This window comes from Camellia sinensis, chromosome 13 (genome assembly GCF_055761805.1).
Source record: "Camellia sinensis isolate YWXY chromosome 13, ASM5576180v1, whole genome shotgun sequence".
Classification (NCBI taxonomy): Eukaryota; Viridiplantae; Streptophyta; class Magnoliopsida; order Ericales; family Theaceae; genus Camellia; species Camellia sinensis.
The window spans coordinates 81,140,170-81,212,258 of record NC_138973.1 but is presented as its reverse complement, the minus strand read 5'-3'; the positions used below and the strand labels follow the sequence as shown (position 1 = coordinate 81,212,258).

Below are 72,089 nucleotides of genomic sequence, written 5' to 3'. Positions count from 1 at the left end.
GTGGTTGATGGATAAGCAGGAAGTTGTGGGTTCTTGCCCCTAGTATTCTACCAGATTCTCATTCTTGTTCACAACAGTGAGTTTCTCCCACAGAGGGGTTGCAATGCGACCAGACGCGCAGCAGATCTGCAACTGACATCGGTTGACGATGCTCTGCTGGGGAGTTTGGACGTGATCAGATCTGTCCGGATGAGGGAGTGGAATACCTTGCTCCATTCCAGTTTGTGCTTCGCACTTGGCTTGATACCTCGTTGCTCGGAGGATATGAGAGCTTTCAGCCCTTTTCTGTTAGCTTCCGCTGTGCCCTTCTTGGCGAATAGGGTGTCCTTTCCGGCAAGTATGGTGCCCTTTCTGGCAAATGCATTGACAACGGGGGAAAGACAGGAAGCCTGACTCAACTGTGCCCCTAATTCATCATTTGACCAATTTTTTGTTTTGGTTCTCTACTAAAACAATTTTGACGAACATGAGAGTTAGATTAACATACTTGTTCGATTTTCCAATTTAAAATCATGCAAGTCAGGCTATGAGCATTGAAAAGTTTCCTTTTTGGGTTCAAGATATGGTCCAGTTTTTGAGAAAATGGAATAATTTTCGAGAAAATTAGTCAACTTCATTTAAAAATTCTCAAAAACTATTTTTGCAAATGGCCACTGCTCGACCAACACGAATCTTACTCTTGAGGTGCACAACCTCAGATCCATAACAATGGAAAATTGCCCCTTGCCCGACAACGGAAAGTTGCCCCTTGTTTGAATAGCACTGCAGCACACTGTAACCAGTTTTCAAGGTAACGATCACAACCGAACTCTCGGATATAGAGAAGACAACGATGATCAGAACCAATACATGGACACAGTCGATTTGGAAGTGGCTGGACTTCAAAATAAAGTTGCCTACGTATTCCAAACATGGGAATCAAGCCTTACGTAGTTCGGGATCAAGGTACACTCGGGTATTAACCTCTCCTTTTGAGCTCTAACTTTTGCCAAGGCTGCCCTTCCGGGTTTTGAACCTTGCGAGCTATGTTCTTCTTTTCTTTTCAATTCTTTTCATTTATTTTCTACTTTTTTCTTTTTCATCTTTTCCTTTCATTTTCTTCATTTTTTTTTCATTCTTTGCATTTTTCTTTTATTTGTTTTTTTTCTTCTTTTTCTTGCTCTAACTTTTGCCTGGGTCGCCCTTCCGGGTTTTCAGCCCAGTGAGCCTCTTAAGGGTAAAAGTGTAGCTTTGCCCATGTCAAATGGTTTTGAGATCTTGAAGTCATCTGAATCCAGGAGAATGGCTGCTGTTCGCTGACGATGTAGGAGTCCATCCAATGGGGGGCGGAATTTGCCCCTAGTGTTGTGGATAGGAACTCGGTTATCCTTCAACAATACTTTCTTCTTTTCTCCCTTCTGGAATTTGGCATTCTTGCTGATCTTTGTTAGCTTGAGAAACATCCCAATTTTTTTTTTGACTCTTCGAGCACCTTTGACATTTTTGCCCCTAGTTCGAGGGGTGCTTCTGATCTAGCTTTGCAAGCTTCTTTTGACGACATCTGAACTTCTTGATCTAACTTCCCTGCCCCTAATTCGAGGGCTGCTTCTAATCTGGCCACACAGACCTCACATTGTAGTTGACTGTTGAACATTCTGAATTCAAGTTCAAGGTTTGAAAGTGAGAGGTCGAGTGTCGGGGCTGAGAGCGATCCTAAGCTACACAATCTCAAGAGCGATTCCACACAGGTCTTCGCAGGACCGCACAAAATATTTTTTGAAATCTTTTAAGAAAGCGACTAGTCACTCGTGCTGAGGATAGTGCGGAACCAATCTGGATCAAGCCAGGATCCTTCTCAGTACTCACATTAACAAACATGATCTCATTCATTAAGGGCTTAGCACGCCTCTCTTTCCCTCAATTTGATCAAATTCTTGCAAATCCCAAGGAATTCCTTCCTCTTCGTTTTGAATACAATGTTTAAAAAGTTTTTAAAAAAACTTAGGTTAATGCAACAATTTCAAGGCACAGAAGAGTAGGTGGAATGCACTGTCGTTTCATTCTAAACTTGCTGGCACAACAGGTTCAAAGTAGAAATAAGCACAAAAACATGAAAGCCACAGCTGTTTCATTCAGATCTTCTGGTGTAACTGGCTCCACGGAAGAAACAGACTCAAAAGAAAGTGAAAAGACAATCATAAAGTAAAATAATGATATCCGAGGTAACACCCCCGGAATCACTCGACTCCTATACAATAGGACTGACTCGATTTAACAAGACAGACCCCAAACAAAAAGACAGACTCAAAACAAAGAGACAGACTCAAAACAACACAACAGAACTGATTCAATACCCAAGCCAGAACGTAAAATAACCAGCATTCGCAAATGCTCAAAACAGTGCGTGCCATATGCCACATGTGAAGTAAACTGAGCACCCATCGCAGGTGGTTCATTCCCTGATCACATACTTGTATTATCCTTGAAGTTCACTGACCCAGTGACGATGGACTTTGCTGAGCTAGGTGGGAGGATAATCTTATTATCAATCAGATCCTGTACTTCGTGGCGAAGACAGAAGCAATTGTCAGTGGTATGACCAGTCTGTTGATGGTATGCACAGTACTGGGTAGCGTCATGGCTAGATGGAAGACGACTAGGGAGAGGTCGAGGCTCGAGGAGTTTAAGATGCCCCTTTTCAGCAAGGATCTAAAGTGCCTTGGACAAAGGCATGTAGAGGGCATGGAAGACCCTACGACCTCAGGGGTAGATACTTCGAGGTTTGTGGATTTTTGCCTGACGCACTGGCAAAAGGGTCGGCAGGTGTTGACTTGGTTTTCTGATCTTTTCCGGGTGCAGGGTTAGGGTTGGAAGGAACGGTTCTGGTTCGACGGTCCTTATCCCGATTTTCCCCTTGGCTTGAATTGCTCTCACTCTGAGTGGGGAAAGTGTCATCCACAGTTTTTACAGCAACAGCGAGCACCTGCTGTTTATTCAGTCCTCTGGCTTTCAAAGCCTTAACAGCCCACAGGAGTTGTTCGTAGGGATCGGTGTCCACCTTCACCTTGTTCTTACCACTCACCTCAGCTTGGTAGAAGGTTTGGGTTGCTACATCAGAGTGGAGCCCCGTTGTTGTCGACATGCCATTGTCGGAACTTGGGATGGCTTCAGGTTGGCTAAGCTCAATTACAATTCGCTCCAATAGCGGGGCTCTTCTGGCATGAAATTCCCGGCATACGATGTAGTCGGTGGTGGAGCCGACATTCCGTAGGCTAAATCACCCACAGATCTCTGAAGATCGCCAATCATTCCCATCAGCTCAAAAGTGGTGGGCTCACGTGTTTGAAATAACTGGGGTTCCCAGATTGGACGTGCGGCCGGTGACCTAGAAGGGTGTTGCATTTCAACATCAGTTTCACCCTGCATGGTGATTCCCTGGTTTAGTGCCGCTGCCATGGCCACAATTTCTTCCGAATTTTGTGTCATCATGAGTCTGTTGAACAGAACAGAGGTGATGTGACTGGTGGTTGACGGATCTGACGAACCGGTGAGCCTGGACTGACCCCTTTCTGCCTTGCCTCAGCGAAGGAGAACGCTGGTTGCTCTGAACCGAATCTTTGAACCTTGAAAGAGAAAACATGCAGCATCTCAGCCCAATTTTACCAGAACAGACATAAGCATAGCTGAATAACTGTATTCGACCACTGATCACTGTTTCCCAAATCACCGCCCCAAAATTGAATCTGATACTCGCAGATATAACTGATTCTCAAAATACTGATGCCCGCAGGCTTGATACGCAGACTTGCAAACTGATACATGTATTCCCTGTAGAGACACACTCTAAAAACACATAGCAAGTAAATGTGAGTCAAAACATCCCTATGTTGGGGTAGGGTTTCCCTGTCCTATTTTGTCAGGAGCTGGGGTTTCACTACGCACACAGCGGTTTCAAACAACCTATAATTGTGTAAGCAACCTGTCCTAGTTTGGGATAGTCACTATGGATTCCGATATGCACTAGGTTGAATGGTCAAAAGGGTGCCCCGATAAAAACCGGGGTTTGAGTTCCCATCGTGGCAGAGCCCGTAATCGGTCAGCCTTATGGCACGCTTCTCAAAGCGAGCCTCCGACAAACCGTTCAGGAATAGCAGACGGCAAACACTGTGTCCAAGGCGTACCAATGCACATGCAATGCAAAGAAACACATAAGTGTAGTCAAAACAAGATATCGTAAGTTCGAGTCAAGTTCTCTAAATCCCCAGCAGAGTCACCAGAAACTATAGACGCACCCGAACGTCCCGGGAAAATCCCGTTTTGTTCATTAGGCTCACTACAGTTCGGACTCAAATGTCACGGTTCTGAATCTTATCTTGCAAAGTGCAATGCGAGATTGATAAATCACCAAAGAGTCCAAATCCGGCAAATCGTTTTGAAAAAATGATTTTTAAAAAGAAGTGCCAAACATGGACTGCTTTGCCAGATACAGAGTCGCCACCTAAATATTTTATTTTTGAAAAATTTAGGAAACCCTAACTTGTGCCTAAGGCCACGTGTCCGTCATCACCAAAGTTGCCTCGGCTTGGGAACTTGGGTACGAGAGGGGAAGGTCATGCAATGAGGACCCCTGCTCGCCCGATCAAAGATCGGCCTTTACTAATATGACAGCTTGTTTTTGAAAACACATGTGCTCTTATTCTGGTTATTAACCTAGAATTACTATGTGATGCGCACAACATACAAGTATAGACTGGATCGCCTAAGTTGGAACAAAACATCTCATGTTTGTTTCTCAAAATGGTTTGCTACTCGCAAGTAGGCTAAAATGCGAATTTTGCCACCCTCAAGTGGGCCTAGAAAACATGATGATTTGCCACTCTCAAGTGGGCTTAAAACTCACAATTAATGAATTGTTCCAATTCAAATAATCCAACCTTCACCCACAGGCATTCAGGCAGTTATATCACATAAGCAGTTAGCCTCACGGCAAGCATGCTATCATGGTAGTCACTCACACACATGCAAGGATGCTAAAGCATAAACACTTACCGAGTATTCCGAGCCAAAACAAAAGCTATGTTAGAAATCAATGCATGATCCTAGCTATGTCAAGAATGCCTAATGCAACACATACAAAGTGCAACTAAGATAGGCTCGGCTATTCTAAAATGTCATGTGAAATGCAATTTGATACATTTATTCAAACAGGAATTGAAATACAATGCAGTTAGTATGATGCGTCGAGCCCGGTGCATGCAAGACAGATGAATGGATGCAAACATGCGAGCATAGGAATGCCAATTGAAACATGTCCTAAAACTAACCATCGTAAGCTGGTAAATAAAAGGGAGAAAGAAATGGAGGTTGGAAGGCATGCATCACACACACGCACACTTATTTACAACAGTTGTGCCCTCTCGACGGAGGGTCCGAATAAATAATACAGAACTGACTAATTAACTAACTATTCTAGCTAATTAATTGTTACACAACCAAAATTGAAACAAATATACATTCTAAGCTAACAAAACATTGAAATGGCCTCATGACGAGGGATGCATGCATGCTCGAATCGCCTCGCTCGGAAATCCATCGTGATGCCCGATTTGCCTCTGTTTGCAACTGGTCCCAGAACACTGCACAAGGCTCCAGAAGGCTGAAACTCCACCATGGGAACCTGTAGGGATGCTGCCGACTAGTTGTTGGCATTGGAGACCACCTGCTGACCACTTTTTGTGCTGAAAACCAGAAAAAGTGGTCAGCCAACCACTTTACCTGGTCGGCCGACCAATTTCTGCTGCCAGACTTCAGTTTGCTGCAACAGAGAGCAAGAAAAGGGCATGGCAAAGTATTTGCAACACATATATGCACAACCACCCTCCCTCTCATTACATAAGGTCAAGGGGTTGTGGTTCTCGACCCTCGGGCCACCAATCACGCATCTCGGTGCATGATGGCCAAGGAACCAAATTGCACAACTCAATACGAAATGAATGCACACACGAACACATAAAGCCTAAAACTCCATCATGTATAGTCAAGAGTGTCAGCGACCGAGAATTGAGGCACATTTCATCACTTTGAGTATGAAACGTCCCTCGTTTCCTATGTTTGGACTAACTCCTATTCCAAACACAATGTAACAAATAACACGTCATGGCATACACAATGCCGCTTAAGCATGCGGACATACAATGCAATGAAACAAGCACATGAACAAGATGCAAGGGACAAACATGAAAACATGCAATGCAACATGAACAACCTAACAAGGCTAATGGCATGCTCAATGCGCATGTATACATACTCAATGCAAGGCAACAAAGGCATGCAATCAATGTGAACAACAACTAGCATACACAATGCAAATGGACGTGGCATACACAACGCAGTGAACCACATGGCATACGCAATGCTCGATGGACTTAAACCAAAATGGACTGACCTCAGTCATGCCCAAATCAGTGGCCATACATGCTAAGATAGAAACTCAAAATGCTATACAAACATGCATGCATATTGGCCCAAGCTCAAGACACAAAATACAACTCTCCAAAGGCATTGAAAGGATGAAACATGGAGTACAATGGCATATGTTCCAGCACTAGAATGGCATGCAAAATGACTTAGAATCATGCAAACAACCCATGCAATGCATGTTGAAAGGCTTAAGCATCGAAGCTAGTGAAGTGTATTACACTAGAGACATGCAAGACAATGCTCAAATGGCCAAACCAGCCCCAAACAGCCCTTATGCAGGCCAAAACAGTAGCCAAAATGGACTGGGATGATGGCTTGAAAGGCAAGAAAATGAGGCTCATGCAATGGCTCACAAATAAGGAATAAAGGTGCAACTCTCAAACACATTGAAAGAGTGATAAACATGAGAATATGGCAAAGATATAAGCTCTAAAATATCATTCCAAATGATGCTAAATCATGCAAATAGCCCAAGCAATGCATGCTAGTGGCTTGGGAACTCAAGGCTAGTGAGCTAAAATGCACTATGGCTATACAAAGCATGGCATGCATGACCAAAACAACATAAATCAGACCTGAAGCATGCTAAAACATGAACAAAGTCTTCTCAGAGCTAAGCCAAAAGCATGCTAAAATGATATGTCGAAGCATGATGCATGTTAGGCCATTTCATGGAAATGCACTACAAGTGCATAGAGCATGCATGGGGCCATCAAACCAACCCAAAACAGAGTTATGACATGTCAAATGATGGCCAAAAACCACTGAAATGGAGCCAATGCATGCTAGAAAGACATGCTACTTTGATGAGCCACAAATGGGATTACACTACACATACAAGAAGCATGCAAAAGGTGACCAAACCAGCCATGGATAGAATCAAGGAAGGCCCTATAAGTCACAAAAAAGTGCCTGAACTAAGCCTCAAAATGGTAGAAACACATGCTCCTTTGATAGGCCAATAATGCAAGTAAACAAAACAAGAAGAGAGGGGATCACCCCCCTTTGATTTGAGGCCTCAAAACCACATGACTACCACTCAAAATCCATTGGATTTTAGGGGTTAAAAGGCCAAGCAAAGGCTAATTCAAAGGCCTCAAGGCATGGCACAAAACAAGGCCAAACAAGGCACAAAAGGGGGTAGAACACCCCTAACACCCAAGGAGCCTCAAACAAACATGTTAAGTACTCAAAAATAAAGCTTTTTGTAGTTGAAAACAAAGCTCAAATAAGCATGCAAATATGGCTAAGAGAGTGATCAAGACAAAGCTTAAAAGGGAAGAAAAGAGGTTACCCTTGAAGCACTGCAATACCAGCAAGTTTCTCAGCCAAAAACCAACTTTTCAACCTCCAAAAAGATCCTTCAAGAACCTCAGTTCAATGGTGGGGTGTATGGTTAAGAGTTTTGGTGAAAAGGTGAAGAACAACACATGCTTTAGGCACCAAATATAGAGATATAGAGGGAGATATACACTTGTGCCTTAGGCAAAATTCAGAACCTTTGGAATGGAGAGGGAGAGCCTCTCTTATAGAAAAACAAAGGGTTCAAGCTTCTTGGAGAAGATAAAACTTGGATGCAATCCCTCCATACACGTGTATGGAGGATACAGTCTGTGCCCTCCAGCTGGCACAACTGGCATCCATTTAGTCTGACAAAACAGGGGGAAAGCTGCCGACCAGAAAAGGTGGTCGGCCTGCTACTTTTAGTGGTCTGCTGACCACCCAAAGTGGTCTCCCAGGTAAAAAAGTGGTTGGCAGGGGGAATTGGTAGTCTTCACACTCAAAGCAAGCCAATGGTGGGGTGGGAAATCAGAAAATGTGGCCCAAAGACCAAGAAAACCAGTTTCCCGACCAGAACATCGGCTGGCGGGGAGAAAAGTGGTCTCCAAGGATAAAATCTGGTCTCCCACCCTTGTACCACTTCCCAAACAAGGAAAGTAGGGTTTGTACCCATGACAAACCAAAACGGATGCAAGACGAGGGTTCAGGAGGCAAGACGCACGGCCGGGAGCCCCGAAAACCAGCTGCAGAGCATCAAAAGTGGCGTACGACCACATAAGTGGTCTCCCAGACCACAGTGTCCCTCTAGACAGAGAAAACAAGGTGTGTTCCAAAAATCGTTCCAAACGGAGAATGCTAAGCGGTCCCGAGCCGAGGCGCACAGCCGACGGCTCCGAAAATCGAAAACTAGTCTCCAAAGAGGAACAGTGGCCTACGACCACGAAAAGTAGCCTACGACCATTGAGAGATGGTCTACAAGACCTCTCCCTTCCTCCGGGAAGAGAAAACAAGACTTGGTCCGCGGACCGAGTCAAAGTACAAACGGTCCCGAGGTCCAAAGGCGAGGCTCTTAGCCAAGACTCCGAAGCTCAAAACGAGCAGAACATGCACTATCACCGGGTGCTCAATCGATGACATCTGATTCTTAAGGTCAGTCAAAAATGGGGTGTCTACAGAGGGCTTCGAATTTCAAAAGAAGGGTTGACACTCAAATAGACATAAGTCAAGTAACATATAAGAAGCTAATACCACCTTTGGCTAAAAAGGGTATCATGGTAAAATTTAACCAGAATAATTTGGAAAAACATGATTGGAGACATCCAATCATCCAGTATTTGACTGGTCTTTCTTCGAAGGCCAGTAGAAGGCTTAAATTACAATCAATGCAATTCATAGTATATTGGAATGCCCTTTACAAAAGGGGAGCAGATAGGTTTATATTGGAATGTCTAAGGCCAAAAGAGGCATTGGCTGCCATGGTTGAGGTACATGAAGGCATTTGTGGCGCCCATCAACTTGGTGTGAAGATGAGGTAGTTGCATCGAAGGCATTCCTATTATTGGCCAACCATCCTTAAGGATTGTATAAAGTATGTAAAGGGTTGTCAGGCATGCTAGAAGCATGGCATGATAAGACATGTGCCAGAAACTAATTTACATGCAGTAGTGAAGCCTTGGCCATTTAGAGGATAGGCAATGGATATGATAGGAAAAATATACCCACCTTTTTCGAAGCAACATTGTTTTATTCTGGTGGCCACGGATTACTTCACTAAGTGTGTTGAAGCTAAGCCTTATAAGGCTGTAGATCAAACGGAGGTAATTGACTTTATCAAAGGGTTGATCCATAGGTTTGGCATCCCACAGACCATAACTGTGGTTAATAGGACTGTGTTTGATATAAAGATGGTAAAATCTTTCACAGCAGAATTTGGAATTAGTCTTATTAATTCCACCCCTTATTATGCACAAGCAAATGGTCAAGCTGAATCATCTAACAAATCATTGAAAAAGGGAATACAAAGAGTTGTGGAAGACAATCCTAGGGATTGGCATAATTTATTATTAGATGTGTTATGGGCTTATAGGACTTCTCCAATGTTTAGTACAGGAATCACCCCTTATGCCTTAGTATATGGGCATGATACAGTGTTGCCTACGAAAATTAATATTAAATTCTTGAGGGTAAAATGCCAAGACCAGTTAACTACTGAGCAATATCATCAAAGCATGTTCTTAGAGTTAGAAAATGTGGATGAGGTTAGAATTTTAGCATTAAATAATATATAAGCCACATAATTAAGGTAAGCCATAGAATTAATAGTTAATTAAGGAGGCAGGTGTTATAGGAGGAGCGGCATTAGGAGGAGAGAGTGGTGGAGCGGTGAGAGGTAACAGTGGGCAGACGATAGCATGGCACTATTGGAGAGAGTAACGGTGGGGTCGTCATTGCAAGAGAAGAGAGACGATTGATGAGGGCAAGAGGAGATACAAGGCGGTGGTGGTAGGGTGGTTGGTGGTCGTGATAGTCGGTCGTCGACGGAGACGTCATGAGAGGAGATGTGGATGACAAATAGTGGATTAGCAAAGGAGAGAGAGAGAGAGAGAGAGAGAGAGAGAGAGAGTCAAAAGAAAAAGGCAGCCAAAAGTTATAATAAAAAAGTCATACACATTAGCTTTGATGAGGATGATTTGGTGTAGAAGACAATACTTCCAGTAGGCATTAGAAGCCACAGTTTGGCAAGTGGTCACCTAATTATGAGAGACCATACCAAATTCATAGAGTCCTGCCTAGGAAAGCCTACCATCTGAGAAATCTAAATGGTTATGTGCATCCCAAGAAAATCAATGGCAGATATTTGAAAAATTATTACCTAAATGAGTGGGAAACACAAGAAGCATATGATCATCATACAAGACATAAAAAGATAAGAATACATTTTGGTAAGTAAAAACATTTCATTTCATAAGGAGTCAACTACATTCTGCCACAATTTGCCCCAAAATTCATTAGAATGTCTCAATTGTTCCCTTACAATGAGTTCTCTACTTCTAAGGGTTGGGAATAGTTAAATAGCAGTGTTCATCTCTTGTTTGCGGTTGGATAGCCCCTTGTGAGAGGATTGTAATGTCTGTGTATTCTGCTCCAAGGCCAGGTTAACTGTTGATAGTTTCTTTTCCAATTTTGCCTTCCTGTGCTGTAATTGAGCCTGGAGCTGTGTAGCAGAGAAGTGTTGTCCCTTTAGCATTGAAATTGCAGAATGGACATGAGAGACAAACTCCTTATCTTTTAGGAATTCTTTCTTTGCAACCTTGGCCAGTTGATAGATATTGACATAAAATTCGATGGTTACTGCTGCCTGAGACAAGTGACCTCTGAAAGAGGCATTGGTTTGTTTGAAGAATTGACAGCATTTGAGGAACCCATTCCTGATGGTTGGCTTTGCTAGAGCTTCGAAGGGGATCCTGGAGAAAGTCCTAATCAACTCCAGACAAACCTCCAAGTCCACCTGAGGAAGGGGAGTAGAGGACTCAGCAGTAGGTGAGCCTCCAATTATCTCTAGGAAAGAGGCAGCTAGATCCTAGGGCTCAGCCTCACTGCCAGATGGAAGCACTGGTATAGATATGCCAAATAGACTGGCTAGTTGGGCTTTGAAGATATCCATCTCTTCCTCTAACAATGATAATGTGGAGGAGCCACTAGTGGATGTTGAAGCAATGGTTGAAGGAGAAGGAGAGGAGGATGCCTCAGTTGCATCAATGGTCCTAGCCACCAACAGGTCCAAAGAGGGAGGACTGGAGCAGGGAAGTGAAGGAAGTGTTAGTAAGCTGTCAATGCCATCCTCGAAGGTACTAACTATTGGTCTAAAAGAGGGAGTAATAGGTGTACTCTCAGAAAGTAAAGAACTGGCTAGGACCCTGGGAGGTATGGGAGCAGGCAAAGGTGAAGAAATGGTCACTAGAGGCTAATTAAGGAACTTGACAAGGTTAAGAGAAAGAGAAGAAAAGATGATTGGCAAGTCCAGCTTAAAAGGAAATAAGGAACAAGCCATTGGGAGTGTAGAGGCTGGGACTAGGAAGATCATCTGTAATGGGTCTACACTCAATGGGAAGTCAGTGCCTGCCTTTCCTTTTCCTTTCAAGGCCCTCTTCAAATCTTTAGGGCTCAGGAATGGTCCTTCGATGCTTAGTGGAAGAGAAGTACGAGGTAGCAGAGAAGTAGGAAGGCTAGCTGTTGCTGCACATTGAAAAAAGTATAAAAACAAAGCAGAAATGACAAATAAAGAAAAAAACAGAGGTATTGACAAAAGCAAGAAGAATTACCAGCAGTAGTAGTGATGATGGTTGGAGAGCTGCGAAGGGTGTGATGTTCAGTAGTTTTGAGCTTCCGTACAGCCTCCTGTTGTGTTGCTTTGACAATATCAGCCTCTTTCTTTGAAATTTGCTACTTCATTTTCTTCTAAGATCTTTCAAATACAAGGATCTCCTCGGCCTGCTCTTGTTTTACTATCTTCGCAGTTGCTTCATGTTAGGTCCCTTGATTGTCAAATCCAGATACAAAACCTTGTGTTGTTAAAGTTGTTTATTTTCAGTGTTTTTGTTCTTCCCGCTCGAGCGGGGACATTGACGCTCGAGCAGAGTTTGTGGTCTCTCAGTATTTTGACAGGTCTGTAAAAGTACTGGAGTGCGTAATTTTGCACTCGAGCGAGTTATGAAGCGCTCAAGCGGACCACTGTGTTACCACACGCGTATTTTGTTGAAGCCGCTCGAGCGGGATGTTGGGCGCTCGAGCGGAGATCGCGGATTCTGGATTCCTATTTATATCTGTTTAGGTTATTTTTAGGTCTACTTTTCCTAGATCTTATTCAAGAGTCCTAGGGTTTTGTTTGTGGTGTACTTCTGAAGTTTTGGTGAGTTTTTCCTTGATGTTTTGAGAAGAGTTCTTCACTCATGATCTAAAATGCATACATCAAGGAGTTGGTTACTTTAAATTCAAGAGAGAGTTCTCTTCGGTGGATTTCGAAGATTCAAGCGTATAGTTTCAAAAGGCGTTTGATCTTATACGTAGTCGTTAATTCGACAAGTGAGGTTATGGAATCAACTTCAGGATTGATCAGTTCCGAGAAGAAGTTGCGGAGAAAGAGTTACAGAAGATTCGAAGACAAATTGACTGAGTTGGGTAATTTGTATGTTATCTTTGTAATCTTTTTTACTTCTGTAGTGGATTGATTTGTGGCGTTTCGCCCGTGGTTTTTTAATCACAGTTGGAGGTGTCCAATTGTGGTTTTTTCCACGTTAAAATTGTTTGTGTCGATTTATTATTTATTCTGAAAAACAAACAATCTAAATCACTTTCGTAAGTGCTTGTTGATTTAGATTGTGTGTTTTGAATTTTTGGGATTTGGAATATTTGAATCTTGATCTAATCACGAATCACTTAGGATTTTCAATTGGTATCAGAGCGGGTCACTCTTTTTTAAAAAATATAGGAGTGTGATTTTGTGTGACTAGTGATATGGATTCTATTCGTGAAGGTAACTCGACCCATAGAGCTCCTTTACTTGATGGTACAAACTATTCTTATTGGAAAGCTCGTATGAGAGCATTTTTGAAATCCATCGATGAGAAAGTTTGGCACAGCGTAATCTATGAGTGGAGTGAACCTACTATCACCATTGATGGTGTTGATAGTCCTAAACCCCTTGATAAATGGGACACTACTGATTACCAAAACTCGAGTTGGAACAGTAAGGCTCTCAATTCCCTGTTTTGCTCCGTCACACCTGAAGAATTTCGTCGTATCTGCACGTGTGAGGTAGCAAAAGAGGCTTGGGACATTCTTGAAACAATTCACGAAGGTACTACTTCTGTCAAAAGGTCAAAACTTCAACGTCTCACCTCATCCTTTGAAACCCTTTTTATGCATGATGAGGAGACGTTTGATGATTTCTATGCAAAACTTAGTGATATCGTGAATTCCTGTTTCACACTCGGGGAAAAAATCTCGGAAGCTAAAATTGTTGGAAAAATTTTGAGGTCATTACCCGAGAGGTTCCAACCAAAAGTGACAGCCATTGAGGAGGCTCAGGATGTTGATACCCTCAAGCTTGATCAATTGGTTGGAAACTTGCAGACTTATGAAGCCCACCAAATTTCAAAGAAAAAACAAAAAGAAAGTATGGCTTTCACTAGTGCTCATGAGTCTGCAAAAACTCCGGAGGTTGAATTTGATTTAGAGTCTGAGATGACGGCTATGTTTACTAAACAATTTAAAAAAAAATTTGAAGAAAAAGAAGCCTAATTTCAGAAACCCTATTTCTAAAGACAAGAGTAATGAAAATCCCAAAACTTTTCCACCAAAACTTGCTCCAAAAACTGAAAAGAAGATTGTAAAGGGGCAAGGGGTCAAGTGCTATGAATGTCAAGGGTTTGGTCACATTGCCCTTGAATGCCCTTCGAAAAAGAATCGAAAGAAAGTCTACACTATAACTTGGGATGATGAAAGCGGGTCAGAGCAAGAGCCCGAAGAACCTGAATCTGGAGAAGATGGGGATAGTGCTTTCATGGCATTTTGGTCCACTTTCACTCAAACTCTTCCAAAGCCTGCAGAGTTAGCTCGTGGTCAGAACCTGCATCATGCTCCTACCTTTGATAGGAGTAACTACCTATTTTGGAAAATTAGAATGAGAGCTTTTCTGAGAGCTTTTGATCCAGAAGGCTGGCAGGCCATTGAAGAAGATATAGACAGGGCTGACAATCCGAGCAATCAGAGAGCCCTGATCACTATTCGTGGGGCAATTTCTACTGAAGAACAGCAACGGGTTGTTCATTGCACAAAGGCTAAAGAGGCATGGGAAATTTTGAGCCAATTCCATGAAAGAGGAAATTCACCTTCACTACCATCCAGCAACCTTCCTGTCTTAGTTGCTAGACTGGATGAGGTCAAGGAGAATGAAGTGCAAAAAGAGGATGATGAAACATCTGAAGATAATGATGAGATCAATGGCGATGAACTACAACAAGCCTACGAAAAGCTGTACGAGGAATCTCTGAATTTGTCCAAACTCAACGACAAACTCTCTCTCAAGCTCAAAACATGTGAGAGTGAGAATGTCAGGCTGAAAGGAGAACTTGCAACAACAAAGCAGAATATCATCAAGATCTCTAGTGATAGACAAGAATTATGTGGAAAACTTCTATCCTGTGAAACTGAAAGGAATGAACTCCTAAAGGTGTATTCCACATATGAAGAAAAACTTGAAAGTCTTGAGATGTCACAAGCCACACTGGAAGAGAGAGTCTGTAAAAAAGATGAAGAACTCCGTGTTGCTAGAGCCACTATTGCCATGTGGAACAAAGGTTCCAAATCTTTAGAGGACATCCTCGGGTCTCAACAAATGGGTTGTGACAAAAGCGGGCTAGGTTATGGTGCAACAGCTCACAAGGGACAAGCCTCCACTTCATATGACATGAAGACTCAAGCAAAGGGAAAGTTGAAGGTAGACCAGGCTGATCTCTCTCTTCATCCAGCTAAAGTTGGTAAGATCAACAAAAGGGAGGTAAAACCTGTTTTTATTTGTCATCACTATGGTAGGTATGGCCACATTCATCCTTATTGTTTTGAATTGTTTGGTAAGGTGTCTCAAAAGGGTAGAAATTCGAAAACTTTTGGGTTAGGAGACAACCTTATATGTCTAGGCGAAATACCAAGACTAAAAAGATTTGGGTGAGAAAAGATGATTTGACTTGTTTAGTTGTTCACACTGCTCTAAAAGCACGTGATTCCCACATGTGGTATCTTGACAGTGGGTGCTCTCGCCATATGTCCGGTAACAAATCTTACTTCACCTCCCTTGAAAAATATGAAGGAGGAATTGTTACCTTTGCAGATGGCGGCACTTCTAGAGTCATTGGTAAGGGCTCTATAAGTGTTGCTGGTCTTCCTAAGCTCGAAAATGTTCTTCTTGTTGATGGTCTTAAAGCAAATCTTTTGAGCATTAGTCAAATGTGTGATTCCCATCATGAAGTATTGTTTTCAAAGAATAAATGTGAAATTCTGGATAAAAAGGGAAATACTGTCTTACATGGGGTTCGCACATCTGATAACTGCTATGGGATTGTTACTACTAATGATCTCACGTGTCATTCTGCCATCATTAGTAACATTGACCTGTGGCATCAAAGAATAGGTCACATGAATTTCAAAGACCTAACTAAGATAGCCAACAAAGAGCTTGTGAGAGGAGTACCTAAATTGGGTAAGAATTTGAGCCATGTGTGTGGACCATGTCAACTTGGAAAGCAAACCCGTGCTCCTCATAAAAAGGTGAACAGCTTTACAACCAAACGTCCTCTTGAATTGGTTCACATGGATTTAATGGGTCCTACTCGCACTGAAAGCATCGGAGGTAAAAGATACATTTTTTTAACTATTGATGATTTTACTCGATTTTCATGGGTAAATTTTTTAAAGGAAAAATCTGATACATTTGATGCTTTCCAGGCCTTAGTCTTTAAAATCCAAAATGAACAAGGTATTTCCATTGATCGTATCATAAGAATCCGAACCGATCATGGTCGTGAGTTTGAAAATAGTTCGTTTTCGGATTTTTGTGATATACATGGAATTAAGCATGAATTTTCTGCACCCATTACTCCACAACAAAATGGAGTTGTTGAGAGGAAGAACAGGGTTGTTCAAGAAATGGCTAGGGTCATGCTCCTTAGTAAGAAACTTCCTCCAAAGTTTTGGGCCGAAGCCATAAATATTGCTGTTTATGTCATAAATCGCGTGTATTTAAGGCCCGACACTTTACAAACTCCATATGAATTGTGGAAGGGCTTGAAACCTAATGTAAAATACTTCAAAACTTTTGGGAGTAAGTGTTACATCTTCAAAGATAGAGAGCCTTTGGGCAAATTTGACTCCCGAAGCGATGAAGGTATTTTTCTAGGGTATTCAACCACTAGTAGGGCTTTTAGAGTCTATAACCTGCGAACTTCATCTTTAATGGAATCTATCAATGTGGTTATAGATGACACAGGTGCACCTACTCCAGCAACAAATGAGGATGACAATGATGAATCTCCAATCTTGGATACTGAACCACAAAATCAAGGAGAATCTGCGGACCAATGTAGACACCCCATTTTTGACCGCCCTTAAGACTTGGGCACTACTGATGGTTTTCTCGGTGTTGAGAGATGTGCAAGGCAAAGAATCAGCTTCTTCGGCTAGAAGAGAGGCAAATCTTTCAAAACACTTTGTTTAGGGATTTGGAGTTGAAGAAGAGAGGAAAGGAGAGGAGAAAACTAGTTTGGGAAAAGTTCGGCATGAATCCGGGTAGAAACGAGTTGAGCAGCCCTTGCTGAATCGGGCTTTTCTATCTGTACACTTGGAGTTTAGCTATGAGGCCACCACCGTCGGAAATCTTACTTCCGGGGCTTCATTCTGCACTCAAGAATCTCTTAAAGCCAAGTCCGGGTGGGGGAGATATGATCAGCTGAAGTTGGGGATCATCCCGGTTGGATCGAATCTGCGCGGCTTCACCAAAATGGGCATAACTTTTTCCAAAGGAGGAATTTTAATGCAAGGTTTGCACCATTGGAAAGATAACTTCCGGGGCTTCAATTTGGACACCAACTGGCCGTTTTTTGACCTTACCGGCCATCCACCGGCACTATATTTATCCGCCGGCAATTTATTGTGCCGACCGGCACTTTATTTTGCTGACCGGCAATTTTTGCTAGCCGACGACCTTCCGGAGCATTCTGCAGATTGAGTGGATTCCAGCTGTGCTAGCTGGAATGCACAGAATCGATCCCCCACGCACATGTGTGTTTGTTTTGCACCTTGTGAGCCTTTGAACCCCTTAACCTTCTAGAAGCTTGAACCCTTTGGCCAAGCTTCTTGGAGAAGCTTGGCCAGCTGTTTTAGCTTCCTCTAGAAGCCTTGCACCCCCTTTGAACCCCTTTGACCCTTTCCCTTTACTTAGCTTGTAAGCTAAATGCTTCCCTTGCCTTATATAAGCACCATTCCTCTCCCTTTGTCTAGGTTGGATGGTTTGAGGCAAAAAAACCAGAGATATACCATGTATATCTGATATACATACATACAACTCTCAATCTCTCTCCATATCTCTCCTATTCAACCATCAAACACCCTTGTTCTTGGGCCATTTCTTCATCAACTCATAGCACAAGGCATCCAACGCCCATTCCAGCAGCTTGAGGCTGTCCTCCAGAGGTTAAAAGCTCCCAAACCCGGTCCAAAGGTTGCTAAAGATTGGTTCTACAAGGGTGAGTCCCACTTTCCCTCTTTTGTGCATTTTCTTGGCCTATATCTTAGCCCCTTGTGGTTACATCTTTGGGCTCCGACCCAAACTTCAAATCATCATATTTTGAGGTCCTCTTCATGTTTGATTGAGGACCTCTTGCTGTTTGAGGACAGTAGCTAGCACTTCCTTCATTAGCCCTCTTTATGCCATAATTTTGCATAATATTTTTGGCTTGTGTGTGATCTGTTTTGAGGCATGTTATAAACTGTGAAGTTGCTTATTTTGAGCCCTTCTTCAACATTGAAGAAGGGCTCAACACTATTTGGATACTCTATGTGCTACTTGCTTTGAAATCCATGCGGTAGCCCCGTTTTTGTATGCCATTTTAGCCCCATCTTTGCTTGCTGTTTGGCCATGCCATAAACTGTAAAAATGCTTATCTTAGGGCTTCCTTGCTTCTGTCTTCATGCTCCATGTCCATATTATGCATGCTTTGTATAGCTGTAAGCCATTTCATGGGCCTAATTTTGCATTTCGGGATTCATTCCATGCGTTGAGTGTTGTTTCGTTATGTTTCGGGGCTGTTTTGCATCACCTATCACCTCTGAAATTTGCATGCAAATTGTCCATGTTTGTGCCTTTCAAATGCGTTGAAAAGCGGCTTCATTATGCTTAAGTCTTGGACCATGTATCTATGCATGTTTGCATGTCATTTGCCTCCATGCACTTAGCACTTTGGCCCTTGTTTTAGGCCTTATTTGAGTTGCCTAATTCATGCTTAAGTCCATCTTTGCATCCATTTGCATGCCCCTATGTTTTCTTGTGTGCTTGCATAAGCTAGTTGCCATGCCTTGTTGCATCCCTAGCTTGTATGCTTAGGTTGCATTGCATCTTGCACGTGTGCCTTGTTCCTTGACTTGATGATAGGAATTGGGCCTTGTTTGTTTGATTGGTTTGCATTGCATTTGAAACCAAAGTTGCATACTTGGTTCTTTGGGCCATCATGCATGGAAATGCGTGATTGGTGGTCCGAGAATCGAGGCACATGCCCCTTTGAGTCATTATCATGATAAGGGACATGATTATTGCATACATGCCTTGAATTGTGCTGTCATGCTTTGCCTTGCCCTCTGTTGCTGTGAGTTGCAGGTTCTGCAGGCCTTCTCTGCCGACAGCTTCAATTCTGTGCCGATGGCCACATACCAGTGCCGGTGGCAATTTCACCCAGCCGGTGGTGTCTCCCAGCATCCAAGGAAGCAGTCCTGAAATTTTGGCAGCCTCCAGAGGAGCATAGGAAAGAAAACAGAGGCAGCCTACGCATGGCGGCGCGCTTCCCGAGGCGGTTTACTGTTTTCTTAGAATAATTAATTTGTTAATTAATTTGTAATATTTAATTAGCTCGCGTAGTTAATTAATTTGTAATATTTATTTGGTCCCTCCGAGCGAGGGCAAATCTGTAATAAGTGTGCATGGGTGGTGTGTATGTCTTCCAACCTCACTTCTTTCTTCCCTTTTTACTTACCCGCTTTAATGGTTAGTATTAGGACACGTTTAAATTAGCATACCTTATGCTATGCATGCGTGCATCCATGCATTTGTATTACATGCATTGAGCTCGGTACATCATGCTAACTGCATATGTATTTCAAATTCCAAACTGAATATGTGATAGTTGTGCATTTCTCACATACCATGTTTAGGATAGCCGAGCCTATTCTAGCAACACTTTGTATGCGATGCATTAGACACTCAACATGGACTTGGATCATGCATGTTTGCTAACGAGTTCTTTATTTTGGCACGGAGTACGATGTAAGTATTTTCGCTTTAGCATATCGCATGAGTGTGAATGTTGCCATGACAGCATGCTTAACATGTGGCTAGATGCTTATGTGTTATAAACTGTTTTGAATGCCTATGGGTGAAGGTTGGATTGTTTGAGTTGGAAGAACTCATTGAAATCCGTGTTTTAGCCTACTTGCGAGTAGCAAATTCCAAAGCATTTTCAAAACGAACGGATATGCAATGTCTCTTTCCAAATTAGGCAATCTAGTCTATACTTGTTTGCTGTGCGCATAACATAGTAATTCTAGGCTAATAAATGGAATAAGAACACATAAACGTTTTCAAAACAGAATATCACGGTTAGTAGAGGCCGGTCTTCGGACCGGGCGAAAGGGGGTGCTCATAGCTGACCTTCCCCGATCGTACCTAAGCTCCCGAGCCGAGACAACTCCGGTGATGACGGACATGTGGCCTTCGGCACCGAGTCAGGGTTTCCTAAATTTCCCCATTTTAAAAATATTTAGGTGGCGACTCTGTATCTGGCAAAGCAGTCCATGTTTGGCACTTCTTTTCAAAAAAATCTGTTTCTCAAAACGATTTGCCAGATTTGGACTCTTTGGTTCAAGATTAAGAACCGTGACACAAATCGAGTCCGAACTGTAGCATGAGGCCCGCGGGCGCGTCTACAGTTTCTGGCGACTCTGCTGGGGATTTTTAGAGAGCTTGACTCGAACTCGTGATATCCCGTTTTGATTTCATTTATGTGTTTCTTTGCATTGCATGTGCATTGGTGCGCCTAGGAACACAGTGTTTGCCATCTGCCATTCCTGAACGGTTTGCCGGAGGCTTGTCTTGTCAAGGCATGTCCATAAGGCTGACCAGCTATGGGCTCTGACAGCATGGGAACACAAACCCCGGTTTACCGAGGCACCCCTTTTGACCATTCGACCTAGTGCATATTCGGATCCATAGTGACCATTCCAAAATAGGACAGGTTGCTTACCCGATGTTAGGTTGTTTGAAAAACCGCTGTGTGCATAGTGAAACCCTAGTTCCTGACGAAATAGGACAGGGAAACCCTACCCCAACATAGGGGTGTTTTGGCTCTCTCTTATTTGCTATGTGCTTTTAGAGTGTACCTCTACAGGAACGCATATACCAGTTTGCGAGTTTGAGTATCGGGCCCGAGGGCACTAGAATCAGTATTGTTGAGAATCAGTTATCAGGAATCAGTTATCCGCGGGTATCAGATTCAGTATTTTGGGAACAGAAATCTGGGAACAGTGATCAGCAGTAGGGTACAGTTGTTTGGCTACGCCCGTGTGTGATCAGTTTGGGCTGAAATGCTGTCTGTTTTTCCTTTGAAGGTTCAGAGAGTCGGAGAGGTGATACAGAATAGCCAGTGTTCCCCCTTTGCTGAGGCAGGACTTATGATGGCGCAGAATTCAGAAGAGACTGTGGTTATGACAGCCACATTAGGTCAAGGAATCAGTTTGCAGGGCGAGATCGATGGTGGTGCACCACATTCGCCCAGGTTGCCTGTTGCGCACCCGGTCTGGGCCCCCCAGCTATACCAGGCTCGCGAGCCTACTACATTTGAACTGATGAGGATGATCGAAGATCTTCAGAGAACAGTGGCAGATCTGGCCTTTGGGGTTTTGGCCCCATCATCAACCATATCACGTACCAGGGAGTTCATGTCTAAAGGCTCCCCAACTTTGGGACGGGTTGCATTGGAAGAAGGCCAATCTTTTGACAAAGTGGAAGCGACTGGTAAGAACAAGGCAGGAGCAGGCATTGGTCCCCATGAACACCTTCAGTGGGACATTGAGGCTTTGAAAGCTGAGGGACTGAACAAAGAGCAAGTCCTCGCGGTTGTCACAAAAACTGTGGATGACACTTTCGCCACTCAGAATGAGAGCACTCTGAATCAAGGGGCAAGCCGGGAGAAGGGCCTTTGTACCAGGAATGTTCCCTTCAGCCCTAATCCCGTGCTCGGAAACGATCAGCAAACCCAGTCAACGTCTGCCAATCCCTTTGCTGGTGCATCCAGCAAAACTCCACAAACCTCAAAACACCCACCCCGAGGCCAGAGGGTGTTTGCACCACTATACATGTCTCTGTCAGCGGCCTTGAGGGTCCTGATTAAAGAGGGAAATCTGAAACCCCTGGAACCGCGATCACTGCCAGATAGACTTCCTTCCTCCCATGATCCGGCCAAGTACTGTGCCTTTCATCAGCAAGTTGGCCATGTCACTGATAGGTGTTTCCGTCTTCGCCACGAAATACAAGATCTGATTGACAACAAGGTCATTGCCGCACCAGCTCAGTAAAGTCTATCACCACTGGATCAGTGAACTCGGGGGATAGTACGAATATGTGATCAGGGGATGAACCACCTGTGGGCGGCACTCAGTTTACTCCAGATGTGGCGTGTGGCACGCACTGTTTTGAGCATTTGCGAATGCTGGTTTTTGTAGCTTCTGACTTAGGTGTTGAGTCAGTTTTGTGGTTTTGTCTTGAGCCTGTCTCTTTGTTTTGAGTCAGTCTTTTTGATTAAGGGTCTGTCTTGTTGTATCGAGTCAGTCCTATTGTACAGAAGTCGGGTGATTCCGGGGGTGTTACTTCGGATACCACTATTCTGCTTTGTGTTTGTCCTTTTGAGTCTGTTTTTGCCAGGGAACCAGTTGTGCCAACAGATTTGAATGAACAGCAGTGATTTTCACACTCTTGTGTTTGCTTCTACCATGTGCCAGTTGCGCTAGAAATTCTAAACGAGATGGCAATATTTGACTAGAAGCTGTGCCTTTTCTGTGCCTTGAAGTCATTGTAATGACCTAAGCTTTTCAAAACCTTTTTGAACACTGCGGTGATAAAAATGAAGAGGAAGGAATTCCTCAGATTTTGCAAAATTTGATCAAACTGAGGGAAATAGAGGCGTGCTAAGCCCTTAATGAATGAGATCATGTTTGTTAATGTGAGTACTGAGAAGGATCCTGGCCTGATCCAGATTGGTCCCACACTGTCTTCAGCGCGAGCGATTTGTCGCTTTCTTAAAAACTTTCGAAAAATGTTTTGCGCAGTCCTGTGAAGACTTGTGTGGAATCGCCCTTGAGATTGTGCAGCCGAGGATCTCTCTCAGCCTCAAGATTCTGTCCATTTGTTTTCAAACCTCAGACTTAAATTCAGAATGTTCAGTGGTCAACCGCCATATGAGGCCTGTGTGGCCAGATTCGAAGTAGCCCTCGGACAAGAGGCAAGAAAGTCAGATCAAGAAGACTAGACCTCATCAGAAGAAGCTTGCAAAGCTAGAACAGAAACACCCTTCAAACTAGGGGCAAAAATGTCAGATATACTCGAAGAGCCGAAGATGGATCCTTCAGTAAATCAATACAACAGCCACTCTCCTGGATACGGATGGCTTCGAAACCCTATAACCATTTGGCATGGACCAAGCTACGCTTTTATCCTTTTAGAGGCTCGCTGGGCTGAAAACCCGGAAGGGCGACCCAGGCAAAAGTTAGAGCAATAGAAAAATACAAAAAAAATGCAAAGAAAAGAACAAAAAAGAAAATAAAAAAAAAGGGGAAAAGAAATGAAAAGAAATGAAAAGAAAAGAATTGAAAAGATTTGAAAAGAAAAGAAAAACAAAGCTCGCAAGGTCGAAAACCCGCATCGGGCGCCTTGGCAAAAGTTAGAGCCTAAAAAGGAGAGGTTAAATACCCGAGTGTACCTTAACCCCGAACTACGTAAGGCTTGATTCCCATCTTTGGGATACATAGGCAACTTCATTCCAAAGTCCAGCCATAAAACACTCCAATTCGATTGTGTCCATGCGATGGTTCTGAACATCTTTGTCTTCTCTGTATCTGAGGATTTGGTTGTGTTTGTCGCTCTGAGGACTGCCTACAATGCGCTGCGGTGCCATCCAAACAAGGGGCAACTTTCCGTTGCCATTCAATGCGCTGCGGTGCCGTGCAAACAAGGGGCAACTTTCCGTTGCCATGTAGCTCTCTTCGAGCAAGGGGGCAATTTTCCTCCAAATCCGAGGTTGTGCGTCTCAAGAGTGGGTTCCGTGCTTGTTAAGCATTGGCCGTTTGCAAAAATAGTTTTTGAGAATTTTTACTGAAGCTGACTACTTTTCTCGAAAATTGTTCCATCTTTTCCAAAAACTGGACCATTTCTTGGACCCAAAAAAGGAAAATTTTCAGTGCTCATAGCCTGACTTGCATGATTTCAAATCAAAAATCGAACAAGTTTGTTAATCTAACTCTCATATTGGTCAAAATTGTTTTAGTAGAAAACCAAAACAAAAAATGGTCAAAATGATGAACTAGGGGCACAGTTGAGTCAGGCTTCCTGTCTTTTCCCCGTTGTCAATGCATCTGCCAGAAAGGACACCTGCCAGAAAAGGGCACCTCTGAAGCTGACCGCAAAAGGGCAGAAGGCTCTCACATCCTCCACGCAACGAAGTATCAAGCCAAGTGCGAAGCACGGACGGGAACGGATCAAGATGTTCCACTCCTTTGTTTGGACAGATCTAATCACGTCCGAACTCCCCAGCAGGGCATCATCAACCGATGTTAGCTGCAGATTTGCTACACACCCAGTTGTAGCATAACCCCCTCTGTGGGAGGGATTCACTGTTGTGAACAAGAATCAAAAGCTGGTAGAATACCAGGGGCAAGAGCCCACAATTTCTAGCTTATCCATCAACCACCCAGGGGAGGGATGAAAAATGAGAGATTAAAGAATAGAGAGATGTGCGCTGAGAGAAAAAGCGAGAAAAGGGTTTTGAGAGAAAAACCGAGCTTGAGAGCCGAATGATGTGAGAATCACAAATAAGAAAGGGTGGGAATAATACCCGGTGAAACAGGCTCCCTGTGTACGTCTGTGTGTCGTGTCTTTTGTTTTGTTTGTCTCGATTCTTGCTTTGAGTCGTTCCGAGCGTGTCTCGACGTGTTTAGGTTGTTTACCTTTTGTTTTCCGTTGTTGAGTCTTTCTCGCTGTGTTCAGTCGTAGGCTCAATACCTGGTCGAAAACTCATCTCTCAATTTCAAAAATAAATCGTTTTGTGCTCAGAGTGCTGTGCCATCCTTCACGTTTGTGCAAAACAAGATTCTTTTTTTTCATAAAACTGCAGGGTCCACCCCCGATAAGTGTGAACGGTGAAACCAGGACCTATCTGAAGCTATGATAGTTCTAGACTGCAAAGCAAAGACAAAAGAGCGAAAATCGAAGTATCTGAGTTTGTGTCAACTTCAGAAAATTCCGTGATTGTATTCCGGACGTACCTCTTCAGGGCCTTGTCAATGCTCCAAAATATGAGTGTACTCTACCTCAAGCGCAAGATCAATCCTGCTTCAAGGTTATGCACTCTTCCACTTACATTGTTATGCATCCACTTCACTTGCATTGTAATGCATTATACCTATCAAGTTTCTTCCTCAGTCATGCACGATATTGTATGCACGGTTCATTCGAAGAAGTTCCGTTTTAAGGTCATTCACTTTTGTGTATCAATCACACACACTCACTTTAGTGTATCAATCACACTTCATTCGCTTAGTGTATTAATCACACTTCATTCTCATTTAGTGTATCAATCACACTCTCTTCACTTAGTGTATCAATCACACTTCTTTCATTTTGTGTATCTATCACACACATTCTCGTTTTCTGTATCACACTTTCAGTGTATCAATCACACTTCATTGATTTAGTATATCAATCATACTTGTTCACATAGTGCATCTATCACACTTTGTGTTCACTTTTAGTGTATCAATCACACTCTGTTCACATAGTGCATCTATCACACTTTGTGTTCATTTTCAGTATATCAATCATACTTCGTTCACTAAGTGCGTCTATCACACTTTGTGTTCACTTTTAGTGTATCAATCACACTCTGTTCACATAGTGTATCTATCACACTTTGTGTTCATTTTCAGTATATCAATCATACTTTGTTCACACTGTGCATCTATCACACTTTGTGTTCACTTTTAGTGTATCAATCACACTCTGTTCACATAGTGTATCTATCACACTTTGTGTTCATTTTCAGTATATCAATCATACTTTGTTCACACTGTGCATCTATCACACTTTGTGTTCACTTTTAGTGTATCAATCACACTCTGTTCACATAGTGTATCTATCACACTTTGTGTTCATTTTCAGTATATCAATCATACTTTGTTCACACTGTGCATCTATCACACTTTGTGTTCGCTTTTAGTGTATCAATCACACTCTGCTCACTAAGTGCATCTATCACACTTTGTGTTCCCTTTCAGTATATCTATCATACTTTCTCACTAAGTGCATCTATCACACTTTGTGTTCACCTTTAGTATATCTATCATACCTTGTTCACTTAGTGCATCTATCACACTTTGTGTTCACCCTTTGTGTATCTATCACACTATGCTCACCATACTCGCTTAGTGTATCTATCACACGCTCAACTACTGTATGTATCACATGTTGCTTCATATAGTGTATCTATCACATGCTCTCTTTGTGTATCAATCACACACGTTCGCTTTGTGTATCAATCACACACTCTCACTTTGTGTATCTATCACACGCTCACACTTTGCCTCATATAGTGTATCCATCACACTAGCTTCACCTTTTATGTATCTATCACACTATGCTCACTTTGTGTATCTATCACACGTTCACTTTGTGTATCCATCACACGCTCCCTTTGTGCATCCACCATACACGGTTGCTTAGTGTATCTATCACATATTTGCTCAGTGTATCCATCACACTTGTTTTGCTTTGTGTATCTATCACACTTTGCTTTGCTTAGTGTATCAATCACACTTTATTCATGTAAGCATGTCCATCACACTCTCTTCACTTTTGTGTATCTATCACGCATGTTTGTCCACTTAGTGTATCTATCACACTTCGTTCACTTTTGTGTATCTAACGCACATGTTCGTGAGAATTGCATAATTCTCTTACATCCTTTCTGCACGAGGTGTAGTTTGGCTCGAGCTTACTTGCTTGCCTAGCATTCGCTTAAAATGTTGCATTTATTTCACATAATTGCTTCATTACAGCTCTCTTTACATGATCATGAGTGATAACAGGCTTCGCGTAGCGTATAAGTCTAACTTTCAAAATTGGCTTCGCGTAGCGTATAAGTCCAACTTTCGAAACCGGCTTCGCGTAGCGTATAAGTCCAACTTTCAAAACTGGCTTCGCGTGGCGTATAAGTCCAATTATCAAAGTCTTCCTGCATATCATTTGCATCATGCCCCTGAACTACGCTGGTTTGATTCCTTGCAAAGGGATACGTAGACAGCCTGTGGGCACAACCATTTATTTATCGGTATTTTGTTTGTTTGTCCAAGTCTTCAGCCTTGTCAAAAATGGGTCGTCTCTGGGCTTTGACATTCACTCCCGTCATTGTTATGACTTTCGAGTTCTGTCAAAGAGGGGCAACTATAGACACCCCATTTTTGACCGCCCTTAAGACTTGGGCACTACTGATGGTTTTCTCGGTGTTGAGAGATGTGCAGGGCAAAGAATCAGCTTCTTCGGCTAGAAGAGAGGCAAATCTTTCAAAACACTTTGTTTAGGGTTTTGGAGTTGAAGAAGAGAGGAAAGGAGAGGAGAAAACTAGTTTGGGAAAAGTTCCGCATGAATCCGGGTAGAAGCGAGTTGAGCAGCCCTTGCTGAATCGGGCTTATCTATCTGTACACTTGGAGTTTAGCTATGAGGCCACCACCGTCGGAAAGCTTACTTCCGGGGCTTCATTCTGCACTCAAGAATCTCTTAAAGCCAAGTCCGGGTGGGGGAGATATGATCAGCTGAAGTTGGGGATCATCCCGGTTGGATCGAATCTGCACGGCTTCACCAAAATGGGCATAACTTTTTCCACAGGAGGAATTTTAATGCAAGGTTTGCACCATTGGAAAGATAACTTCCGGGGCTTCAATTTGGACACCAACCGGGCCGTTTTTTGACCTTACCGGCCATCCACCGGCACTATATTTATCCGCCGGCAATTTATTGTGCCGACCGGCACTTTATTTTGCTGACCGGCAATTTTTGCTAGCCGACGACCTTCCGGAGCATTCTGCAGATTGAGTGGATTCCAGCTGTGCCAGCTGGAATGCACAGAATCGATCCCCCACGCACATGTGTGTTTGTTTTGCACCTTGTGAGCCTTTGAACCCCTTAACCTTCTAGAAGCTTGAACCCTTTGGCCAAGCTCTGTTTTAGCTTCCTCTAGAAGCCTTGCACCCCCTTTGAACCCCTTTGACCCTTTCCCTTTACTTAACTTGTAAGCTAAATGCTTCCCTTGCCTTATATAAGCACCATTCCTCTCCCTTTGTCTAGGTTGGATGGTTTGAGGCAAAAAAACCAGAGATATACCATGTATATCTGATATACATACATACAACTCTCAATCTCTCTCCATATCTCTCCTATTCAACCATCAAACACCCTTGTTCTTGGGCCATTTCTTCATCAACTCATAGCACAAGGCATCCAACGCCCATTCCAGCAGCTTGAGGCTGTCCTCCAGAGGTTAAAAGCTCCCAAACCCGGTCCAAAGGTTGCTAAAGATTGGTTCTACAAGGGTGAGTCCCACTTCCCCTCTTTTGTGCATTTTCTTGGCCTATATCTTAGCCCCTTGTGGTTACATCTTTGGGCTCCGACCCAAACTTCAAATCATCATATTTTGAGGTCGTCTTCATGTTTGATTGAGGACCTCTTGCTGTTTGAGGACAGTAGTTAGCACTTCCTTCATTAGCCCTCTTTATGCCATAATTTTGCATAATATTTTTGGCTTGTGTGTGATCTGTTTTGAGGCATGTTATAAACTGTGAAGTTGCTTATTTTGAGCCCTTCTTCAACATTGAAGAAGGGTTCAACACTATTTGGATACTCTATGTGCTACTTGCTTTGAAATCCATGCGGTAGCCCCGTTTTTGTATGCCATTTTAGCCCCATCTTTGCTTGCTGTTTGGCCATGCCATAAACTGTAAAAATGCTTATCTCAGGGCTGCCTTGCTTCTGTCTTCATGCTCCATGTCCATATTATGCATGCTTTGTATAGCTGTAAGCCATTTCATGGGCCTAATTTTGCATTTCGGGATTCATTCCATGCGTTGAGTGTTGTTTCGTTATGTTTCGGGGCTTTTTTGCATCACCTATCACCTCTGAAATTTGCATGCAAATTGTCCATGTTTGTGCCTTTCAAATGCGTTGAAAAGCGGCTTCATTATGCTTAAGTCTTGGACCATGTATCTATGCATGTTTGCATGTCATTTGCCTCCATGCACTTAGCACTTTGGCCCTTGTTTTAGGCCTTATTTGAGTTGCCTAATTCATGCTTCAGTCCATCTTTGCATCCATTTGCATGCCCCTATGTTTGCTTGTGTGCTTGCATAAGCTAGTTGCCATGTCATATTGCATCCCTAGCTTGTATGCTTAGGTTGCATTGCATCTTGCACGTGTGCCTTGTTCCTTGACTTGATGATAGGAATTGGGCCTTGTTTGTTTGATTGGTTTGCATTGCATTTGAAACCAAAGTTGCATACTTGGTTCTTTGGACCATCATGCATGGAAATGCGTGATTGGTGGTCCGAGAATCGAGGCACATGCCCCTTTGAGTCATTATCATGATAAGGGACATGATTATTGCATACATGCCTTGAATTGTGCTGCCATACTTTGCCTTGCCCTCTGTTGCTGTGAGTTGCAGGTTCTGCAGGCCTTCTCTGCCGACCGGCAGTGTAAGGTGCCAGCCGGCAATCTTTTCTCTGCCGACAGCTTCAATTCTGTGCCGATGGCCACATACCAGTGCCGGTGGCAATTTCACCCAGCCGGTGGTGTCTCCCAGCATCCAAGGAAGCAGTCCTGAAATTTTGGCAGCCTCCAGAGGAGCACAGGAAAGAAAACAGAGGCAGCCTACGCATGGCGGTGCGCTTCCCGAGGCGGTTTACTGTTTTCTTAGAATAATTAATTTGTTAATTAATTTGTAATATTTATTTGGTCCCTCCGAGCGAGGGCAAATCTGTAATAAGTGTGCGTGGGTGGTGTGTATGTCTTCCAACCTCACTTCTTTCTTCCCTTTTTACTTACCCGCTTTAATGGTTAGTATTAGGACACGTTTAAATTAGCATACCTTATGCTATGCATGCGTGCATCCATGCATTTGTATTACATGCATTGAGCTCGGTACATCATGCTAACTGCATATGTATTTCAAATTCCAAACTGAATATGTGATAGTTGTGCATTTCTCACATACCATGTTTAGGATAGCCGAGCCTATTCTAGCAACACTTTGTATGCGATGCATTAGACACTCAACATGGACTTGGATCATGCATGTTTGCTAATGAGTTCTTTATTTTGGCACGGAGTACGATGTAAGTATTTCCGCTTTAGCATATCGCATGAGTGTGAATGTTGCCATGACAGCATGCTTAACATGTGGCTAGATGCTTATGTGTTATAAACTGTTTTGAATGCCTGTGGGTGAAGGTTGGATTGTTTGAGTTGGAAGAACTCATTGAAATCCGTGTTTTAGCCTACTTGCGAGTAGCAAATTCCAAAGCATTTTCAAAACGAACGGATATGCAATGTCTCTTTCCAAATTAGGCAATCTAGTCTATACTTGTTTGCTGTGCGCATAACATAGTAATTCTAGGCTAATAAATGGAATAAGAACACATAAACGTTTTCAAAACAGAATATCACGGTTAGTAGAGGCCGGTCTTCGGACCGGGCGAAAGGGGGTGCTCATAGCTGACCTTCCCCGATCGTACCTAAGCTCCCGAGCCGAGACAACTCCGGTGATGACGGACATGTGGCCTTCGGCACCGAGTCAGGGTTTCCTAAATTTCCCCATTTTAAAAATATTTAGGTGGCGACTCTGTATCTGGCAAAGCAGTCCATGTTTGGCACTTCTTTTCAAAAAAATCTGTTTCTCAAAACGATTTGCCAGATTTGGACTCTTTGGTTCAAGATTAAGAACCGTGACACAAATCGAGTCCGAACTGTAGCATGAGGCCCGCGGGCGCGTCTACAACCAATCACAAGAAATTTCTACAGCTCCATCCTCACAGGTAAGTGCAAGTCCAAAGAGTGCACAAAGGGACATCACTCCTGTTGCTTCTGTCACTGCAAGTCCTGAGCTAAAACCATCAGCAAGGGTGAAACTGAACCATCCAGCTCAACAGGTGATTGGAAGTGTCTCGGATCGAATAAAAACTCGAAGACAGATTCGGGATGAGGTATCACATATGTGTTATGTTTCATTAATTGAACCTAAGAATTTTAGAGAGGCCTTGCTTGATGATAGTTGGGTTAATGCTATGCATGAAGAATTAGGTCAATTTGAACGTAACAAAGTTTGGACTCTAGTTCCCAGACCTAGAGACATGAATGTGATAGGTACCAAGTGGATCTTTAAAAATAAATCTGATGAGAATGGTACAGTTGTTAGGAACAAAGCTTGGTTGGTTGCTCAAGGCTACACACAAGTAGAGGGTGTTGACTATGATGAGACGTTTGCCCCAGTTGCACGTCTCGAATCTATTCGTATTTTACTTGGTGTTGCATGTTTTCTTGGCTTTAAATTGTTTCAAATGGATGTGAAAAGTGCCTTTCTGAATGGGTACTTGAAAGAAGAGGCATATGTTGAGCAACCAAAAGGGTTTGAGGACCCTAAATGTCCTAATCATGTCTACAAGTTAGACAAGGCTTTGTATGGATTGAAACAAGCCCCTCGAGCTTGGTATGATAGACTCACTACATTTCTTCTTGATAATGATTTTCAAAGGGGTAGTGTGGATAAGACTTTATTTGTGAAACATACTAAGTCTCATATTCTTGTTGCTCAGATTTATGTTGATGATATTGTGTTTGGATCCACTGCTGAACATCTTGTGAAATATTTTTCGGATTGCATGACACATGAGTTTGAGAGGAGCATGATGGGAGAATTGTCTTATTTTTTGGGTCTTCAAATTAAACAGTCTCCTTCAGGTATATTTGTGTCTCAGTCTAAGTATGCGAAAAATCTTGTGTCTAAGTTTGGTCTTGAGTCTGCCAAACATGCACGCACTCCCATGAGCACCAGTCTTCACCTCTCCAAAGATTCCTCTGGTATTGATGTCGATCCTATCATTTATAGGAGTATGATAGGGAGTCTTTTGTACCTCACAGCCAGTCGTCCTGATATTGCTTTCAGTGTAGGTGTTTGTGCCCATTACCAAGCTAGTCCTAAAGAGTCTCATCTTCTTGCTGTCAAACGCATCATTAAATATGTTAATGGGACATTGGGGTATGGGGTTTGGTTTTCTACTGATACTACAGCTGAGATTACTGGTTTTTCTGATGCCGACTGGGCAGGGTGTGTTGATGATAGGAAAAGTACATCCGGGGGGTGTTTTTACCTTGGGAATAATCTAGTTTCCTGGCATAGTAAAAAGCAAAATGCCATCTCTCTTTCGACTGCTGAGGCTGAGTACATTGCTGCAGGGAGTTATTGTGCTCAAATGTTGTGGATGAAGCAAATGCTTCATGATTATGGGATAGAACAGAACACTCTTACTCTTTTCTGTGATAACACCAGCGCCATAAACATTTCAAAAAATCCTGTCCAACACTCTCGCACCAAACACATTGACATTCGTCATCATTTTATTCGAGAGTTAGTGGAAGAGGGCCTTGTTATTCTTGAGCATATTCCCACTGAGCATCAAAAAGCTGATATTTTTACAAAACCCCTTGATCTTCTTCGGTTTGAGTTCCTTAGAAAGACCTTAGGTGTCATGCTCGATCACTAGGGTGTTACTTGTTACTTGAGTAGGTGTAAGTGTTTTGCCTAATGTATGCTTGGATGTTATAATCTCATTGTCATTGATATCTGTTGCACTTGCATCCAACTTTTCATGTACACTACTCATGCTGCTTACAAGATCTCATTGTTCATTGGTCATAGCTCATTTTGAATGCCCATGCTCACTAACCTCATGATCTCATTCTGTACACATCATTGAGATTAATTGTTGCAGGGGTTTCCGCACATGTGATCAAAGTTCTCTATGGACCACTAACAGTGTTTCTTGTACTTTTACAGTGGAATTGACCGATACTAGCATATCATGGGTGATGTTGAGTGTCTTAACCATCTACCATCTGTTTTCACTTTCACGATTTCTCCCTCAATTCCTTGAAGTCCGGGAATTAGGAAAAGGCTACCTCAGAGGCACCAACCAGGCCATCCTTTATGATTTCATTCTTCTCTGGTTTGGTTTCCATACTCTTGAGAGTGAAAGCCACCAGTGAGTGCCCACAAGAAAGAAAATGTTAAAAAATAAATAAATAAATAAATAAATTGGGACTCATTGATTGAGGGGGAGCCTCCGCATTTACTCAACAAATACCCCGTGATTCCTAGTGGTTTGACTTTTCTCTGAATTGTTTGAGTTACTCTTGATGGAGGTCCAGCCATCCGATCACTACTAGGATTAACTCTAAGCTCAGTGACCTCTCATGGATTGCACACACACACTTTTTTATGTGAGCTCTCATATTGGATTTTGAGTTGTACATTCACATGTAGCTTATGATCATTGATTATATTTTATCTGCTTGCTCATGATTTCCAGTGTCATTTTTTTTCAAAACTGCAAGTTTCCAGACTTCATGAATTGCGGATTATCTCATCTTAGTATTCAATTCTGGCTGAATGTGCTCTTCTACTTTTGCTTCAGGTCTCACCTCTTGGTATTGAGTTCTTTTTGTTTTATTTAAAAAATAAAAAATAAAAAATCCCCGCTCGAGCGGATGTTTACACGCTCGAGCGTATTTTTTCGTCTTGCTGTAGTTTGCTCTTTGCTTTACAGTTCTGAGAGAGGTTTTTTTGCGCTCAAGAGTCCTTATGCGAGCTCGAGCGGGTGTCAGCTTGCCTTGAATCACGCTCGAGCGTTCATTACTACGCTCGAGCGGACCGATTTTATATAAAACTCCCTCCCTCGACTCTTCAGGTCATTTTTTTCCCCTCCTCTTCAGTTTCTCAGACCTAGGATTTGGCTCGTGGGTTTTGCTTGGTCGCTTTCATCTTTCTTCCTCATCTTCCTTACTGATTTCCCTTTTGGTAAGTTTTACCCTTTCTTCTCCTCTGTTTTGTCTGTTATTTCGGCACTTTTGGGGGTTGTATTTCGGTTTTTTTTTTTGGTTTTTTTGTTGGGTTTCATTTTTTTTTTCTTTTTTCTTTCCCACACACTTTCACTGCATCGTCCTGTCTTCCTCATGTTGCATTACCTGTTTGTGTGTATGAAATCAGTGTTGTCCATTTGACCTAGGGTTGTGAGTTCCACATGCTTGCGGTTTTTGTGTTTGTGCTACCTGTTTGAGCCCCTGTTTTGACCACAAGATGGAGAAGTGTTGCCATAGGAGTTCTATTTGTTTTTATATCCATGTTTAGCTTCACTAGGTCATTGATATTCTGCCATTGCCATTATGCACATTTTTGCATTCTGCATTTCATTGATATTTGTCTTCCATGTTTATGAAATTATATCATTGAAATTTGTCATCCATGATTATGCATTATGCGTTTAATGTTACTAATGGTCTCTGTCTTGTGCCTGTTTTGCTCTTCGGGTTTGGTTTCTTTTTGGCTTTGTTGGGTTTTCTGGTATTAGTCCTCTCTCATCTCATCATGTTCGCCCCTAAACGCAGAAAGGCAACTGTGTCTCGTCCTACCTTTAATTCTGAGAGGTTTCAAAATGCTAAGCAAGACAAGCTGTTCCATAAATCTTTTGAGGCTCGCACTGTTCACCTAGAACGGAATGTCCAGCCCAACACTTTCGAATCCATCCCCATCCGTCCTTTGTTTGCTCCTCTAGGTGGTGATTTGGTATTGTCGTTTTCTGGGCGTCAAAATCTCGACTGGGTCCGAGAATTTTACTGCAATATTGAGCAAATTAGTGATTTTGAGCCTTCATTCACTACTTGGGTTCGGTCCAAATCCATTTCCGTCACCCCTGCTCTCATTCGCCATCTTCTTAAGATTGATCAAGTGTACCCTCAACACTATCCTTTTCCTGTCCCAGGCCGCCCTACCTGTGATTTCAATCATGTGACTGAGGTGTTATGTGGTTCTTCCCGTCCTTGGCCTACGGGTGCCTTGATTAAACAGTTTGAACTTCTTCCGGAGTTTAGACTGCTTAATCTGATTGTTTGTGCCAACATCCTTGTGACCACTCACTCCTCAGAAATTAATCAAGACCAAGTTTTTATTTTGTTCTGTATTGCCCGTCACATGTCCATTGATCTAGCTACCCTGATCATTAGGAAAATGATAGGTGTTTCTGGGAATAAACAGTTAGGACTTCCTTATGGTTGTTTGATCAACCGTCTATTGTTTAACCTTGGGGTTCGCGTGTTAGAGGATGATGAGTTTGCCTTCCCCTCCAGACCTTTCACCAAGAAAACTGTTTCTCAGAGTCGGGCTCATGTTAAGGGGGAGTCTTCTCGGGCTGATCCTTCTGCAGGTACCACTGTTGGACTTGCTGAGGAGGCTGAATATGATGCTGCCACCGCCGGGGGTGAGGAGGATCCTACTCCACCTGTTCCACCTCGTACTTTTCCTGATCAGCTTCAGCATTTTGAGGAGGCTATGACCCGGAGGTTAGACTTTCTCGATGCCCGTTTTGATGCCTTTGATGGTCGTCTTGGTCAGCTGGAGCAGACTGCCGCTCACACTACTTTGCAGCTGGACCACATCATTTCCTTACTAACGCTTCAGCCGTCACCTCCTCCACCTGGTGCATGATTTCTTGCTTTCTTGATTCCCGGTCAAAAAGGGGGAGAGTTTGGTCTTGTTGTGATATTGCTTGGTCTCTAGTGATGGTACATGTTGCTGTGATATTGCTTGGTCTCTAGTGATGGTACATGGTACATTACATGGTACATTTTTTTTTGTAAGATGGTTCTTTTGTTTTGTTCGTATGGATATTTTGTTCTTTTGGTTATGTCACATGGATATTTTGTTGTTCATATGGATATCATGGATATTTTGTTTCTTTGGTTCTATCGGATGGATATGTTTTGATATATTCTTATATAGTTCCACAAGTTTTGGTTTTTCAGGTATGTTGCTAGCTTTTTCACAGGTGAATGTTGGATGAAGAATTGGATTGATGGACCGTTACATGGCAAGATTGGCAAGATTGTTTGTTTATAGAGTTGTTTTGAGTTTTGTTTATTATTTGTTTTTAATCTTGTCTAGTGCATGTGTTTAAGGACATTTGTTTAGAAAGGTTTTGTCCGGGAATTGACAAAGGGGGAGATTGTTAGGTCCCTTGATTGTCAAATCCAGATACAAAACCTTGTGTTGTTAAAGTTGTTTATTTTCAGTGTTTTTGTTCTTCCCGCTCGAGCGGGGACATTGACGCTCGAGCGGAGTTTGTGGTCTCTCAGTATTTTGACATGTCTGTAAAAGTACTAGAGTGCGTAATTTTGCGCTCGAGCGGGTTATGAAGCGCTCGAGCGGACCACTGTGTTACCACACGCGTATTTTGTTGAAGCCGCTCGAGCGGGATGTTGGGCGCTCGAGCGGAGATCGCGGATTCAGGATTCCTATTTATATCTGTTTAGGTTATTTTTAGGTCTACTTTTCCTAGATCTTATTCAAGAGTCCTAGGGTTTTGTTTGTGGTGTACTTCTGAAGTTTTGGTGAGTTTTTCCTTGATGTTTTGAGAAGAGTTCTTCACTCATGATCTAAAATACATACATCAAGGAGTTGGTTACTTTAAATTCAAGAGAGAGTTCTCTTCGGTGGATTCCGAAGATTCAAGCGTATAGTTTCAAAAGGCGTTTGATCTTATACGTAGTCGTTAATTCGACAAGTGAGGTTGTGGAATCAACTTCAGGATTGATCAGTTCCGAGAAGAAGTTGTGGAGAAAGAGTTACAGAAGATTCGAAGACAAATTGACTGAGTTGGGTAATTTGTATGTTATCTTTGTAATCTTTTTTACTTCTGTAGTGGATTGATTTGTGGCGTTTCGCCCGTGGTTTTTTAATCACAGTTGGAGGTGTCCAATTGTGGTTTTTTCCACGTTAAAATTGTTTGTGTCGATTTATTATTTATTCTGAAAAACAAACAATCTAAATCACTTTCGTAAGTGCTTGTTGATTTAGATTGTGTGTTTTGAATTTTTGGGATTTGGAATATTTGAATCTTGATCTAATCACGAATCACTTAGGATTTTCACTTCATGAGCTGCATCTATAGGAAGTTAGGCAATAGAGAAAGATGGTATCTTCATTCTCTTCAATGGAGCTTCTTCTTCTTCTTCTTCTGATTCTGAGGGGATTTCAGGGATCTCCTCCACAGGCTCGAGCCTAATATGGGTTTTTCTTTTCTGCTATTTGCCCTTCAATGTGGCCAGAGCTTTTGCTCTCTGAGGTAATGCCTCCTGTGAAGTCCCTATAACAATGAAGGAAGCCTTAAGTAAGAAAACAATATAAACGAAGGAAGGGGAAGATAAAGGAAAGGACAGACTACATACCCTTTTTTGCAGCAGCCCTGGTAATTCTGGGTGATAGAGTTGTAGTAGGAGCAGAAGTAGTGGTGATGCTAACCTCTATGGATTTGGTATGACCATCTTGGGATGACAGATCCAAATTATGTAATAAATCCAGGGTGGGAACAACAAGTTGCACCTCTATGTTAGCAGACTACCAATTCTTGAACCTGACCATGGCTCTGCTATGGCAAGTAAAAGGCACGAACTCAAAAGTGGATAGATCTTTTCTGAACTTAACCACTGCCTCATCCAGCCTGGATTTTGGTACCTTCAGGTCCTTGGTATCAAGGTCAGGGTTGGAGAGGCTTTAGAGTGGAATAGGAATCCCTTGACTAAGCCTAAATTGTCTCACTAATTGGGTAGGACAATAAGCTTCAAAGATACGCTTGTAAGCTCGAGGGTTGAATGTGCCAATAAAGAGCTCCCTTGGTGGCAGAATGGAGGCCCACATATCTTTGTGAACAGTCTTGGAGCAGGTGGAATCAGCCAAAAAATCCCTCAACCATGTTGGCCCACAACAGCATCTAATGGGCGAAAAAAGAAGGGTCGAGCAGCTAAGGGTAACTGATAAAAGAAAGAGAAGTAGGATACAAAACTGCAGGGGTAAAGAGACACTCTGGCATACTTCTCTCCGCAGGTAGTAGGATCTTGCACCAAAAATCTTAAGCTACGACGATGGAGTTCAGTAAAATATGCAAAAAGCCAGAGTTGGAGGATCCAAATTGAACCCCCTTGGTTGGGCTCTAGAGGCCTCTCGCAAAATTGGGAACATACCCTGTATACAAGCCCCAAAACATAGGGAGCCAGGACTATTCTCTTCCCTGAAGCCAGAGCCTTGGCAAGGGGGACAAATTCAGGCATTATCCTCTGGGAAGAGGTGCCAAAAAAGTTTTTACAGAGCTAGTAAAGAAGAAAAAAAATAAACTCACGATCGATCACAAGACCATCTTTTTTATTTTCAGAAGTTATGAAGTCACTATAAGAAGAATTGCAAAGGGAGATAGAGAAAGAGACCTTGAGGTCTGGATAATGAGGGCCAATAGTAACACCAGCAGGGGAAAGCCCTAGAAGGTGGTACATGTCAAGAATGGTGGGAGCCATCATACCACACTGAAATTGAAAAAAAATTGAATGCAGGATTCCAAAAGCAAAGAGCAGCAGGGATAACGAAAGGGTCATCAGGAATGATAAACCTAGAAAGCCGAAGGGCATCGAGAATGCAGAGATCCTCCAAATCTTGTTCCAGCGTCATAGTGCTCCTTCCATTCAGTCTTCAACGTGGGCCAGCAGCGGCGAGGTCGATTAACCCTCCAATTTTCCTAGTTGAGACTTCCTTCGTAGAGAAGGTAATGGTCTTTCAAACGTGGATACAAAGGAGGAAGTGAAGCAAGAGCTTTTTTGAAGATAGGGCCAAGAAGGTATTCCCTTTGAGCATGGTGGCGAGGGATGAAGATCCGTCCATCAATCAAGTTTTGACCCTCTAGTGCCTGATGTTTGGCTATTTCATCATTAAGACATCTCCCCAAGGCCACTAAGGGACATAAGTGCTCAACAATCGGTACTTTTGAGGAATAAGAAGCCATTGGAAAGAGGTGTAAATGAGAGTAAGGAGGGCAAGTATGAAAAGGGAAAAGAGCTGAAGCTTACCAATAATGGGAGTAAGAGAAAAGACTGGGTGAGCAAATAGGTAAGAGCGCAAGAAGTTGGGATTTTTAAACCTTTTTGCCCAAAATCACCCATTTAATATAACAGGTCAAATAGGTCCAAGTTAATTGATTGGTTATTTTTACGAATGTATGATTAAGAATTTTATTTCAAAACTCTTGAAAACACAATAAAGAGAGATGCCTTCAAAACAGCATGTGGCTACCTTGTAAGAGTGGGAAACACATTTCAAATACTCAGCTTGGCTTTGAAGAAGGTAGTTGGCCTTGAAACTAGTTTTTTCCCAAAATCTTTAAAGCTTTTGCCTTAAACTCAAGTATAGTTAGAGCTTGTTTACATCGAAAGTTTTAAGAGTGTGCTCCTAGGCTTTGGTTAAAGAAGTTACTTATAGAGATGGGCTACACACCTGTTTCAACAATGAATTTATTTTGTGACAACAAGGCGGGCATAGACATTGCTCATAATCCAATTCAACATGACCACACAAAACATGTTGAGGTAGACAGATTTAATCAAGGAAAAGCTCGAGGCCAAGGAAATTCAGTTCCCATTGTAGACACCCCATTTTTGACCGCCCCTAAGACTTGGGCGCCTCAGGTGGATCACTCGATGATTGAAGTTATGCTGTATAAACGTTCGATTTCTTCAGCAAGAAGAGCTTCTAATCCCAATCTTAGACCCCTTTTTTGACCAAAACTATTTTGACCAAAGCTATTTTAGACCTTAAAACCCTTCTTTTCAAAATATTTTTCCAATTGTTTCTACGATGTTCCGAGGCTCGTATTTCATTTAAAATGTTGTACTTTTCGGTAAACCGAGTAAGGACAAAGTGGAAATAAATGAAAGAAAGGTGAACTATTTGAAAAATCTTTAAAAACTCTTATTTATAGGTTTGGAGTTGGAGGAAATAGGAGGGGAGAGAAGAAAACTAGTTGGGGGAAAGGTTGAGCATCAATCTGTTAAGCTAGAAATGAGAAGCCTTCACTAAAATAGGCATATCTCTTTGCACACTTAGAATTTAGATCTCTCTCCTTATCTCCCTATTTGCAACGGTAGAGATGTATCGTGAGTTAATCTAATGATTCAGTTTTAACTATTTAAAAATAAGTAAAATAAATTCAAACCGTTGCAAGTAGGGAGGTAAGGAGAGAGCTCAAGAAGAGGATCTCAACTCCTAACACACATTCATTTTGTATGGACTGTCCTTGTGGATTTAAAAATGTGCTTATGCAATTAGTAATTTAACGCGGAGTTATGGATGCAAGAAATTCAAAATTGAATTCATAACTGAATGCTTAAAAATTTAATGAAACTCACTTACATAAGTGCGACACTTCTGGTGTATATAAATAACTACTACTATTTTAAAAGTATGAAAAATAAGGGTGAGTAGCGGATATTTTAATTTGTCTAAACTGATTGAATCGAACCAAATCGATCAGTTGCATTTTAGATGGATGCATGATGACGAGTGAACGGTTGCGGATTGATTTTTTTTAATCCGCCTAGTTTTGGACAGATGGTGGATTTGAAGTTCCTTTGGCCGCAATCGAACCGCCAAACCGCAAACACCTCTAGTAATTTGTAAGACTTTGTATTTTCAATTTGTTCAGATATTCTATTTGTGTTTTCAATTGAAAAAAGTTTAGTTATTCTGTTGTGTTTTCAATTTGTTTTTAATTTGGAAATCCTTTTATCAAATGACGAGTATTGATCTTGGTATTTTTGTGTGAAAAATATAAGGCTTAATTTTGTCATTTAAAAAAAAAAATTAAATAGTTTTTGAATAGAAAAGGTAATGAAATAATTTTGATAATGCATAATTTTCTTATATGTATTTATTATTGGTACTTGACAATTTACTTGATAATCTTTTGGTACGTTAAGTTGGATTGTTATTCAAAAAAAAAATGTTGACAAGTTGTTGTATTATGTTCAAAATTTGTAAAAGTTTAAATTGTCAAACCGATTCGCATCCATCTGCCAATCCGCTCAATCTGCATCCATCAATCCGACGGACGGATGCGGATTGATTTTTTCCAATCCACCAATCCAGCGGACAGATGGCGGATTGGAGGTTCTCCGGCCGCAACCATACAGCGAACACCCCTAATGAAAAGTATATATATTTTAAAAAATTTTCATATTCTAAAAATATCCTTTTAAATTTATTAAACATCATACAGTAACTTATATCTACCGAACAACCAAACGCCTTTTGGCATTCAAATATCTTTAAACATAATATGATTATTTTTTTAATAATTCTACTATTTTTCTACTTTTCTTCTACACCTTCAAATATCATAATATAATTAATTTTTTAATAATTCTACTACTTTTCCACTTTCTTCCAATTTGAAAATACCCTCTTTATAATTGGATTTGAATGAAACGGTAAGTATGAAACCTTCAAATATCATAATATAATTATTTTTTTAATAATTCTACTGCTTTTCTACTTTTCTTTTGCACCTTCAAACATCATAATATGAACATATTTTTAATAAGTCTATTACTTTTTTACTTTTCTTCTATTATGAAAATATCCTCTTTATAATTGGATTTGAATGAAACAGAAGCATGAAATATTGCTACATTTAAATGAAAAGGCATGTACAAATCGTTGCTTCCATCTATCTACCACTATAATAAGAGAGTGGCTTATCTGCAGTTTATTAAAAAATTGGATTGACTAGTCTTGTAAATGAGATGATGTCACTTCATCATTTTCTCTGTTCAACGGTTCAGATTGCATTGAAGAACAAAAATTAATAGTTTTGTCTCTCGTAAGCATCATGTTCGGCAACGTCCCTCCCTATCATTGCCCTTTCTTTTGTCACTCATGGCTAGCTCAGCATCGTTCATTGTCATACACCCATTCCTCACCCGTTTCACTACATAAAAAAGTTAAAAAAATAAAAACACTTTTTTTGAATATGAAGAGAGAAAATAATTAAAGGTATGAATAATTGCACCAGAGTATGGGTTGCAAATTGGTTTGTGTGGATTTGGTTAATACTTGATAAGATTAGCTAGAATATGGTGGTCATGACATGCATTAGAAGTTGTTGAAAGAAATTGCATCAACTGGTTGCCTCCGATAATAGTTGGAGTTCAAATCTCAAGTGAAGGTGAAATATCTTGATGGGTTGCAACAGGTGGAGAAGACATGGTTGTGAGGGAGTGGAGAGGAAGTTGTGCAAAAGAAAGGTGATTTATCAATAGCGAGGGGCTGTCGCGAAATTCAGAAGTGATGGTATCGACGTCATCATCCGATTCAAGAGTTGTTATAGCAAGTACCACATTGCCACCGACGAGTAGTACCTTCTCGGTGTGATTGGTCAGAGAATTTCTCAAACGCTCCCCAAAAAATTAAATTCGAGATGGGTTTCAAGTTCGCCTAAAATCACCGTACAATAACTACCTTTGCGGAAAACATTCATTTATTCAAAAAGTGAATGAGAAATTAGACTCCCAAATTTAATCATTTACAAATATATAATTTATTCTGTAATCATATTGAAATTCAAAATTTGAATTTATTTACAATTACCAAAAGATTGAAAGCTTCTTTTTCTTTCTTTTATTTATTTATTTATTATTATTTTCATTTCTATTTTTTTTATAAAAAAAATTAGTTTGCTGTTGAAGTTTGAAATAAAATAGTGTTTGCTTAATATATTATTTTCAATTGAATTGAATAGGTCTCTACTCATATCTCCTATCAAATTGACTAAAAAAAAATGGTCACTATTTATATAAATATAAATATAATATAATATAAAATGGGTTAAATTTGGACTCAAACTAGTGCACTGATTACAACTTTCAATCGGCATGCTTTTATTTATCTAAAAAAACAGACATGCAGAGTTTGATATATAAACGGACTTTATCTTCAAGACAAATTATTTTCATTCTCTCTATCTGTGGTTCAATATGGTTGCATAAAAAATTTATTATTTTCTATTTTCTATTCAGATACACATATTACTCACAATAATAAAAGGGAATAAATCAAATGATGGCCAAACATCATAACCAGAACTTAATAGTGCAAAAATAAGTGCACTTTTTAATAAATTTTAACATATAATTAGTTATGATTCGTATAAATGATTTTGATAATTAAATTGACAATGAAGTTGAATACACTCATAACAATGGGTCTGTAATATCAAAAAATTACTTATGCAATTTCTATATGGATAGCAACATTAACATAAACTTCACTTTCTTACAAAATAAATTTCACATTTTTTACATGAACCATGAATGATTCTTATGAATAATGTCGTCTTTCTTATTATGCAGGATGTTCACTGCACAAGAACCAGTCCCAAAAACTCTTTATTCATTTTTTTTTTTCTTTTTCCTTCTTTTTGGTAACATTATGTGTTTAAAAACTTATTGAATATATTTTTAAAATTTATATATTATATTTTGTTCACGATTTTGCTAAATTGTCTATACAATATACCTACAAAGAGGTGCATTGTGTAGTATGCTCATTCTATTCTAAAGTTTGTTCTCTATATTATAAGGATAACGACAAGCAGCATGGACTTTTAAAAGCTAATTGCATTGCATTATATTACATTAGATGAAAATCATGTACACCGCATGTGCACCCCACTAGTATATATATATATTAGAGAGAGAGATTTCTTTTACATGGATAAAACAACTTGGCAAACTTGTCCCCGTATACCATGAAGAGTAATGCTAGGTACGCAAAATATTTTACCAAATATTCTACCAAATGTCTCACATGGGTATAGAATTCAGAGGTAAAACATTTAGTAGAGCATTTAAGATCCCTAACATTTTTCTACTTTGAAACTTGAATATGGACAATTTGGAAATTCAATATCACATTTAGAGTGTCCTCTGCATATTAGATAGTTCTGCAAAAATGGATAAAATGGAGGTGGGAAGGCATATTTGAAGCTGCTGACTGACCTTGAAAATGCCGATGGACCAAGCACATAAATATACAAATAAGAGGATACACCAGATTTTCATAAACAAATTCTAGCAGCGTTGAAGGCAGTGTCAGCTGCAGCAACGCCACATGTCACACGGAATAACTAGCACAATTCATGATTATGAATATCAAGGGACATGCAATTGAATATTATCATCCACATCACCACTAGTAAAAGGCACCACTAGTAAAAGGCTTCCTGCTGCTTTAGTACAGATTGATCAAGGAGCATTGCTTGTCGGTTTTTATTGCTCACTATAATTGGATTTCCAAGTGCAGAAAAATATCATCGTCAAGCATAGTAATTCTTAGAAGTTCTAAGGTCATTTCCACAGGGATTTATTGTGTAAGTTCAAAGAGATTATGAATAGAGAAGTTCGAATGAGACTAAGGTTCGGAGATTCAATCACAAGAAGTCAAATGGTGTTTGCAAAAAATTCTTACTCTACAACTCAATTGAGTCAATTGAGATTCATACAAAGGTTGAACCCAATCGGAAAGTTTAACAACTTTTATTTCATGAAAAATAATTTTCAAAAGATGATTTCATAAAAACTTGATTGGTTCAACTTGTCAACTAACAATTTAATTGGCAGGAAATTCTAAACCTTCACCGTACCCGGAGTTAACAATAAATCAAAAATTATAGAAAATAAAATACTTTTCCAAATAAAATAACCAATCAAATAAAATAAAACCTTACATTAAAACCATGAAGAATAGTTAGCAAACATCAAACACTTCTTGTAGCTTCACTCCTTACCTTAGCAAAATGCTTAGCTACTCATAATTAAAAACACACACTTGAAATATAGAAAATATGAATTAAGAGAATGAGAACTTTGTTTACAGAGGAAAGTATTGTTGGAAATGGTAGGAAAATTCTAAGTAAAACCAGAATTTTTTCTCAAGTTTGGTCTATTTTTTAAGTGGGCCCCGAGTGTCAATTTACTCGGGTCAAAGTGGTAATGCGTTCTATGCCGCGTTGTGATTCACGTGGTATATTTGGTTGCTCAAAACCATTACCGAGTGAATGGGAAATTGAAGCCAAAGTGTGCTCCATGGAAATGGAGTTTTGGTGGAAATTCCTTAAGGTTGTAAATTGGCTTGTCCTACATTGATTTGGTAGGAAGTTTTGAAAGGGTTTATAAGGCTTGGGTGAGATACTTGAGGTGTGCCCCAAGGGGTACCCAAGTGTTTTAGAGGGAGAGGTTATGGGCAAAATGGGCTAGACCCATTGGACCAAAAAATCACCACACACGCGCGCCCGCGCCGCCGCCGCTGTCCGTCCGGTCGGGCGGGCTGGGCTGGGCCTGGGCTTGGGTGTGTGGTTGGGTTGGGCTTCTAATCTTTTTGGGCCAAAAACATTTGAATTTAATTTTATTTTTTGGTAAAATAAAATCCAGAATTCAAATTAAACTGATTTGGATTTTCTGTACATCCAAACAAGACCCTTCCCGTTTTGAAACAGAAATAAACTAGTTTGGAATTAATGCACACCCAAACAGGGCCCTTTCCGTTTTTGCTATATGTTTGAATTGTTAACAGATTCAAATCTGTTTGACTTCAAAACCAACAGGTATCATACCTGTTCAATTTAAAACCAAGAGCCACCTTTACATCTATAAATAGGACCACCCTCATTTGATGTTATTGATTCAGAAATTTCGTATTTCACCTCTGTTAATTATATTCTTCATCTTGCTGCATTTTATTTCTGAAAGAAAGAGTGTAAACACTTAGTGTGTTCGTAAGGCAAACAATTTGTAGTGCTGCTATTGTTTGTGGTAAGATCATTTCATCTTGGGAGATAGACTTCCAAATTCTGAAAGCACCGTGGAGAGGACGAATCTGTCTTAAGGACATAGTGTCAAACACTGGACTTGATCAGAAAATAATTCGAACAAATTAAAATCAAGTAAGTTATTTAATTTATTTTCAGTGTTGTTTTTATTTATTAAAATCAGATTTAAATTTTGTTTTTGTAACAAAATAAAATCTGTTTTTATTTATTTATTTTTATTTCGAGTTTGATTTTTGTAATCAAACAAATCCTCTCATTTTCTTTATTTCTTTAAATTCTAATTGTTGTTGTGTACACAATAAAATTTAATCTTTTAAATACAGTGAAAATTGTCCTACAAGTTACACTCTAGGCTCTCCCAATTAAGGCTTCATCCTCTCTATTTATAGACCAAGAGAAGGACCAAATCAAACAAAAATACAAATTTGGCTATTTAGCAAATAGGTGACTGTTCCACAAACCTTTTATCCCTCTATAAAACTAAATCACGTTTTCTTCAAAGAATTAGAGTTGTAGGTAAAGTACACCTAAATTAGATTTCTGAGTTAAAAGTTATGGCCAATTAAAGTTGGACAGTTTTGTCAAACATGGTGGCTGGAGTTCACCTGAAATTGCAGCTCATTTTTGACCTTGCAACAGCTGGAATTGGAAGTCTTGTAAAAGATGAAAGTTGTAAATCTCTGATATATGTATCTACAGATACAAACCTCATCTGAATTTTAAGTCAAAAGTTGTGGCCAAAATAGTGAGGCCGTCCAGAACAGATTTTTCATCTTCATCTTCAGCTTCAGCCTCATTCCATTCCCTTGTTGCCTTATTCACGAACCCAGCATTTTCATATGGTCGCCTTCCTTTGTCTCTTTCATCTTCTTTCTAAAAATTGCAAATCAACCCAAACTTTTATTTATTTACAAGTTACTCTGCAAAAAGTAAAATTAATCTATTAAACTCATAACTATAAATAAACTGAGGAATTAATATTATAGAAGCGAATTAATATCTAAAAATAATAGAATAATTATACACTTTTAACCATTCATCAAGCATGTTTCTGAATTTGAAAATCAGGTTTTGAGCGATCATTTGCAGATTGGGCTGCTGTGAGCTCTTTCATGGCTTCCTTTTCTAATTTCTTCTTTTCAGCATCAGCCTGCAGCTCAGCTTATCAAAGACAGCCAAGATTTGTTTAACTGTAGGCAGAAATTTAAAAAAAAAAAAAAAACAAGAAATTTTCTAACTATTATTAACTTGGTTAAATTAAGTGAAAAACTTAAACATTAAATTGAAGACAAGACAAACAAAGAAAAAAAATTTACATAATTCTTTTGGAGGTTCTGTGGCCGAATTGACATATGCCTATTTATTTTTCATGTTTTATTTTTTTGTGGCCGAGGATCCTGATTGTATAAGATAAAGCAATTAATTTTGGCCACTTTGGTCTAATGCTCAATGTAAAGTTTATTTGTATATGATGGTCAACATAGAATTTTAAGGATCATCACTAGATGAAAGTTTCCAAAAAAACCATCATGGTCTAAGAACTCATTCCTTATTCTGTGTCCACAAATCGTATGTGCTCAAAATTACAATTTAAGATATTATTGTAACCAACAAGATGATAGTATACACCCAATTCTTTGTAACCAAACCTTGTTCAAAAGGGGACCTAGCTGGACCTTAGCCAAAATACTAAGACAATGAATCTGCACTTCTTCCCTACGAGACAAATTTGTCAGTAAACTTAACTAAGCAAGAACCAGCAGGGTTTAATAAAAGAAAAGACTGAAAAGAAGCCTCACCACTTCAGAGTACAAGGAGATAATTGACCTTACTTTAGCTTCAGCAGTATCAAGGAAATTCTTCAAGGCCTGAAAGGTCAAGTATTGATTCTGAGCTTTGGATTAAAAACAAGCATTTTCTTTTTTCTTTTTCTTTTTTTGTAATTCAACTTCTATGCAATACAAAGACTCAGCGCTCAAAATCAAGAGAAGCAATCCCAAAGATCATAATAGTTTCAAGGAGAAAACAGCTAAATTTCATAACCTGAAAACACAAACTTACATGACATGAATCTAAAGCATATGAACAAACAATGCTGTTAAGATTTCAAGCCATATGGATATGATTTTATTTTCAATAATTGTTTAAAAGTAATTTTTTACTTAACAGTGACTGAGCCTCTCTACAACAAAAATGATGATGATAGAATTTACTTTGTTTGCAACACTCTCCCAACCTTGACTAAGACTTCCACTAGAAAATTTCTGCCAAGTCCACTTTTCAATTATTCTAATCTATTACCACAGCATCCTCAACAACATGGCTAATATTCCTCAGCAAAATAAAACCAAATTTACTACTGAATTTTCCAAACCAACCCAAGCCTGAAGTCCCATCAAATGAGGTCGGCTACATGAATCCTTCTCCACTCGACTCTATCCAAGGCCATTTGGTTAGTCAAATTAATGAAATTCATATCTCTATTTACTACACTAACCTACGTCAATCTTGGTCTGTCCCTTCCCCTACCACTTCCATCTATCGTCACTGTATCGCATCTCTTTACTATTGCCTTTGTTGGTCGCCGTTATATATGACCAAATCATCTCAATCTATTCTCTCTCAACTTATCTTCTATCGGTACTACTTTTACCCATTCTCAAATATACTCATTCCTAACACTGTCTTTTATAGTCTTGTCACACATCTATCCAGTGTTTTAAAAAGCGTGCCCAGGCGCTAAGCGAGACGAGGCGCAGGGTTGCCGCTCGAAGTAGACGAAGCAAGGAGCATTGCAAGAAGCGAACGAAAGGCGCTGAGGCGTGCGCCTTTCGCCTAGGCTCAAAGCGCAAACTTCGTGCACTTCGGCTAGGACTGACCTATTTTGTATTTGTGTACTAGCCACATAGGATCAAAACTCTTATACAATACAAATCTTTTGGTGAGCTTCTTCGAATCAATGAAGCCCTAAATCTGTTGCGACCAAAATTTGAGCTTCAACATTGACGTGAGCTTCAACATCAACGTTGTCTTCAGGTTCATCTCTTTCGTTTCTTCTTCTTCTTCTTCTTCTTCTTCTTCTTCACATCAATGTTGTCTTCAGGTTCGTCTCTTTCATTTCTTCTTCTTCTTCTTCTTCGTCTTTGTTTTTCATTACTTCTTCTCTCTTCTCTTCTTCTTCTTCTTCTTCTTCTTCTTCTTCTTCTTCTCTGATTTCATTTTTTCTCCTTCTCTTCTTTCATCTGTCATCTCTTCTCTTCGCTGGTTTCTTATTCAATTTTTTTTATTCTTTTTTCTTCATTTTTTTATTCTTCTCTTCTCTAGTCTCTGCTTTTTTCTTGCTTTTTCTTGTCTTGTAAAAATAAAAATAAAAAATCAGTAATTGCATATTTGATATTTTTAATTGCTTATTCTTCTTTGGTTCTCAATCCTTTGTAACTTGATGAGTCAAATGTCGAGTGCTGAAAGTGGAAAGACAGATCCAGCATGGAAGTAGTCAACGATGGTAAATCTCGGAAACCTAAGTAAGTTCAAATGCAATTTTTGTGGAAAAGAGATGAATGAGAGTGTCTGTCGAGTTAAGCAACATCTTGTTGGAGGGTATAGGAATGTGACTAAATGTGTTAGATGCCCAATTGAGGTTAGAGATGAGATTTATGAGTTTATGGCTAAAAAAAAGCAAGTTAAGGAGCAAATCAACTTGATGCCCGATTTTGATGATATGGTTGATGAAGAAGATTTTGAGGATGAGACTGATCTTGTAGAACTCCCTCGGCATGGTAAAAATTCCATTCCTACTCAAGGTTCTACTCAACGAACCAGCTCCGGTTTTGTTCAATCCAAACTTAAAAGGCCTAGGAAGATAGGGCCTATGGATTGTTTCTTCACACCTGATCCAAATGTGGTGGCACAAAAACAAAAAGGCAAGGGGAAGCAAAGTAAAATTGATGAAATGATCCCTATAGGAAAGAGTTAATGCAACAGGCGTATGTTAGAATTGCAAGATGGATGTATGACGTTGGGATTCCTTTCAATGTAGTGAATTATGACAGTTTTGTGCCAATGATTGAAGCTATCGGGCAATTTGGTTCTGGTTTGAAACCACTAACTTACCACATGATACGAGTTCCTTACCTCAAAAAAGGAGTCAATCATGTTAACATATTGATGAAGGAACATGGAGACGATTGGGCAAAGTATGGATGTTCTATAATGTGCGATGGTTGGACAGATAAGAGAAATAGGATTTTGCTTAATTTCTTAGTGGATTGTCCGAGAGGCACCATGTTTATTGAATCCATCGATGCATCTAGTTACTCAAACGATGGAAATAAGATGTTTAATTTGCTTGATAAGTTTGTGGAGAAAATTGGAGAAGCTAATGTGATCCAAGTCGTTATGGATAGTGTGGCAGCAAATGTGTTGGCAGGTAAAAATCTTCAGAAAAACTTATTATGTTATTAGTTTGCAACATAAATCATTTCGTTTCATATCATTAATTTTGTGTTTTGGTTGTTACTTCTAATAGGGAAGTTTTTGGAGGCAAAGGGACCCCACTTGTATTGGACGCCTTGTGCAGCCCATTGTTTGGATTTGATGTTGGAAGATATCTTCAAATTACCCAATTTTAAAAAGACATTTGAAAGGGCAATTGGGATACATGGTTACATTTATAACTGACCATCTTTGTTGAATATGATGAGGCGTTTTACTCAGTTGAAGGAGTTTGTTAAGCCTTCCAAAACTAGATTTGCAACGGCTTTCTTAACTTTACAAAGGGTTTATCAACAAAGGAACAATTTGAGGAAGATGTTCACTTCGGAGGAGTGGACCAAAAGCAAATGGGCGAAGGAGCCACCGGGTAAGAAGACAGCTCAAATACTACTAACGCCTTCATTTTGGAACCATTGTCACTTTGCCCTCCAATTTTCATGTCCTCTTGTTCATGTACTAAGAAAGGTTGATGGTGAAGAAAAGCCTCCAATGGGTTACATTTATGAGGCTATGGATAGGGCTAAGGAAGCTATTGCAAATAGCTTCAATGGAAATGAAGAGAAGTACAAAGATGTGTTTCAAATCATTGACCAAAGGTGGAATGTTCAATTGCATCGCCCTTTACATGCAGCTTGGTTTTATTTAAATCTAGAATTTGTTTACAAAGATCCAAGGGCTGCAAAGGACAAAGAAATCGTATCAGGCCTATATCAATGTATATCAAGGTTGATCCCAACACTAGAGGCCCAAGATAAAGTTACTACAGACTTGAAAAAATATGAAAATGCTGAAGGAATTTTTGGAATACCTATGGCAATTAGACAAAGAACTACAAGGGTACCAGGTGATCTACGTTCATCCACAAAATTAAGTTACTAGTCGATTCCTTATAGTTTAATTATTTGTGAAGTGTCAACTAATAATCATTTATAGCTAATTGGTGGAGTTCTTATGGTCATGATGCTCCCGAGTTGCAACAATTTGCCATCAAATTTCTTAGTCTTGTAGTTTATCTAGTTGTGAGCGGAATTGGAGTGTGTTTGAACATGTGAGTATCCGTTGTCAAATTTGGGGAACTCTAAAATTTTCTTCCAATTTTTTTTTTTTAGTTATATATGAATTTAAATTTTTTTGTTTTATTTATTGTTACAGCTTTACAGCAAAATAAGAAATAGGCTAGCTCAAAAACGTCTCAATGATTTGGTGTCAAGTATAATAGAGCATTGAAACGTCGATACATTTCACGTGGCAAATTTGATCCCATCTCTTTGAAAGATATTGATGAATGCAATGAATGGCTGATTGGGAGGATGGAGAATGAGCTTGTGTTTGATGATGATAATGATTCTTTAGGGTGAGATGATGTTGCTGTAGCAGCAGGAGTTGAGGAAAGAAGCCAAAGAACTAGATCAACCACAACTAGGACAACTCCAATTGGTTCAAGCTCACCTCAACTTGTAGATGAGGAAGAGGAATGGGAAGATGTAGATTCAGATGAGGAAGGAGAGGAGGATGTGGAGGGATATAAATCTAATGATGATGAAGGAGATGATGGAGATGACGCTTATTATTAAGTTCTTAGGACAATGCATCCATGGGACTAGTCACTAGATGTTTAGTTGTTTTCAACTTTGTGGATTATTAAGTTCTTATGTTTGTTGTTTCATGTTACTTTAATGGTTTTTGAAATGTTGAATATTGTTCATTTTGAAATTCTATAAATATTTGTTTATGTTGAAAATTGTGCTATATATTGTGCTATATTGATATTTTGCTTAACTTCTATAACTTGCACCTCGCTTTGGTGAGGCGCACGGCGTGCCTCGCCTTGTGCCTTGGCGCTTAGGCTCCAAGTGACCTTGGCGCCCCAATGCGTCTAGAGCTTTTTAAAACACTGCATCTACCTTAGCATTCTCATCTTAGCAATGCTCATCTTATCTACATGTTTTTTAGTTGTCCAACATTCCATCCCATAGCCGTTCTATAAAACTTTCCTTTTAGTCTAGTGGGTACTCGTTTATCACACAGTACCCCAGATGCAAGCCACCCCGCCTTAATTCTATGGACCACATACACTAATTTTTTCATGAAACTAGAATTATGTACATCTACGAAGATCCAACATAAATCTGGAAGAAAAAAAAGAGTAACCAAGTCTTAACCTGGCTATGTTAGGCTCTTTAACCATTGTTGTAGCTCCCCATATGTATTCTATGCCCCCTTATCCATATCTAGCTACTGACTACGCTTGCAGAGATGGTACCATCATTATCTAAATCAGTGAGTTCCTGCTCAACCTTTTCAAGACCTTTACTCACAGCTAGCATTTCTTCAGCTAAAGACTTCAATTGGATCTGGCCATTTGATATGCGGATGGAACACACAATAAATTGTACAATTCAACTATAGACACCCTATCCACTTGTTACATTAAGGAAAAAGCATACCATAGAGGCCACTTCCAAATGAACGAGATCCTTATCAAAATCCAGCAACTCTGGCATCAACTCAGCAATGAGCTAATGAAGACAGGAAAGTAATTGACATAGCATCACATAAGAATTCAGAGAAACTTCAGAAGAATAAAATATACAAAAGATGTTGAACATGCACAACAAAATGGAAGTTGTTAATCAAATATGGTGAACTATTCAAGAAGAGAAAACAATTAAAACATGCAAAACAATTTGAAGAAGAACCATTATCAATTTGTACATACAAAATTATTCTCTAAAAACTCATGCTTGTCAGATAAACAAATTTTGTTTCATAAAGAAAACTTAAGTGTTACGTGTTATCAAACAAATATATAGTAAGCGGTAACCAAAAATTCCTTTACAAATTCCTTTACAAAAGGAAGAGTTAGCATTTTTCCTTTCAAGCATATTCCTAAATTGTTCTATTTTACAAAAAAAACATTGTATGCCTACTCCTGGGCATAAATCAAACTCCGGAGATCGCTACGATTGAGTGATTACTGACTTAAATAATGGTGAGCTTGGCAAGATAAGTCATCATCCACTATAATACATATGCAAATAAAATTTTAATGAGACATTTTTTAAGTGAGAATTTTGAAATTTTTACCTTGCACAAATAATGCATCAATGTCATTTTATTGTTCCTTGCACGAGTATCAAACAGCTTAAGTAGGCTGTCCAATTTGAATCCTATGACAGATCCTGAAATACAAAGGAGGACATCAATGCCAAAAGCATTCCACCAACAAAATATTACAGTTCATATCAAACTTCAATCTTACAAAATAATACCTCGAGCAGTGCCTTGGTTCAATGCATTTCCTAAAGTGAGAATCATCTGCATTATCTGACACAATTTTGCAGATCCTTTACCTACAATAATGGGTATGGTATTAAGGTACTGAAAATTAATTCTCACTAGTACTAACTTCACTAACCTAAATAAAAGGAAGTACCTATCTAGTAGCAACAATGATTGTGTTCAGGTTACATCTTAAGTCATTCACCTGAAATTGTTCGAAGCTTAAAGTACGAACAGCTAGAATAATAATAGCATTTGTTCTCAGATAATACCCAAAAAAAAAAGTCCCAGATCAATATACCTAACTGGAAAATGTTACTCTGAATGCAAACACTCGCAATTTGGACTCCACTTGTGGGACATTCATCAACTCCAGGAAAAACTGAAATGTTCATCAAGCACAAAATTTGTTAAGTGATATTGTTAGCAAAATTTTTGTTAGCCCTCAACACAAATTTCACCAATCAATCAACAATTAAACGATTGCCAAGAAAAATAGAAAAAATAAAAGAGAGAAAGAAAAAGTATGTAATGGAATTAAAAACAACCACTACGAAAGCATAACTGTAATACCTTGTAGAGTACAAGGTGATTAAAATTTAAGGGAAATAAATTACCTTACAATTACTCCTGCTCCTAAAATTGAAATTCACTACAAGAAAAAGCATTTTTGCCGACCACTTTTAGCTACCAAAACTAATTTAGTCGCCAAAAGTCACGGAATTGGCTACTAAAAATAATATTAGTCGGCAAAAGTCAACTTTTTAGCTACTAATTTTTTTTAGTAGGGGAATGTTGATTATTGGCTACTAAAAAAAATTTAGTAGCTAAAGATATTACAATTGGCGACTAAAACAATTTTTAGTAGCTAAAAATATGACAATTGGCGACTAAATAAAAATTTAGTAGCTGTAGAGGTACCTTTAGCTACTAAATTGTTTGGTAGCCAAATGAAAATAAAAAAATTAATTTTTAATCTTTCCCGACCAAACTCTTGGTCGCCAAATGTCAAGTTTCGGCGACAAAATTCTTTTTAGTCGCTGTATACCTACTTTCGGCTACTAAATTATTTGGTAGCCGAATGAAAATAAAAAAATTAATTTTTAATCTTTGCCGACCAAAATTTTGGTCGCCAAATGTTAACTTTCGACGACAAAATTCCTTTTAGTCGCCAAAGACCTACCTTTAGCTACTAAATTATTTGGTAGCCGAATGAAAATAAAAAAATTAATTTTTAATCTTTGCCGACCAAAATTTTGGTCGCCAAATGTTAACTTTCGGCGACAAAATTCCTTTTAGTCACCAAAGACCTACCTTTAGCTACTAAATTATTTGGTAGCCGAATGAAAATAAAAAAATTAATTTTTAATCTTTTGCCGACCAAAATTTTGGTCGCCAAATGTTAACTTTCGGCGACAACATTCCTTTTAGTCGCCAAAGACCTACCTTTAGCTACTAAATTATTTGGTAGCCGAATGAAAATAAAAAAATTAACAAAATAGTTATTTTATTTTATTAATAACAATACCATTAGTCTCTACTTGAAAATTTGACTAAACAAAATAGTTATTTTTATTTTTATTTTTATTTTTAGGTTGTACACCCACCATCCAAAATTATTAATATCTTATTTTATTTTTTATTATCTCAAAATATTAATTTAAAAAAAATTAATTATTTAAATAATATGAATTTCTTATTTTGTCCTTTTTTTAAATCCATTAATAATACAAAAAGTACAATTATGACAATTGATATTTCTACAAAAATATACTATCAAAAGGTAATTTTGAAAAATTAATATTTTTAAAATGTAATAATTGTATTATAAAAAGAAATTAAATTCTGAAAATAGACTATTATTTTTAGATGGAAGAAGTTGTCGGCTTTCATTTGATGGGTTGAACACATCTTTTAATAATTGGGCCCGCACGCGAAAGGTATGCTAAAATGGGCAACTTGTAATTGGCTGTTTGTCGATAGTTTTACATTGCAAAAATTTAAAGGCATAGTTACAGGTCAGTCTGATGAATTTAATTTTTAATAATAAATTTATTATTTTTAAAAAGTACAATTAAACTATTTATACTTTTTACATCATCATATTTCAATAACACTAATAAATTAAGAATAAATCAAAATTCACAAATAAAAGACAAAATATCCCAATTATTTATCATTTTAATAAATTTTTGCGACGGAACTATTTGCGACGGCACACTTTGTCGCTCATTACTCTGTCTCTTTCTCTGTCTCTCTATCTCTTTTCTCTATTCGTCTCTCACTCATCTCTCTCTCTCACTACCCATCTTATCTACCACATTTACCACTACTGCAAATGCCATTCAACTACCACCACTCTTCTCTTTCTCTCTTTTACTCATCACTCTTCTTTCTCTGTCTGTTTGTCTATCTGTCTGTGTGTCTTTCGTTTATCTTTCTTCTCTCTATCTCTCTCATTTGTCTTCTTTCTATGTCTCTCTCGCTCATCTCTCTTCTCTCTATCTCACTCATCTCTTTTCTCTCTGTCTCTCTCATTCATCTCTGTTCTCTCTATCTCTCTATTTTTTTATTCTCTCTCTCGTTCATCTCTTTTCGCTCTCTTTCTATATATCTCTCTCATCTCTTGTTTCTCTCTATTTTTCTATGTCTCTCCCTATCTCTTTCTCTCTTTGTCTCTCTGTCTCTGTCTCTCTCTATATCTCTTTATCTCTTTATCTCTCTCTTACTTATCACTCTTCTTTCTTTCTTTCTCTCTCTGTGTCTGTTTGTCTGTCTCTCACTCTTCTCTCTCTCTCTCTTTCTTTCTATGTGTCTATCTATCTGTTTATCTCTCTCCCCCATTGTGTTCACATTGCTCACTCTCTCCCCCATCTCTGTGTCTCTCTGTGTCTCTCACTCATCACTCTTCTTTGTCTGTCTGTCTCTTTCTTTCTCTCTATGTCTTTGTCTCTCTTCTCTTTCTCTCTCTCACTCATCACTCTTCTCTGTCTGTCTGTCTCTATCTCTGTCTCTCTCTCTCTCTCTGTGTCTCTCATCCATCTTTCTTCTCTTTATCTCTCTCATCTCTCTCTCTCTGTCTTCTCTTTATCTCTCTCGCTCATCTCTCTCTGTGTCTCGCTCATCTCTCGTCTATCTCTTTTCGCTCTCTCTCTCTCTTTGTCTATATCTTTTCATTCATTTTTTCATCTTTCTTTCTCTCTTCTCTTTCTCTTTCTCACTCATCACTCTTCTCTTTCTGCCTGTCTGTTTATCTGTCTCTCTCTCTCACTCATCTATCTCTTCTCTCATCTCTTTTCTCTCTCTGTCTCTTTCGCTCATCTCTCTTCTCTTTATCTCTCTCGCTCATCTCTCATCTTTCTCTGTCTCTCTCGTTCATCTCTCTTCTCTCTATCTTTCTTTCTGTCTCTCTCGTTCATCTCTCTTCTCTTTATGTCTCTCTCGCTCATCTCTCTTCTCTCTATCTCTCTGTCTCTCTGTCTCTCTCGTCCATCTCTCTTCTCTCTATGTCTCTTTTCTGTCTCTCACTCTCACTCTCTATCTCTTTCTTTCTCTCTCTCTCTCTCTCTCTCCCACTGTGTTTGAGTTGCTCACTCTCTCACTCTTATCCTCTCTATTTGCTGAGCTCCCTCTTGATTTATCGATCCACTACAAGAAAATGCACTTTTAGCGACTACTTTGTCTCTCTCTCGCTCATCACTCTCTCTCTCTCTCCTCTATCTGTCTCTCACTCATTTCTCTCTCTCACCATCCATCTCCAGTACCACCTTCACCACTACTACAAACGCCATTCCACCCCCACCACTACTTCCACTATCGCCACTTCACCTCTACGACTACTATTACTACTATCATCACCACCACTCCACTACCACTACTACTACCATTACCTCTCTTTCATCCCTGCCACTCCATTTACACTACCACTACCACAACTTCACCACTAATCTCTTTCGCGAGGGCTAAGTGTGTAAAAAAAATTCACACTTTTTGCGAGGGCTAAGTGTGTAAAAAAAATTCACTCATCATGACTTATGAGTAAATAATACATATTTGTAAGACTTATTGATATTATTTCAGATTTTAAATAATACATCTATGAGAAAATATACATATTGCATGTTCTAAAATTCTAAAAAATTGATTAGTGCCTAGTTAGTCATACAGGAGTCCCAAAAAAAAAAAAAAAAAAACACGGGTTGAGTTGGCACATAATTTTTTTTTAAAAAAAATTTCTTTCTTTTTTTTTTTAATTTTCTTTCTTTCTTTTCTTTCTTATTTTATATATATATATATATATATATATATATATATATATATATATATATATATATATATATATAATATAAGAATATAAGAAAATATAAGGATATAAAATTTTAAAATATATTATTATATTTTTCAATACATAAAATATTAGGACAAATATTTAAGATAATTTAATTTTTGCCTTTTTTTTAATTTATAATTTTATTACTTATATTTTTATTTAAATATAATTTTAATATATATGTTACTTTTATTTTAATTTTTTAGACTGTTGTTATTTTACTTTTACCGAGTAAATATTAGTCGGCGATTATAATTACAAAATTTAAAAATTGTGCTTCATATCTGAGGGAAACTTCAGAGGGAAACTTTATTACTTCTTTATTTTCTCTCTCTCTCTTTCTCACTCTCCCACGCCTTTGCCCTCATAGATTAACAACAATGACATTTTATGTCTCCACTTGAAATTTGACTTTCTTTTTTTTTTTTAAATGAGAAAAATAAAATTGAAAGAAGCTTATTTTTTAAAAATAAAAATGAAAATGAAACATGCTTATTAATTAAATAAAAATGAATTCCCATTAGTAGTAGGTATATGAATAAAACAATCAGATTTATTGAATAAAGTGGTAAAAGCCAGTTGGCTTTATTAATATTTTAAATTTTATTTTTGTATCACATGAACCATTGGGCAACATCTAAAAAAATCACCTATTTTTTCAAAAAATTTTGTCCTTTCGTAATTTTATTTTAATTTTTTTTTTCAATTCATTTTATTGAGCCGAATCTAAGAAATATATATATTTTTAAAATTTTTAAAAAATTCAAAATTCAAAATAAGCAAAAAATATTTACTATTTTTTTGTTTATTTTTATCTTTATTGAATTTTTTTTGAAATTTTAGAAAAAAATTATAATTTTTCGATTCATTTTGTTGAATGAAAACGAAAAATAAAAAAAAATATTTTTTACCTTTGGCGACCAAAATTTTGGTAGCCAAAAGTTTGTTTTCAGCGACAAAATTGAATTTTAGTCGCCAAAGAACTAAAATGTTTTGGAGGGAGACATTTCAAATATTTAGAGGGATTTACAAAATACCTTTAGCGACAAAAAGGTTTAGTCGCCAATAACCATTTATATAAAATATCTCACGCTCTCACCAAACCAAACCCAGCAAAACCAGCACCTTTCTCTCTCTCTCTCTCTCTCTCTCTCTCTCTCTCTCTTCAGCATCCTTCTCCCTCTCCCTCTCCCTCTCCGCTGCTCCTCTCCCCTCCACTCTCACCGCCGCTCCTCCTCACGTTGGCCGGCAACCGGAGCACCGATTCACCCCCTTGTTGGTCACCGTCGCCTGAGATCCTCTCTCTCCCTCTCGGCTCTGTTTTTCTGTCTCTCATTCTTTCACCATTCACTCACAAAAACCCATAGAGCTTCACATACACGCACACACATGGGTTCTTCAAATAGTCAGAAGGTATGATTTGTAATGCATAATACTCTATTGGGTCATTCACTTTTTGCTCTAATTCTAGCTTTCCATTAATGGGTTCCATCAATTTTTTTGAAGGACCACTTTGAAGTTGTAAAACAGTTTTTGTTTGATTCATATTAAAAATGATAATGACCTAACATTTTGTTTGGCTCAAAACATTGGTCATGGTGTTTTGTGTTTTTTTGGGGGAATGTTGGTGAAATTGAATCACTTTGTCTATGTAGCCATTGTTGGTTTTCAATCTATGTAGCTACTTCCCTTTCTGCTATCAACTTGAACATATGATTTCACTATCTCGCCCGTTAACTGTTTGATAAATTGCATGAACTATCAACGCTTCAATTTCTTCTTATATTCTTGGAAGTGTTTAATCTAGGGGATATTGACCCAAAAATCAGGTATTGTAGGTTTCATTTATGGATCCTTCGTTTGAGTCTGATGGACTATATACTCCTAAGCAGTTGATGAGATGGTCATGTGAATTGTGTGTTTTAAAATTGAAGTATTGTCCTTGCTGTGAGTGGACAATTAACAATTAGTATAGTCATCTTGACCTCTTTGACCTCTTTTTTCTTTGTTGTCCTAATGATCAGTCCTTTTAAATAGTTTTTAATGCTCTTCTTGAATTCAATAAATTTTCTGGCCTCCCGCCAAAAAAGAGCAAAAACAGGATTTACATTGTTGGCACTGATAATCTATCTAAGATAGATCTTCGCAATTTACTTCGGGTTCAACTTGGTTCCCTTCCTGTCAAATACTTAGGAGTGCCCCTTATTTCTAGTTAGCTCTCAATTGATGACTGTAAAGGCCTCATTGACAAAATTAGTTGTATATTTGCTAAGAATTAGGCTACAAAATACTAAGAATTTAAAGTTTTACTTGATGTAATTCACTGGTTCACAATCTTTTATTCTTCTTCATTTTTTATTTTTTATTTATAAATTTTTTGTCCTGTTTGCTATAGTTGTATATTTGCTTCTCATTTTACAATAGTCTTTAATTTGTGTTTTGAGTTTGTCCTTCAAGAACATTATGTCTTTACCTTTGACCTTTCAGTCAAAAACATTACATATCTTTTGAAACATTAATATGGAGTAACGTGTATATATATATATATATATTTGGCCTGTGATGTAAGTGTTTCAAGCTAATATGTAGAATAGCTGAAGCAATCCCTCTTATGTCAGGCCATTTAACAATATTTTTCATTTATGGGTGCTTAGTAATTTATTGTGCAGAGACCACTATACATCAGGATATGTAGTGAGATTATATTTTAAGTCAGGTTTTCTAATGGGTCATCTCACCATTAGTTTTGATTTATGACTGGCTCGCTATAATATCAGTTGGAGTGAGATTATTCAGGATATGTAGCCCTAGTACAAAAATACTATTCTCGTGTCTGGCAAGGCAACACCACAACCAAAGAAGTGAATTTTTTCAAATTTATGTAGAAGACATCCAACATGTTTAGAAATTTTATTGTCTCTTTTTGAAGAAACTTGATTGACTTATATTTTGAAAATAGGCTGCAGGGCAAAAGCAACAAAAGAAAAGAAAGGTTAGTGGTATATATTTTTTCTTATTTAGACAATTTAGGAGAAAACGTAAAAGATAAATTGATAAATTTAAGTCGTCCACCTTGCATTGGAAAATGGTGAATATATTATCTATTTTTTCTTTAACAAATAAAATTATGGGATTATTTGTTGAATATATTTAATGCTAGAGGAAGTAGCAAAAGAAGCAACTAAACATATAGATCATGCAAAATTAGTTGGAAGTCTTCTGCTAAAAAAATTCCCAACTTTCTTAAGAACATGAAAGGTATTCTCTGGAGAATGTTTAGCCAATGACCTTTAGACTGTGTGTGTCGAGTGTAACTTTCTGTGAACCAATTGAATGGCTTTTTTGGACTAACTGACGAGAGTTCTCTATAGCATGTAAAGCTATAGTCTTTAGAGTTCCAAGAGTAACTTGTTTTGAAGTTGAAATGGAAGAAAGTGAGAACAAGAGATAACTTTTATTCACCCAAAAAAAGATCTATAACTTGCTTTCCTATATAGTTTGATTTAGAAGAATATTTCCATGTTTAGTTGTAAGGAATTGTATTTGTTGATAATTAACTTTTGGAAGATCTTTTGTGGTGTATTGTATTATATTTTGATTTTCAATTTGGTAAAAGAAATGGAGTTGTATCATTTTCTATGGGTTGATTTACTTGGAAATACTTGTAATTTGTAAAATTTATTATTTTTTCTTTAGATAATATTTGTGAAATGATTTTCACACTTTTCTTTTAACCTTTCACAACGGGAGTGTGAGAGGCTAACGGGAGAGAGTGGATATAATTTCTCTAATATTATTATTCAATAGAATTTAGATCCATTGCAATATTTTGAATTTTATCAAGGTCAGTTTTGTGGTAATTGGCATTTGAGGCCACCTTTATTATCAATTCTAACTTGCTCTGGAATTTTCTGTTTCTATTTACAGCATTCATGGGCAATGTGCAGTAACTATGAAATCTCTGTTAAGAGTAACTATAACTTTGAAAAACCTTTCTTGCACCTTGCCAGGAAGCTTGCAGGGTAATGGAATAGTACATTGTTTGTTATTTTATTTTTTGTTTATTTATACTGGTGGAATTGTAGACTATTAGATAAAGATAAGCAATTAGTTGCAGGGGACTATTAGATAAAGATAAGCAAGAAAACATCACAAATAATTATCTTTATCTTTGCAGGGGAACTCTCCAAAGGAACCTTTTGAATTAATATCATTAGAAAAATGAAAAAATGGTGTGATAAAAAATCCATCAAAGATAGTGTGATAATATCATTAGTTGCATTATGATGTAATGAAAAAATAGTGTGATAATATCATTAGTTGCATCTAGATTAGGTGCATTTAAACATATAAGAAAATTTTGATTAAAATATGAGAAAAAAATCCACCAAAGATTAAAAAATACGAAAAACAAAATTTCGTAAACAAATTTCAAATTTTATTTTTTGGTGGTGGTGGTGGTGGTTCAGAGTTCTTAAATTTTTAACTTGTGGGGAACATTAGAGTCCAGGAATGAAAATTTATGAGTTGCTGTTAATGATCAATTTGTGGTGTTTCTTATCCCTTTGGTATTCTTTACAGGCACGAAGCTGAGCTTGCTGCAGCGGCTAGCCAGCCCCTTCCTGATGATGATGACGATGCATTTGACTAATGTGCCCTAGTCCATCAACACTTCTTTCACGAAGTATCATTGAGCGTTCATTCATCCTCCACCGGTGTATCGACGACGTCAAGCTACACACCAATGTGATTTTAAGGTCAGTCTACTCTCTCTGTTTCTCTTTCTCTACCTCTCTCGTTCTTCTGGTCTCTCGGTTTCTCTCTTTGCCCCTCTCTCCTTCTTCTAGTCTCTCAGTTTCTCTTTTTCTGCTTTCACTGTCTTCGGACAAGTTTGGGTACTTGCCATTCCATTCACATTGCTTCTAATATCTCCAAAATTTCTCTATTTTGAAGGATTTCACGAACATCTTGAATGATTTTGATTTGGGAAAATAATTTAAAAAGTAGATTGATTAACCTGTTCTATATTTTGATTATGATATTCACACACACACACAAATATATTTGATCATTTATGACATTCATATTTTAACCAATATAATTAGTAGATTGATTAACCTCCATACAAACATTGCGAGTCAAAACATTTTAGAATCCAAGATCCTTTAATAAGAATATGATTACCTTTTCCTAAAAGGAAAGTTACTGACCTTCATTTACAATGTAATAAAGAGACTTAAATGTTGCAGTAATCCTTTTTTTTTTCCCAAGCCAACAGCCAGGTAATGGTGACTTGGCTTTGGCTATTATTATCCACAACCATCTTCAACCCTCAAGAAGGAAAAACCAAGAAAAAGATTGCTTTCCGAGACAAAGGCCTTCCATCCATTTACTTCAAATATTTTTATCAAAGATGTCATAACAGGGAGACAGAGACAGTCCTAACACAGTGACAAAAGCTGGAATCAACAAGTGAAAAAAAAATCAAATTTTCCAACCAATCCCAAGAGTACCAGGAAAAGTTGGGAAGGTAAGAGTTGCCAACAAAATTCAGGAAGAAGTTTTGTAAAGAACTTAGAAATTAAAGATTACTTACAATAAACAAAAGTGATGGATGTTAAAAAGACATATTTATCACTATGCTAAACATACATATTTATCACTATGCTAAACTTCTTTGATATAATGTAATTCTCAAATGAAGGACAAGGTGGAGATTGTCTTCATATAAGGGGTCTATAAACTAAATAATAAAAAAAAAAATGTTGTAATTTACAAAAAACTGTTTCAAGTATTACAATGTTAAAGACACATGAACTAGCAGAAAATTCAGTGATAAGAGTAAGAATGCAGTCCAGTACTTAAACAATAAGATTCTTAAAAGGATACAGAATCATTCCATTCGCTAGCATGATAAAAATATAATATAAAATCAAAGTAAATAATTAGCTCTTATTTAGATTGACTCATGGTATACGAATCATACTATTAGACAAAACAAAATGTTAATCGCAACTAGAACAAGTTGTGGGCAAACAAAAGAGAACTTAGAATTAGACAACAAACACCCTAATCCAAACCTGCTATAGTATTCCGAGTGTTTGCTTTAATCCTATATCTCAATCAACATATGCATCTTTTATAATCAACAAAGAAGGAGATAGAGTAAAAAGCTTAGATGCATGAATGAGAAAAATTAGAGATGCATCTTCCTTCAAGAGATTGTGAAGTTCGAATTTGCAGTCATCTAGTCTTCTCAGATCAGAACTATCAACAACCCATACCAAGCCATCAGTTTGCTCAAAGTAGTTCCTCCAGTAAGACCTGATTGTCCTTTGGCCCCCAACATCCCATATATTAAGGGTATACTTGTCGTTATCGTAACAAGTTTAATTCCCTTGTCTCACAATAAATCACTTTAAAACTTCAAATAATTTTCAATGCTGTGTTGCAAATTAAGTAAAGGAAATAGAATAAGTAAACTTCCAAGGCTCTTTCTACAGAGGAGGGAAAAGGAAAAGAAAGAGGAAAGAAATTCAGAGCATTGAATTTTACCCAAATAAAAGGAATAGAGCATATCTCCAATCATTCATACCTCAATATTGAGGTAAAAAAGAACTTTATTGACAAGAAAATCATATATAACATATGTTAGTACATCATTAAAAGGGGAGGAGTGTAAAGAGCATCAATGTAAGCCAACATTATCCTAAGTAGTTTGACACCACGAGGCTTACCCAATCATTTGTTAGCACCCCTCAATGTTTGTAAGACACCAACAGCAGCCACCAAGAAATAGGGAAATAAAACAGAGCTGCCACAGTCAATGGAGCATGCACAGCTGGTACTAACTTATCTGTCTATATATGCATTATAGCTTGTTGATGCTATCTGTTAGTATATAAAGTTTGGTTCTTGGTAGTGTTGAATCAATTATTATGTAGTTATGAAGGGTATTTGTGTGCATGCTTATTTAAAGAAGTAATACTAAAAATATTTTTTGTTTTGGTATTTGAAGAAATAAAGAAGAAAGATGAAATAACAAGAAAGATATCACTTGATATAATCACTTGATTAGTTACAAATTTTGATATCACTTGATATAATTAGTTACAAAAAATTTTGATATCACTGTTGTCCTTGATATCACTTGATATGATTACAAATTTTTAAAATTTAAGGATGATTAGTTATTATAAAATTTAATCCACAAATTATATCATCAAAATAAATTACCACTGTATTTTAATCTTAATATTATTTACATCGTGCCTTTAGGCACGGGCATACGCTAGTATATATATATATATATTATCATTTTTAACTATACAAAACAAGAGGTGAGGTTAGGTTGGTGTCCATATTGCCAGTGAAGTCAAAAAGGAGACAAAACTACAAGCATGAGAGTTAGCTATCATTTACATCATTATCAGTCCCAATGTGACGTAAATCCAAATACACTTGGTTTCAATTACAAAATTTCTTGAAGCTTGTTCAATGCTTTTAATGTGATTCTGTCTTACCTTAGGAAGCAAACTGCAAATGCTAAATTGTTTGCCTTCTGAATAGAATATTTCTGGCCTTTACTATGTTCATCATTACCAGCTTGAATATTATGGGAGTGCAAATGTCGCTTGTTTCTCCATTTATATTTATGATTTTTGTGGGTTGTTGTTGTTGTTGTTGTAATGCTCTTCATTCATTAAACCCCTCAAACTGGGGTAAGTTGACTTTATCAGACTAATTTAGTGGAACTAGCTTCACTTTATCAGACTAATTTAGTGGATGTTGAACCTGTTTACTATTTTTATGCATAGAGATAGGCTTTGTTAATTTCATTATCCTCTGCTGCAATCTAGGCTTTCAGAACAAAGGAGAAATAAACTCCAAGCAAAGGAGGCTGAATTAAGGAGGAGGGAGCAGGTACTTGTTTATACTAATTAAAATTGTAGCTTCCAAATATGTTTTACCTAGAATTGAATGGCTATTTTTTTTAATTTTATTTTCATGGACACTTGGTATTAATCTTATTAGTTTTTCATTTTATTTACATTATGCAGGATGTTTACATGTACTTCCGTGGCAGTGGCAAAGCAGCAGAGATGAAGCGTGAGGCTGCAAAACGGACAATGATGGCTGCGCTGCCATGATTCAGAAAGATTCTTTGGTTTGATAATGCTGAGAGAAATTGAAACATTCACTATTTTTTTGCACTTGTGCCTAGTCTAGTATTTATAAGCCTTCATATAATCTTCTTGAAATATGTATGTAAAGACAGATTCTGACAAACAAGTTTAAGTTAGGACATGTTCTGATACATATGTCCTTTTTGGAAATTAATTTGGTTAGTCCTGTATTATGTGTGAAATGAAATTATTGACGTTGGATTAGACTTGGTTCGTATGGAATTTGTATGATATATAGAATTGGACGTTTCTTTTTAATGTTTTGAATGGTTGGAACTAGAATGTGTTGTTGAATGCTTGATAATATATTTAGCGTTGATGGGTTATATTGGGTTATATTGAATCCTGTGTAATGTACGTACAGGTTGTATTAAACACGGATGTAGGTTGTTTAGAATTTTTTTGGAAAAAAAAAAAAAAACAGGAAATATTTGGCTACCAAATATTTTGGTAGCCAAATACATAGTTGGAATTATTTGGCTACTAATAATTTAGTAGCAAAAACATTTGGCGACTAAAACATTTGGTAGCAAAAAGTAATGAATAGTTGGTTAAAATTTTCATGTACAACTTTTAGTGACTAAAAAATTAGTAGCCAAAATGTCACTATTGCCGACTAAGTATGGATTCGTAGCCAAATGTTAACTTTCGGTGACTAATTCTTTCGTAGCAAAAAGTAACACATTCGCCGACCAAATGAATGTTAGTAGCCAAAAGTCACATTCGGCGACTAATACTTTAGTGGCAGAAACATATCTTTTCCCGACTAAACTAAGATTAGTAGCCAAATGTGTACACTTTCAGCGACCAAATAAATTTTAGTCGCCAATACTATCGCCGACAGGGTAAAGGCGACGAGCTTAGCGACAAAAAATTTTGGTCGCTAAATGGTTTCGGCGACCAAATTTGGGACTTTTGGCGACTAATATTTTGGTAGCTAAAAGTAACATTTCTTGTAGTGATTGTCCCCACAAATACAATTCATAACTACTTGAAAACTACTCCTAAGATACAGACAAACAAGGAATTGATCTATATGTTTTGTTCTTGTTTGTTTGGTGATTCCTTGCTCATCTCCTCTTTGCCTATTCATAGGCTCTACCCACGGTAATAAACTGCTTAGAGCAGTTTCCTTTTTCCATTCATGTGTCTTGCCAAACAGGATGAAGTTGCTTCAAATGTGGTGCCACTTTCTTGTGTAACTTATATAAACTTCCAAGTAAATAAATGCTGTCACATATCCTGCAATAAGACAAATAATAATTGTTAGGTTTTATTTTTGGCAACCCCGTTTGACAAAACTCCTTTCAGTTGTATTTATTTTCGCTCTTTTATTTCAGTGAGGCTATGAGTGTTTAGATGCGAATCCAACCCGAATTGTGCCATTCAGAGAAGTTTGTGATGATAATGCTTTCAAGATTGCCACTTCGCTGATTATGACGGGGATCGAGCTGCCCGGTCAGCTCGCGGGGGTCGAGAGGGCAGCGCCCCTTGGCGGGTCCGGGGCAGCGCCACGGCGGGGTCGAGGGGCAGCGCCCCCGAAGCAAAATGCAAAAATGCATTCAAAGTTGCCTATCCGATCATGTTATATTTTTCCAGTTTTTCCAGTTTTGGCCTTCCCGCTCGAGCAGGGAAAGGGACGCTCGAGCGGGGATTGGAAGCTCTCAGCATCTCTGCAGTCGCCTGAAAAATACTGGTGGGTGTGATTTTACGCTCGAGCGGATTCTCATACGCTCGAGCGCATCTCAGTTTGTTCGCACGCAGTTTTTGGTCAGTCCGCTCGAGCGGGCTGTGTTGAGCTCGAGCGGAGATCGCAAACCCAGATTTTCAGATTTGTTTAGGAGTTGATTTTCTTCCCAATCTAAGATTACTTTTGGTTCTCTATAAATACTTGGTTTTCTCTCAAACCTAGGGATTAATTGAACTTCTCCAGATCTTATTTTTGGATCTTAAGGTTTATATCTGGAGAGATTTTGCTAGTTTTCTTTGATGTTTTTATTGAGTTTTCAACTCATGATTTAAAGAGAGTACATCAAAGGTTTGTTTGTTATACACAAAAGAGAGAGTTGTTCTTCAGTTGTGGATTCTGAAGAATTCAAGCCTGAAGCTTTGGTGGAATCCGGAGTGGCTCATCAGAAAGACAATTCCGTGGTGAAGATGGGGTTAGAAGAGGCACATAAAGGTTGGTTCAATTAGGCGTTGTGGATTCGCTAGGTAATTGAGAGTATACCTGTGTAATTCCTTTAATTCTTCTTAGTGGATTGTCTTGTGGCTGTTGCCCGTGGTTTTTTTTATCACAGTTGGAGGTGTCCAATTGTGGTTTTTTCCACGTAAAATCGTTGTGTCTCTTTGTCTTGATTGTTTGATTGGGATTGTTACATTCCGCTTAAAATTGATACATAATCACAAATCAACATCTAGGGGATTTCTAGATTTTTCAATAATAATAATAATAATAATAATAATAATAAAACGGTGGCCATAATTACTCTTTAAAGGAGATTTATGGTCTACGTCGACAGGCCATAATTAACAAGATTGGATTTTGCTATAATCGATAAGCTACAATCAATAAGATTAAATTTGGCTACAATCGATAGGCCGTAATCGATAGAAAAATATTTTATGGTGCAAACAAATACAAATATAGGATTTTTGCACTTCCCTTCCCTCCATGATCAAGACAAAACACAAACCTGCTCACACTTTTCAAGCATATCATTCCCGTTGTAGTTCTAAAAGAAAGAATAAAATAAAATAGTTAAACATAATTTTGAAATCATCTTAAGACAGAAGAAGAAAGGAGGACACCAAAAAAAGTGTACCACAACTCAATAAGCCAACAAATGAGTAATTTTAAAACCTTTTCATTTTTCGACAAATGCCCAAGTCAGATACATGAAGCATTTCTTCCCCATCAGCTCTCTTGTCCTCATAGCACCTTAAACTTTATTCAAACATTCTCACACACTGGTGGCGTCTGTAGTCTTTATTGCACAAACCACATTAAAGCACTTTCTTATATCATAACAATTGGGTAACATTACCGACTTTTCGTCAATCACTGACATCTTATTTCAACTTTTTTTTTTTTATCACAATTCATCTATCTCAAACATGCTCATCTCAACTACACTTATTCCCTAGTACATTTCTACAACACTCAACATGCTTTAGTTTACATTGTGTTTGGATGAAAGTGAAGGGGAAAGGAAGAGAAGTGGAGGTAGGAGGGGAAGGGAAGGATTTTATTCTTCCTCTTGTTTGGAACTCTGGATAATAAAGGGAGAGAAAAAGAAGGGATGGGAAGTAACTGTTTGGAAGAGGAATAAAAAAGTCTTTGAGCATTAACGTCATTCTTCTGCCAAATGATGCCATAAAAAAGTCTTTAGAAGCTTCAAACAAATATTATGACCCCAATGACAATCCAAAAGGTCCTAGAAGTGTCCATGGCAGCATAGCCTAATGAAATCAGTCTTAGTTCTAGTTTGAGTCAAAGGTGTCTGAAAGTCCATTCATATCCACAATATTATGATTCCTTTCCACAATGATGCATTCGGAAAGAAATCCATAAGAAAAATCAAAGTTGCAATTTGACAACACCCTAAAATTGCATTCTTATAGGAACATGTGCAATGAGAAGAGGAAAATTTGAGCCCACAATCATATTAGAGAGAGGAATTTTAAAACATAATTTTTTTAGGGCGAATTATACTAAAGGTCCCTATAGTTTGGGGCTTGTGTCACTTTGGTCCTGATTTTTCAATTGTGACACATTTGACTCTGAATTTTAAATTGTCCTTTTTTGGAATAAGATTCAAAATTCAGGGTTAAATGTGTCGCAATTGAAAAGTCAGGGACCAAAGTGACACAAACCCCAAACTATAGAGACTGTTAGTGTATACCCTTATAAAAAGGCGAAGGAATTGAAAAACGTCAATTTATTAAGTGTTAAGAAGAAATATTAAGTATTCCAAGTGCACCACATGACAATGTTATCCACCAATTACCAAATATTATGTACCATACCCCAACACAAAATTGTGGGCTCTATCATCTCCACCAATCACAGCTCTTCTAGGCACCACATGACCATGCCCAAGAACACTAGATAACTTCTCCCAGCTGATTATTTTTATTTTGTTGTTTAAAATTTCATAACTTTTATTATACACATTTATTTCTAATAAAATTTAGGAAAAGTATACAATGTGCACCCACAAAAAGGGCACATGATGTGCACTTATGAAGCATGGGTACTGCAACAAACATGTTGTACATGTACCGGATACTTACCGGCGTATGATACTTCGTATGACGCTTCTGCACTCTGTTATCATAATCTTATGATTTGCGATTCAATTCGTAATTATTACAACATCGATATGAAACTATGGGTGAATTTATTTTGAAGTGAATCTCTAATAAATCGCACAATTCACAATCAATTCACGATTCGATTCACTTTTTACGATTCATGCAATTTTTGAAATTATTGTGTCTGATATATTTTTGACTCTTTTTTCTCAATCTTTTTAGTGAAAATGACATAATATAACTTCTAATAGCGTTTAATACCAAAATAACCAACATATATACATGATTTGTTGTTATTTTAGTGATCATGGAGTTTATAATAGGATCCAATCAGATTTAGTCAGACCCAACATATTTCTAACATTTCTTCTCATTTTTTTCCCTTCAAAAAATCATAATATATCTTCTAAAGATATTTAAGATTAAAATTACATTGAATTATTTATTTCTATTTTATTAAATTGAATATAATTGAATATTACATGTGTGAGGTCAATTATACCTTTTAAAATATTTAGGCTTTAAAATAAAAGATTCTACATAATTCTTTCTTATTATTGCTCACTGTTACTTAGAAAAATATGTATGATTATTGTCCAAATATCAATATCATTGTTAATTATTGTCACTTTAGAAATTGATAGTTTGTCTATTCGGTTATTATCTTTATTAAGAATGGTTGATAAGAAATATCTAAAAATGAAAAAAAGTAAGATAGTGATCTTACATAGGAACCTTAGTTAATTTTTTACCTATTGAACTATGTGATTAACATTCAAAATAATATTTTCATTGATTTAAGTCTAAATATTTCATATTCATAAGTTATATTTAACTTCTAAATGTGTAGATATATGTTTTTAAGTAATTTAGAAAAAGTGACCAAATCTTTACCATTCATGATTCGATTCGATTCGCGATTCGGTACGAGATCATTTCGATTCACGATACGAATCCTGATTTGATAACTATGCCTCTGCATATGTATCAGGTACACGAAAGTACCTAGTATATACCCAAGCCGTACTGTATCTCAGCTGAAACAATATTTTCATCTACTACAAAGATAAAATTCCTTTTACTTCTTTTTTATTTTAGTTTTACGCTTAGCATGATTTTAAAATTAAGCTATGTGTAATAACCCTGTCCTGTGTTATGATAATTAATCATGATTATGCTTGTGAATATGTGTCTCATTTCATTTTGAGTGCTAATTGCTTAATTATTTGAGTTTGTGAAGTTATATCTCTTTACCGTAGGAAAATCTGTCCAATTTACTGCTATAATTTGAAAATTGAAGGCCGTAGAGGCAACAGAAATTAAAATTGTCTATACCATCGTGATTAGCGTGATTTTTAGAACCAATGATGAAATTTGATTGAAAATTGATTCGGATTAAAATAATTAGATTAAATTGATTAAATTAAAGCACAATTACTTAGCCTTAATCAATTTAACTAGGCAAGCTTATATATGGACCTATTTACACTTCTGCTCAATCTTTTGAGCTCATTTCTCTTAACTTGGCTGAAAAAACAGTCTAGAGAGAGAGAGGGACGATTCTAGAGAGAGAGTGCAAGGCAAAATTTGAGAATTGAGCAAGAAGCTTGGAGATTGAGAAGAATCACTCAAGA

At 38.4% G+C, this 72,089-nt stretch overlaps 2 protein-coding genes and 2 long non-coding RNA genes across 8 annotated transcripts; 2 read left to right on the top strand and 2 right to left on the bottom strand.

Annotated features, from left to right (window-relative positions):
* Positions 1-46,251: 46,251 nt before the first annotated feature.
* Positions 46,252-48,071, bottom strand: LOC114281457 (uncharacterized). 5 transcript variants are annotated; one of them, XR_014349127.1, is made up of 5 exons: positions 47,908-48,071; positions 47,646-47,714; positions 47,496-47,562; positions 46,871-47,036; positions 46,252-46,766 (listed from the first exon to the last, which is right to left on the bottom strand). It is a non-coding gene; the product is annotated as an uncharacterized LOC114281457 (long non-coding RNA). The 5 variants fall into 5 exon arrangements; XR_014349125.1 differs by having other exon boundaries at positions 46,296-46,766; positions 46,880-47,036; positions 47,908-48,062; XR_014349126.1 differs by lacking the exon at positions 47,908-48,071 and having other exon boundaries at positions 47,646-47,785.
* Positions 48,072-49,821: 1,750 nt separating this feature from the next.
* On the top strand, positions 49,822-50,526 carry LOC145805515 (uncharacterized). Its single transcript, XM_082900669.1, has 2 exons — positions 49,822-50,275; positions 50,375-50,526. Exons 1-2 carry the CDS (start codon positions 49,822-49,824, stop codon positions 50,524-50,526), a joined length of 606 nt encoding a protein of 201 aa, XP_082756795.1.
* An 18-nt stretch (positions 50,527-50,544) lies between these two features.
* LOC114281443 (uncharacterized) lies at positions 50,545-51,914 on the top strand. Its single transcript, XM_028223893.2, has 4 exons — positions 50,545-51,184; positions 51,274-51,374; positions 51,493-51,550; positions 51,715-51,914. The coding sequence occupies exons 1-4, from the start codon at positions 50,545-50,547 to the stop codon at positions 51,912-51,914; spliced, it is 999 nt and encodes a 332-aa protein (XP_028079694.2).
* A 1,509-nt stretch (positions 51,915-53,423) lies between these two features.
* Positions 53,424-53,831, bottom strand: LOC114281458 (uncharacterized). Its single transcript, XR_014348811.1, has 3 exons — positions 53,777-53,831; positions 53,613-53,693; positions 53,424-53,522 (listed from the first exon to the last, which is right to left on the bottom strand). It is a non-coding gene; the product is annotated as an uncharacterized LOC114281458 (long non-coding RNA).
* Positions 53,832-72,089: the final 18,258 nt, after the last annotated feature.

What these genes read in the sequence shown, in the direction of transcription:
- LOC145805515 (XM_082900669.1), top strand. Translation starts at nt 49,822, where the DNA reads ATGCAACAGGCGTATGTTAGAATTGCAAGATGGATGTATGACGTTGGG. An exon ending in GGCAGCAAATGTGTTGGCAG is followed by an intron (nt 50,276 to 50,374) that starts GTAAAAATCTTC and finishes TACTTCTAATAG; the next exon opens with GGAAGTTTTTGGAGGCAAAG.
- LOC114281443 (XM_028223893.2), top strand. Translation starts at nt 50,545, where the DNA reads ATGAGGCGTTTTACTCAGTTGAAGGAGTTTGTTAAGCCTTCCAAAACT. An exon ending in TAGTTGTGAGCGGAATTGGA is followed by an intron (nt 51,375 to 51,492) that starts GTGTGTTTGAAC and finishes TTATTGTTACAG; the next exon opens with CTTTACAGCAAAATAAGAAA. An exon ending in TCTCAATGATTTGGTGTCAA is followed by an intron (nt 51,551 to 51,714) that starts GTATAATAGAGC and finishes ATGTTGCTGTAG; the next exon opens with CAGCAGGAGTTGAGGAAAGA.